The sequence below is a fragment of the Cupressus sempervirens genome, chromosome 4 (genome assembly GCF_028749045.1).
Source record: "Cupressus sempervirens isolate cs-2001-9-10 chromosome 4, ASM2874904v1, whole genome shotgun sequence".
Taxonomy (NCBI): domain Eukaryota; kingdom Viridiplantae; phylum Streptophyta; class Pinopsida; order Cupressales; family Cupressaceae; genus Cupressus; species Cupressus sempervirens.
Genome location: NC_143121.1, coordinates 410,693,224 through 410,765,312, shown reverse-complemented (window position 1 = coordinate 410,765,312; position 72,089 = coordinate 410,693,224). Strand labels below are relative to the sequence as shown.

At 36.3% G+C, this 72,089-nt stretch overlaps 1 protein-coding gene across 4 annotated transcripts; it reads left to right on the top strand.

Moving 5' to 3' along the window:
- The first annotated feature begins 38,809 nt into the window (after positions 1-38,809).
- Positions 38,810-64,188, top strand: LOC149561791 (Photosystem II reaction center PsbP family protein). 4 transcript variants are annotated; one of them, XM_089825320.1, is made up of 6 exons: positions 39,147-39,283; positions 39,441-39,525; positions 39,784-39,912; positions 60,955-61,037; positions 61,266-61,421; positions 61,595-62,029. In XM_089825320.1, the coding sequence occupies exons 3-6, from the start codon at positions 39,897-39,899 to the stop codon at positions 61,844-61,846; spliced, it is 507 nt and encodes a 168-aa protein (XP_089681446.1). In that variant the 5' UTR covers positions 39,147-39,283; positions 39,441-39,525; positions 39,784-39,896; the 3' UTR covers positions 61,847-62,029. The 4 variants fall into 4 exon arrangements, 3 of the variants coding, with proteins under 3 accessions (XP_089681444.1, XP_089681445.1, XP_089681446.1); XR_016363855.1 differs by lacking the exons at positions 39,441-39,525; positions 39,784-39,912; positions 61,595-62,029 and adding exons at positions 63,665-63,861; positions 63,969-64,188 and having other exon boundaries at positions 38,811-39,283; XM_089825318.1 differs by lacking the exons at positions 39,441-39,525; positions 39,784-39,912 and having other exon boundaries at positions 38,810-39,283.
- Positions 64,189-72,089: the final 7,901 nt, after the last annotated feature.

The window sequence follows — 72,089 nt, the reverse complement described above, 5'->3', positions numbered from 1 at the left end:
TCTTCCATCAAATCATGAGACATGCGTAGATTCCAAAAGCCTAACCCTGTATGTTCACCTGTTACTACTCAACACTCCTTGATTTTGTAATCTTAAGGTGTGAAGTTTATCTCAACAACAACTCAAATAGATGTGGTTATGAGATATGTCTGTCTTCTATCTATATGTTTCTTCAAAAAAAATTCAGTAACCACTATTCTTTTCTCCTCTTATTAATTTTGATTGCAAGTGTTGACCCAACCTCCCAGCAAATGATAAATTAGCAGCCACGATACGAGACCTGTCACGATGTAGAGAATGAATCTGGACTTTAATCATTTTTACTATTTTGCAATGCAGCTGTGTTTAAAACAATCACAGACCCATTGTGATAAAAGTCTCAGACTTTGGCTGAGTGCAAACTCTCTTTCGTTGTTGCCGTTTCTTCTTTGGCTTCCCAAACGGTTCCTATATGGTCCTGATGTTTATGGAACTTCTCATGCATAGTAATATGGTGGTGTGAAAGTAAAAGGTTGCTTCACGATAATGCCCAACATAGATTGGTCCAGCCATTACCAGAAATAGATTAAATTGCCAACATTAGACTTCGATTGTTGATAACCAAACTATTTGCCTACAAATATATATTACCCACCGTATTGCACGATGTTATAATATACATGCTTATTTCCTTCATTCCATAGCTATGGAAAATGCTTTCACTATTTATAAAGTTTCCACTATAATTTTTAATATGAAAGGTGCTTTAGTCTCGCTAACTTCAGGAAATTCCAATTACTCATAGTGCAAAAATTTGACCCAAAAATTATCACTACCCCCCATCGCAAAATGTTGAACCACATTGATTATGAGATATTCAAATAATATGAGTTCCAAGCATAAGGAACTCAAGTAATATTATTAATGTTGCTGCACCACCAATGCTATTTCCGCAATGAAGATCATGGTAATATGCCCTATTTATCAAGTGATGAAACACTCAAGTGGTCCATAACAAAGGTGCTTTTTAAATCTAGTGCCCCTCACACTCAGCTCAATATTTTAGACTACAATCACCCAACATTATATAAAATCTTTGAAACCTTGGAATAGAGTAAACCCCAATAAATAAAACTTACAACAATGATAGAAATCCAACAAGTTTTAATGGCTCCAATTACGAATTTGGACAATAAAAAATAAGCTTCCCTAATCTAAGTTTAGATCTGGGATGTACAATATTCTAAATATTAAATTATATCTTTTCTGGGAGCAAATAAAAGTTACCCTGTAGAATTTTTTTTCCCTACAAATACTTCACCAATTTAGCTCAAAGTGAACTCATAAAACCTCACAGGCTGGCAAGAAAACCCGCTCAGATACCACTGTAGTGAACCAAACTTGTACCATTGCTCTTATTCATTAAAATCTTTGGACTCCAATTCAAATATTGGTTATTTGACTATTCCATTCCTTGATAATTATTTCCCCCCCTTATGTGACATTATGTGACATTTGGAGACCCTGTATAAATAGGTTATAATGACCTTTGAAAAGTCACTCCAGTTAGATGAATTTGATTATATTAATATTGATTAAGAGTATATTTAGTTGGTTAGAAATTATTTAGTATTGATTAGGGGTTATTTAGAAATATATTGTAATATTAGTAAGATTGTCTTGTTTGTCAATTATATATATTGCTATATTGATTGATAATAGTGATATATAATCAATATTTTGTATTGATAACATGTATTATTTTAATCTAATATCAGAATAGATATATATACATGCATATACATATATAAAAAAATAATAATAATAAATATATTCATTAGTATTACGCTTAATTATTTCATTTGTATATACATTCATTATCTCTTTATTGATCATTTTGAGCTTATGACAGATTCTTGGGAGCTATGGGGTTGATCTTTCATCAACTTTAACATGGTATCAAAGCTCCAGATCTTCATGCCATTGTTTTGTTCTTGAGATATTCGGCATAAGTTTTTAGATCTATGGCTTTCAGAGGATTTTGTGTTGGATTTAGGGAGGACCTATTTTTCGAAGAACTTTAACCCCAAACGAACATCATTATTGAGCTCAAAGCACTTGAAAACCCTCATTTCCATACAAAATATGTCTAGTTTGGACATTGTTGAATTCTGAGGAATTTTTTTTTGTACCCAGGTTGTGTTGACTTGAGCATGCAAATTAAGGCAGTGATATTTTTTTAATTAAAAATTATATATCTCAAGTTTTTACTAGGCTTCATGCATTTTCTTCAAGCCCCTACACTTATTATGCACATTTTTTTAGGGGTGGCCCTATACTCTACACTCTTTATGTGCATTTTTGGGGGTAGTGTGTAATTAGTGTATGATGGCATGATCCTTTGGTCTAACTTGACCTATTATTTCTTGGGCCCCACACATCTTTAAATCATTAAGGCAACCTTTTTTGGGCTCACACACCATTGTATTTTTTGGTGATCAGATTTTCTTTAGTCTCCACGCCTTCAGTGTTGCTGATTGGAAATTTTTACATTTTGTGGGTATCATTTTTTGGCAGAACCATTGGTGTGTTTAGCCCATGCACATGGTTTGGAGCATTTTTTTAATGAGGCCTCTGTGTTTGAAATCATAGCCCTAATTTGGTTTGGCAATGACATTTTTGTTTGGTCAACTCCACATTCTACTCTATACCTTCTCCATGCGACTCCTCCTGGCCAAGCCCCCTGCTCAACATTTAAGTTTTTTTTTGGTGGCCACCCATGTTCTATCATTGATTTGAATGCAAGTATTTTAATTATTTTTCAAGGTATGATTATTTGGAGACCTTGCCCGCTCTTGGTAGGCACTCACTAACAGTGCCATCATGGCACTTAGAGTCTTGTGCTTTGGAGATTGCGGAGCATGTGTGCTTTGAATGTGTATTATTTTCATAATTAAAGGTGTTGATTGTGTGGTTTGGCTAATTTGATATGCAGTCCCATTTATGGTCATGTGTTCGAAGTTCCAACACCATGTGGTTGTCTTTCCTTGGGTCTCCCACTCAATCATGCCACCTACCATCTTTGGGTCTTCTTGAATGCATGAGATATTTTCATAGGGGCATTGTTTATTTTGATTAGAGGTTGGGAGGCATTTTTTTTTGTGCCACTTTTTTGGGGAGAGATATATGTTCCTTATTTGGAGGCATTTTTGTCTTTTTTGCAGTTTTTGTGGAATTCAATCAGCTCCATGTTACTTTTTTAGGCAGTGTTTTTTTGGGCCCATCATTGGTGCTTTTCTTGGGACTGGTGGCTTCATAGTCTCATGGGCTGTTTGGCCCTTCAGTGGTGGATATTGTTTTTGGTACCCTTTTGTTTGAGTGCCCCAACTATTTCCATGTGTTTTCTGAAGAATTTGATTGAGGCCAACTCTACTTCCAAGATGGTGCACCAACCATTTCGTAACATCTTGAAGAGACAATACAAGCCCCTATTTGTCATGGCTTCACTCATTTCTTTCTTCTAGTAGATAACAAGCATTAATGTCATCAGTTTCTATGCTTATGTTCTATTCAGGATAGTTGGATTCAAATTAGACATTGCTGTCATGTTTTTTATGATTCTTAGGGTTGTTAACTTGGTTTCGATTGTTATCTCCATCTTCTTTATTGACAAGTATGGGCAGAGATTTCTCTTCCTATAGGGTGGAGTTCATGTGGTAGTTTTTCATTGGTATATGCGCCGATTGTCCTATAGGTGGGTTTGAATTTTTTTTTTTCAAACAAAAGGTTAGTTGGATTTTTTTCCAAATATGCTCATGTATTGACCATCAAAAAAAATTTCTGGTACTGGTCCTTTGCCCAACACATATTTTTGACAACTGGATTTTTTTTCGTAGGGGTCATTTTTTTGCCTTGATGACCATTTGACCATCAAATTTATACTCATCACTTGCTGACACCAGCATTGTATCAGTGTTCCTATCACCCCTTTTGGCTCTATTTGGACCTACCTTTGCATTTTTGCTCATATCTCAGGCATTTAGACTTTTTTTTCCACAAACAAGATATCGTTGAAAAGCTGGTTCCGAGCCCATTACAGTGGTATAGGTATTTTAAAGATTTGATGCTTTTGATGATGTTTTCTACTATCAAAGTCAAGAGTTCCTTTTTTCACTCCGAGAGACATATCTTGAGCATCTGATCTCTCATTTGGGAATTCTTTATATCATTAGAAAGGCCTTTCACAACTCTTTCTAGTGATACTAGTTGTTTTTCTAAATTCTGCTCTAGGCCCATTCTATATAGTTTCTTTTTGCATTTTGGTGGATATCTTGGTTGTTTTAGGTCTAGGGTTGACTTCACTACTTCAGATGATTTGTGATGGGTTATATTATATGTTGTATAAACCTTATGTCTCTTCTGGTATATATAGACATCATTTGTATGTATTCTTGCAAACACATTGAGATAAAGTGCTATATTACATCTCTATTTTCATTTCAGTTATTTTACCTTGTTTTGCCTTCTAATTCAAGCAATGTCATCTAAGGACACTTGTACAAATTATTGTATTCTTGGGATTCACCATATCTTGTTCCTTATTGCACATGCATTACATGTATTACTCTAATTAAAGTGCCATGGGGGTTGATGTTTTTCCTTTGTTTTCCATCTTCCTTTATCTAGTGAGTTTCTCTTCTATGACATTAGCCACATGACGTGTCTGAGATTGATCAGCTTAGTACACACATATGTACTCTTTTGTGCATTTTGATCGTGATTTCTTGACATACAATTATTTTGGCCTACTTTTCTAGTTGCCTATCACCTCACCCTTGTCTGCATTAGGGGGTTCTTTTGTTGTTTCTCATGCTTCCTTGGTTTGATGGAGTGAGCTATGCATTTAGTTTTGGTTCCTATGTACTTAGCAAATACAATGGCAAGGTACCTATGCATTTTGGTAAGACATATCATTTACCATATAAAAACTCTTATTTTTGTTCCTACTTTCATTGCAGCCATCTATATCTTTGAGTTTAGTTGTTTTCCTTTGTGTGTCTCTTGATTCGATGTAGATTATAGTCTTCTCTACCAGGTCAGGTTCTATTTTAGTGGAGGTTCTTCAAATCATTACTTACTTTTGATTGAGCTTTGTAGCTTCTACATGCTATAGTGGTGTTCTTCATAACCATCTTTTGTTCCCATCTTCTGGGGTATTCCCTAGTTTGGAAGCTTCTTCAATCCTCCACTAGTTCTTTTTAGCATTATTTCCATCTCTTTTTGGAGAAGGATTTTTCCAATGTAGTTTTCTCTATTTCTCCTCTTTTCAAAGATTTTTTTTTGTATTTGGGAACTTCATCAGGCCTTGTTGCCAAGACCTAAATTTACTTTTAGTAGTAGTTTATGGGTTTTTAACTATTCCTTAAGTTTATCTTAAGGGGGGGTGTTAGAGTAATAAAGTATTTTCTTATTAATTAAATCGCATTGATTTAATTATTAAGCCACTTATTATCTCTAGTTTACTTAAGGTAAACTTTGGGCATATAATAATTATTTATTTATTATTAATTATTATCATGCAACTTAGGTTAGTTGCATGTTAGGGTTTTGATCTCCTTTATAAGGACGATCTCTCTTTATAATTATTACACATTGATTCACTTTTGATAATAGCGATCTCTTTTTTGCTCATCAAGAATGTCTCAACTATGGATTTGGGAATTCCAGCCTCCATAGCTTTTGCTTCTCTCTTTTTGTGATAGGTGTTTGCATGCATGTGCTTCTTGGGAGCTATGGGGTTGATCTTTCATCAACTTCAACAACCATTTTTAATGTTGATGTCATTTGATAGTGAGTTGTTTTCTTTGTAATTAATAAATGTTGGCACTAATGACAATGTGTCAGATTGTTAGAATGTGAAGTTGATGTTATTATTGTTGTTGATGTCAGAATACCCTATGCTTAGATGTAGATTTGGTACTTTGGAAATCTAGCATCATGTTCTCTAGATGATGTGATTTGTAGATCTATCTTTAACTATATTTCTATTGATCCCATTCATCTTGTAACATAATGTGGTTCATGTCTTTGGGTCCAGTCCTATTTGGAAAGTAGTCATTGTGCTTTAGCTCAAGTGTTTATATTGTAACATATAGACCCCACCTCTTGGTTCTAGATGTTATGGTGAATGTGTAGCATGCTAGGCATGTTAAATTGAGTCAAGAGAATCTACGCAATCCATATTTTATTCCTTACTACTATGGGAATAATTTACTCTGACTTATGTCAAATTGTATTAGGTTGACTCAACTATGTTTGGTGGTATGACATGGTATAAGAAAGAAATCATTCTATTTGATGCAAGTATGTATGTAATATGTGAAGTGAATAAAAATTTGAAAATAAAAGATATGTGCATTGATGTATATGGGAGGTTGTGCAATCAGTAGCAACCTTTAATATCATTCACGTTTTATCGATTGTTGATGACAACTATTTCAATTGTGGATTCCTTTTCATTTCTTTTATTATGGTAGTGAGACTTATTACTTCATGGTAGTCAACCCAACTGGAAATGAGTCGTATTGACAATGAGCCTTACTTGCACTAAGAAAACTATTAGAAATTTTTAGAATAATTGAGAGGGTGGGGGGAATTAGTTACTCAAGGTCAATATGTATCACTTGAACAATTAAATAATAAACACTTCACTGTTCTGCTTATCCTGTTGTTTCTCGGTCTATACTGTAAAACTATCATAAACATAACTTGCATTGCATAATGAAAACATTATCAAATGCAAACACACATAAAGCACTTGTCACAATTTTGATGCTAGGGTTTTACATGGAAACCCAGTTTGGGAAAAACTACCAGCAACATCTTTATCACTCTTTTGAAGTGAGCTCTGTTAGGAGCCAACCCTGCTAAAGGTTACAAAACACATTGTATTCACCCTATTAGGAGTGGCTTTGTAAGAGGACTTTGATCATTATATTTAGAATGTCACCTAGTTAAAGGATTTACATAAACCATTAAGTCTTCAAATGATTGTCAGGTCAACCTCTGTTAAAAGGATTTCAATACAAATTGTTTACAATGACTAGAAAGAAAATAATAGGTTTTCATCTTTGTGATTATAACTCACTGTTACATCCCAATTTTTGACCTAGCTTGAAATATAGACGTTTAGGTTCACATGAAGTTAGTTGGCAGTTTAATTTGATATAATATGAAAAAATGGTAAGTTAGTTGGTCGTTATGATTTCAAGTGCAAATGATATGTTAGTTGATCATTAATCGCAAATTCATGGAATTAGGATGAAAGGTTAACTATTATGATTATATATGATTATATAATTTATAATTTAATTACAGAGAAATTTCTTGCAGGGAGCATGCCGAAGGGGTGAAGCATTGTCAGAAAAGAATTAGGCAGGGCATCACCATCACTAGGCAGGCAGACTTGGAATAGAATACATTTCTGGAATCACATGAGTTATCTTAAGAAATAATTTAATTACAATTATTATTTTATTTAATAAATAATTTAATTAAATTATATATAAAATGTATCTTAAAGAATTTTAAAATTGTCTTTTGTCATAATATTTCTAATAATTATTTAATGATCATTTAAATATAACCATGATTTGGCACCATTATCATTTAATAATTTAAAAGTTGTATTTTATAATAATGTTCAAATTATAATAATTATATTATTATAATCTTCAAATTTTAATTTGTTAATTCTATTGTCTTATTTATTATTCTTGCTTTCAACCGATTATTGTCTGCCATGTTTAATAGTATTTGTGTTTTAAATTCTTTTAGACTTCTTGGGAATTCAAAATGAGTCTTGTAGCTATAGGAAGACATAGAGACATATTTATTTTTATTTAATAGCTTCCTTATTTGACTACTAGAAAAACCTTAGCTATGAAGTTCCCTATCAACCAACGTAGAAGAGACTGAGCCTTGTTCAGATAATTTCCTGATTTAAATTTGAACCATTCTCATCTACTACGGATTTGTAGAGTAGGGTCAGGGATCTATTTAAATGCAAGGTCATCTCAGTATTAGAGGACAGAGAGCCACATAAGATTTCTTGTGAAACTCGTGCAACCATTACTCTTATTTGATGTTATGAGTACATATTATAACCCATGAGTCGACTGTTCTAAACATGTTTTCCATCACCAAGAATGTCATTTTCTTTTAGAGGTTATATGACAACAATATTCAGGTGAAGTTTTTCATAGTCTATATCAAGATTAATAGATTTCTTTATATGATAACGTTTCACTATTTTTATATGAGATGATGATTCCTTTAACCTTATTCATAACTGAGTATAAATTTCTCTAAATCATTTAAGATCAATGACTTGAAGGAATATCATCCAGCTGGATATTATTTTGTAAGATATTAGGTCATAATGTATGTTCTATCGCTTATTGTCCCTGAACTATAACAGACTCAATTTGATGAAAGAAAATGCAATGAAGTTTAGAATCTAATTATCCCATTTATACTCAATCTGTAAAAGAATATGAAATCATGAAAAATCCAACATACTAGTATAAACATAGATTGATTTCATGGTGGATAGTAATAGATTAACTAGTTATTAGAAAATTATTCTTATATCATAGATGTAACTTAAATCATAAGAGCGTATCAATTATGCATATAGGAAAGTTGTGAGCAACTTAATTTAGCTTATATTGTTATACATTCATTCATGTTATGCAAAGATGAAAATTCTATTATGAATCCAAACACCATGGAACTCTCCCAACATTATGGTGAAGAGGTGGAATTTAATTAATCAGACATCTTTAAAGAACATAATTATGTAATTCACAGTTAGTGAAATGTTAGATGCATGTAAAATTGGCAGAACCAATTGTGTTGAGAATTTCTAACACTTGGATTTCACCCAACTGTGTAGCCAAGAAAAAGGGTGACGAGGTGGAGAAGAGGAATTTGTAACAATATGAATCAGTATCAGTTATGTCATTTTAATATTTACTATTTAATAAGAATTAATTAATAGCTCATGCAGATTCCTGTAACTATGATCTCCTATTGCCAATTCGTATGGCGTGTTATGTTAAATTGTGGTGACTAATCAGGAAAGTACTGTACATACTTCATAAAGCGGTTTAATACTTGTGGTGACTAATTGTGGTGACTAATACATGGTAGCCGACATATTATGGCCGACATATGGCCGACATGTTATAACCCTAAAGCGGTTTAATACTTGTATAAAAAGGGCTTAGGGTTGGGTATTTTTTGATGTGTGGTGATACGAAATTGGTTCTTGCGGCGATATTGAGCTGTAAGGGATTACGGATTGTAATCAGGTTGTAATCACTGGATTGTAATAAGATCGGACTTGTTGTTTGGTGGACGTAGCCCAGGGATTGGGTGAACCACGTTAAATCTTGGTGCCTTGTGTTCATTTCTGTGTGTTCAATTATTTTTTGTTATTGGTTATATTTGCATGTAGTTTTTTTATTTCTGTCCGTGGTTTATCCTAACAAGTGGTATCAGAGCCTAGTTATTTCTCAGTTATCCTCTGCAGGAAAGTCTCACGGTTAAGTGGGAGTCTCACGGTTCAGTGGGAGCAATGGCAGATGATGGTAAGCTGAGGGTTGATAGGTTTAATGGGCAGAACTTCCAGTTATGGAAGATGCAAATGGAAGACTATTTATATCAGAAGGATTTATGGAAGCCGTTGGAAGGAAAAGCCAAGAATCAGGGAACTATGTTAGAGGCTGAATGGGATCTTTTGGACAGAAAGGCACTCAGAAGCATTCGGTTATGCTTGGCACCATCGGTGGCATTTAATATTACAAAAGCAAAGACGACAGAAGATTTGATGAAAACCCTAGCGACACTGTATGAAAAGCCCTCCGCTTCAAATAAGGTATTTCTCATGAAGCGTTTATTTAATATGAAAATGGCAGAAGGTGGATCTTTTGCAGATCATTTAAATGAGTTTAATACTATTACTAGTCAATTATCTTCTGTGGGTATCAATTTTGATGAAAAAATTAGGGCTCTCTTGATTTTGTGTTCTTTGCCTGAAAGCTGGAATGGCTTGGTAATGGCGGTGAGTAATTCTGTTCCTAGATCAAGTACCCTAAAATATGATGATGTGATCAGTGTTATTTTAAGTGAGGAAACTCGTAGAAAATCCTCAGGTGGATCTACATCAGGAAGTGCTTTAAATGCACAAAGCAGGGGTAGAACGACTGAAAGAGGAAGTAACTCTGGAAATCGTGGGAAATCAAGAGGAAAGTCAAAGGGGAGGAGGTCTCAATCGAGAGGACCAAATGATTGCTGGTACTGTGGGAAACCAGGGCACAAAAAGAAAGATTGCTGGACTCGAAAGAAAAATGAAGGAGATAAATCAGATGGAGACAAAGAGGCAAATGTGGTAAGTAAAAAATTCGAAGAGGATGCTTTGCTTCTGTCTTTAGAGAATGCTGATGATTCATGGGTTTTAGATTCTGGTGCTTCTTTTCATGCTACACCTCATAGAGGTTATTTCATTGATTATGTCCAAGGGGATTTTGGGCTTGTTTATTTGGGGGATAATGAACCTTGTCAGATTGTTGGAAAGGGAAAAATTAAGATTAAGTTGCAGAATGGGAATCATTGGCTACTACATGAGGTAAGACATGTTCCAAAGCTGAGTAGGAATTTAATTTCAGCAGGGCAACTCGGTGATGAGGGTTGTGTAATTACTTTTAATGATAAAAATTGGAAGGTTTCAAAAGGTTCCCTTGTAGTAGCAAAAGGTGTGAAAGTAGGCACCTTATATCTTTGTACAGGTCATATTGTTCCTTCTACTTTGATTGTTTCAGAGAAAAATGAATATTCAGGAACAATTACTGCAGTTGAGCAGGGAGAACAAATAGCTGCTGTAGATTCTGATACAGCGCTGTGGCACAATAGACTTGGGCACATGAGTGAGAAAGGTATGAAAGTACTTCATTCAAGGAAAGTTTTACCAGGTCTAAAATGTGTGAATATGGATTTCTGTGAAAGTTGTGTGTATGGAAAACAAAAGAGAGTGAGTTTTGTAAAGATAGGGAAGGAAAACAAAAAGGAGAAATTAGAGCTTGTGCATACAGATGTATGGGGACCGGCTCAGGTATCTTCCCTCGGTGGCTCTCATTATTATGTTACATTTATTGATGATGCAACTAGAAAAGTATGGGTTTATTTCCTTAGACAGAAATCTGATGTATTTCAAACTTTTAAGAAATGGAAATGCTTGGTTGAAAATGAGACTGGTAAGAAATTAAAATGTCTCAGATCTGATAATGGTCGTGAGTATTGCAGTCATGAATTTGAAGATTATTGCTCCACTAATGGTATTCATAGACAAAAAACTGTTCCAAGGACTCCACAGGAAAATGGAGTGGCTGAACGCATGAACAGGACTATAATGGAGCGCGCAAGGAGCATGAGGTTGCATGCTAGGTTGCCCTTACACATGTGGGCGAAGGCTGTCAATACTGCAGTATATTTGATTAATAGAGGTCCCTCTACTCCTTTGGGTTGTGGTATTCCAGAGGAAGCATGGACTGGTAAGAAGGTGAGTTATTCTTTTCTCAAGACCTTCGGTTGTGAAGCTTTTGCTCGTATAGACTCTGAAAATAGAACCAAGCTAGAAGCTAAATCAAAGAAATGTGTTTTTGTTGGATATGGCATTAATGAATTTGGCTATAGGCTTTGGGATTTTGAAAATCATAAAATTATAAGAAGTCGAGATGTCATATTCAATGAAAAAGTGTTGTACAAAGATCTGTTGCAGCAACATGAGAAGAAAGAAGATGATTATGTAGTGCTGGATGATATTCCAAAAGCTGATGTTCCAGCCATTCCTCATGATGTGCAACAACTGCAACAACAAATACCACACACACCAGTGAATGTTAGACGGTCAACAAGGCCAATTAGACCTCCACAAAGGTTTTCTCCCTCTTTGTATTCTATTTTACTTACTGATGCTAGTGAACCTGACAGTTATGATGAAGCTGTGCAGGTGGATACTAAGATTCAGTGGGAGTCTGCAATGAAAGATGAAATGGACTCTTTGCTAAAAAATAAGACATGGGATTTGTGCAAGTTGCCTGCAGGTAAAAAGGCTTTACAGAATAAATGGGTTTACAGGTTGAAAGAAGAGGAAGGAGGTAAGAAAAGATTTAAGGCCAGGTTAGTTGTAAAAGGATTTGCACAAAAAAAGGGAATTGATTTTGATGAGATATTTTCTCCTGTTGTTAAAATGACTTCTATTCGTACTGTTTTAAGTCTTGTGGCTACTGAAGATTTGCATTTAGAGCAAATGGATGTTAAAACAGCCTTTCTTCATGGTGATTTGGATGAAGAAATATATATGGCTCAGCCACAGGGTTTTGAGGTCAAAGGTAAGGAGAACTTAGTGTGCAAATTGAAGAAAAGTTTATATGGCCTGAAGCAAGCACCTCGGAAATGGTATCTGAAATTTGACAGTTTTATGCATGAGCATGGATATAACAGGTGTCATTCAGATTACTGTGTTTATTTTAAGAGGTTGGATGATGATAGCTACATTATTTTATGTCTATATGTTGATGATATGCTTATAGCTGGGTCTAACATGCATCATATTAAGGGGCTAAAATGCCAATTAGCACATGCATTTGCTATGAAGGATTTGGGGGCAGCAAAACAAATCCTTGGTATGAAGATTTGCAGAGATAGGAAGAACAGAACATTGACGCTATCTCAAGCTGATTATGTTGAGAAGGTGTTGCAATGTTTCTCTATGGAGAATGCTAAAGCTGTCAGCACACCTTTACCTGGTCATTTGAAATTGACTAAGGAGATGTGTCCCAAGACACAGGAAGAGGAGGATAAGATATCCAAGGTACCCTATGCTTCAGCTGTAGGAAGTTTTATGTATGCTATGGTATGCACTAGGCCAGATATTGCACATGCAGTGGGAGTCATTAGCAGGTATATGAGTCATCCAGGTTTTGAGCATTGGAATGCTGTCAAGTGGATTCTCAGATATTTGAGAGGAACATCCAATAAGTGTTTACACTTTGGGGGCTCTACTACTGATTTACAGGGCTATGTTGACTCAGATTTGGCTGGGGATATTGATACCAGGCGGAGTACTACAGGTTATGTCTTTACTGTTGGTGGGGCAGCCGTGAGCTGGGTTTCTAGGCTACAGAAGATTAATGCTCTCTCCACTACAGAGGCAGAGTATGTTGCTGCTACAGAGGCAGCCAAAGAGATGATATGGCTTCAGTTCTTCTTGGAAGAATTGGGACATCCTCAGAAGGATAATTATTTGTTCACAGATAGTCAGAGTGCCATTCATCTTGCTAAGAATTCAGCTCTACATTCTAAGACCAAACACATACAGTTGCGGTACCATTTCATTCGGTCAGTTTTGGAGGATGGACAGTTAAAGCTGGAGAAGATACATACCAATGAAAATCTAGCAGATATGTTGACAAAGGTTGTCACAAGGGAGAAGTTGAACTCCTCTTCAGCTTCAGTTGGTCTTTTAGACTAAATGTGAATAAAAGAACAGCAGAGTCCAGGGTGGTTTGATCCAGTGGGAGCCCCATGCGGTAGTTGTATTGCTACAAGATCAGTCTCCAAGTGGGAGATTGTTGCTTAGTGTGGAGCCTGATCAGTCCCCAAGTGGGAGATTCTTAGATTGTGGTGACTGATTAGGAAAGTATTGTACATACTTCATAAATAGTGGGGTTCAGGGCATCGCCCCGAAAAAAAAAAATTTTGGAAGTAGCCGACATGGTAGCCGACATGGTAGCCGACATATTATGGCCGACATATGGCCGACATGTTATAACCCTAAAGCGGTTTAATACTTGTATAAAAAGGGCTTAGGGTTGGGTATTTTTTGATGTGTAGTGATACGAAATTGGTTCTTGCGACGGTATTGAGCTGTAAGGGATTACGGATTGTAATCAGGTTGTAATCACTGGATTGTAATAAGATCGGACTTGCTGTTTGGTGGACGTAGCCCAGGGATTGGGTGAACCACGTTAAATCTTGGTGCCTTGTGTTCATTTCTGTGTGTTCAATTATTTTTTGTTATTGGTTATATTTGCATGTGGTTTTTTATTTCTGTCTGTGGTTTATCCTAACATGTTATTTGTCATGATGCCCAATGGATGGAATGATGTTCCCTACCAATTCTAGGTAGGGAGGGCCTTTCTCATTAGAGATCATGTGGGGATATATTGAGGTCCGAGGTTGGGTGGTAAAGCCCCTAACAATGTTTCACCCTCTCAAGATGTCGGTTATGCATCAGACAAAGATAAGCCATGTATTCAATTGTTTATCAAAAAATAGGTAATATCATTTTTATTTATGAGAAGGTAAGATTAAATTAAAGTATTTCATTGTTATCATCATTTAACTTTCATATGAATATTGAATATAAGTATTTATTTAATCTTGAGAAACTGTCATAGATAAATAATCGAAAGGAAAAGAAATCTGAAGCCTTAATTGATTGGGTGACAGCTGGAACCTTAAATTATACAGTGGTATTGGAAGCCCTAGTTGAATCCATGGTCATTGAAGCCCTAAAATAAATCCATTGTCACGAAAACCCTAAATTGAATCAATGGTATCAGAAGCCCTAAATTGAATTCGTGGTCGCAGAAGCCCTAACTGGTAAAGCAGTATTAGGAGCCCTAAATGAACTGATGGTAATTGATGCCCTAATTGATACAGATATTTGTGATGCCCTAATTTAAATTATAGTGGTATTAAATTGAAATTATCATTTGATTTTTAAGATAGTGGTTTTTAGATGGTAGTTGTCATATGAAATCATTATAGTATATTTGTGGACTAACACAAGTGGTTGTAGAAGCATCCTAAGTTTGATTTTCAATCACATTTTTCCAAGGTATGTGATTTTTAATTTTTGTAGTAATTTAATTTGATGGTACTTCAAGTATTTAGTTAAGAAATTTTGTCTAACATATTTTAACGGTAAATCTTTCACATGAAAATGAACATGAATGATGTAACTACCTTCTTATGAAATCAAAGTTAAAATTATATTCTATGCTTATGTTAGATGTTAAATTAGACCTGAAAAAATTGGTTATTACATATGGTATCAGAGTGCTAGGTTCAACACTGAAACCTTGGGTCTAGCACTATTTTTGAGAAAACTAAAAACATAAATGTTGAAAAAGATTTATTTTTTCATATCCGGATATTGCAAAAAAAACTAGAAAAATACAATGAAAAATCATTCAGAATAGCTAGGAAGGCTGAAATGATATAAAGTGAACAAATGTATAAACAATTAAAAAGATAAAAAGGATTGGCAAGCTGAGTGGTGGAGATCGGGTTTGATGACCCAAATTTTGAAATCCCTGGCCAGGGTGGAATTAGGTAGATTTGCCAAAACAATTGATCTTGTTGATTGTCGTGATGCTTCAGTTATTTTGTCAAATAACTGTTGAGACTTCAACCCACCTAGTTACTCAGTGGTAGGACCAAAATGTTATATCTACCTTATCCTTGGTGGGAGGGCCATTCTTTGTTGAGAATGAGAAGATTTTAAAAGGGTCCTAATGCCTAGACTTGTGCAATCCAAACATAGTTTATAATCTTGATAAAATGTTATCTAAATCCATCATAAGCGGGTTTGTTGACCCAAATTAATGAAAGAAATAAATTGTTACCAATTTGAACCTGAACTGAATGAAAACAAAATTGTGAACCATGATTCTTTTTTATGTTGGTTAAATGACAACATCATTATGTGCTCCAGTAAGGAGTTCGAACTACTAATTATCTTTTTATAAATGTAAACTTTTGATGAAATGGGCATGGAAGCCTGAATCATAGAAATGGAAAAGATGAATTTCCTAGTATTTACAAATGAATGATGAGAATCTTATGAATTGTTTCAGATGTTGATCTTGCATAGTATATCATGTTTTACCCTTTCACACATGGTTATACATGTATAATACACATGCGATGTTGATTTTACTTATTGAGCTGTTGTATATTGTTTTGGAGATATCCTATCATGAAATGATTAATCTAATGAAATAATGGGCTTGAAGGCCAAGGATACAATGGGAAAACATGAATTCACTAACTTGTTACAGGTAATCTATAAGTTTGCAAGGAAGATCTATCCATTAATGAGGGCCATATGCCAAATGGTACATTGAGTGATTTAAATTATGATTAGGAACTTGTTGGTTGAAGAATTTCAATTTTTGAATACTTGTCTTAATTTTAGTAATTGAATCTTGAAAATTTTCTTAAATGAAGATATCAAAATGAAATTGAACTAATGATATGGTGAGTGCCTGCATGAGTATGACAGGAACATGAAATAGAATCTACTCAAAAGATGCTAAGAAAATCACAAGGTAAATAGAACTCGGGTGAGTACGTGATAAATTTTATATTAACATGCAAGTATCTTCTGGAAACTTCAAAGTAAAATGGAATCTTGAGTGTTGATTATGATTTTCATTCTGACCCAATTGAGAAAAGAAATGATATCAAAATGTTATATATATATATATATATATATATATATATATATATATATATATATATATATCTTGTATGTGGAATATTCTTTAGTCTCTAAACTCTAGAGGTCATCGAGGACGATGAACCACAAGGGGAATGGTATGTTACATTCCAATTTTAAAACACTCCTTTACAATGTTCGTTGCAATTTCCAATTCATCAAGGACGATAAACCTCAAGGGGAATGGTATGTTACATCCCAATTTTTGACCTAGCTTGAAATATAGATGTTTAGGTTCACATGAAGTCAGTTGGTAGTTTAATTTGATATAATCTGGCAAAATGGTAAGTTAGTTGGTCATTATGATTTCAAGTGTAGATGACATGTTAGTTGATTGTTAATCGCAAATTCATGGAATTAGGATGAAAGGTTAACTATTATGATTATATATGATTATATAATTTATAATTTAATTATAGAGAAATTTCTTGCAAGGAACATGCCGAAGGGGTGAAGCATTGTCAGAAAAGAATTAAGCAGGGCGTCACCATCATTGGGCAGGCAGACTTGGAATAAGATACATTTGTGGAATCGGATGAATTATCTTAAGAAATAATTTAATTATAATTATTGTGTTATTTAATAAATAGTTTAATTAAAATAATTAAATTAATTATAAAACATATCTTAAAGAATTTAAAAATTTTCTTTTGTCATAGTATTTCTAATAATTGTTTAATGGTCATTTAAATATAACCATGATTTGGTACCATTATCATTTCATAATTTAAAAGTTATATTTTATACTAATGTTCAGATATTTTATACTAATGTTTGGATTATAATAATTATATTATTATAATCTTCGAATTTTAATTTTCTAATTCTATTCTCTTCTTTATTATTCTTGGTTTCAACCAATTATTGTTTGGCATGTTTAATAGTATTTGTGTTTTAAATTCTTTCAGACTTCTTGGGAATTTGAAATGAATCTTGTAGCTGTAGGAAGAGGTAGAGATAGGTTTATTTTTATTTAATAGCTTCCTTATTTGACTGCTAGAAAAACCTTAACTATGAAGCTCCCTGTCAACCAATGCAGAAGAGACTGAGCCTTGTTTAGATCATTTCCTGATTTAAATTTGAACCATTCTCATCTATTGCAGATTTGCAGAGTAGGGTTGGGGGTCTATTTAAATGCAGGGTCATCTCAATATTAGAGGACATAGAGCCACGTAAGATTTCTTGTGAAACTCATGCAACCATTACTCTTATTTGATGTTATGAGTACATATTATAACCTGTGAGTTGACTGTTCTAAACATGTTTTCCTTACCATTAGCAAGTAGAAATAAAAATTGTATTGAACAATAGATCTGTCATTTTTCCATCACCAAGAATGCCATTTTCTTTTAGAGGTTATACGAAAATAGTATTCAGGTGAAGTCTATCGTAGTCTATATTAAGATTAACAAATTTCTTTATATGATAACATTTCACTATTTTTATATGAGATGATGATTCCTTTAACCTTATTCATAACTGAGTATAAATTTCTCTAAATCATTTAAGATCAATGACTTGAAGGAATATCATCCAGTTGGATATTATTTTGTAAGATATTAGGTCATAATGTATGTTCTATCGCTTATTGTCCCTTAACTATAACAGACTCAATTTGATGAAAGAAAATGCAATGAAGTTTAGAATATAATTATCCCATTTATACTCAATCTGGAAAAGAATATGAAATCATGAAAAATCCAACATACTAGTATAAACACAGATTAATTTCATGGTGGACAGTAATAGATTACTAGTTATTGGAAAATTGTTCTTATACCACAGATGTAACTTAAATCATAAGAGCATATTAATTATGCATATAGGAAAGCTGTGAGCAACTTAATTTAGCTTAGATTGTTATACATTCATTCATGCCATGCAAAGATGAAAATTCTATTATGAATCCAAACACCATGGAACTCTCCCGACATTATGGTGAAGAGGTGGAATTTAATTAATCAGACATCTTTAAAGAACATAATTATGCAATTCACAGTTAGTGAAATGTTAGATGCATGTAAAATTGGTAGAACCGATTGTGCTGAGAATTTCTAACACCTGGATTTCACCCAGCTATGTAGCCAAGAAAAAGGGTGACGAGGTGGAAAAGAGGAATTTGTAACAATATGAATCAGTATCAGTTATGTCATTTTAATATTTACTATTTAATAAGGATTAATTAATAGCTCATGCATATTCCTGTAACTATGATCTCCTATTGCCAAGTCGTATGGTGTGTTATTTGTCATGATGCCCAGTGGATGGAATGATGTTCCCTGCCAATTTTGGCTAGGGAGGGCCTTTCTCATTAGAGATCGTGTGGGGATATATTAAGGTCCAAGGTTGGGTGGTAAAGCCCCTAACAATGTTTCACCCTCTCAAGATGTCAGTTATGTGTTAGACAGAGATAAGCCATGTATTCAATTGTTTATCAGAAAACAGGTAATATCATTTTTATTTATGAGGAGGTAAGATTAAATTAAAGTATTTCATTGTTATCATCATTTTACTTTCATATGAATATTGAATATACGTATTTATTTAATCTTGAGAAACTGTCACAGATAAGTAATTGGAAGGAAAAAAAATCTGAAGCCCTAATTGATTGGGTGATAGCTGGAACCTTAAATTATATAGTGGTATTGGAAACCCTAGTTGAATCCATGGTCGCAGAAGCCCTAAAATAAATCCATTATCACAGAAACCCTAAATTGAATTAGTGGTATCAGAAGCCCTAAATTGAATTTGTGGTTGTAGATGCCCTAAGTGGTAAAGTGGTATCAGGAGCCCTAAATGAACTGATGGTAATTGATGCCCTAATTGATATAGATATTTGTGATGCTCTAATTTAAATTATAGTGGTATTAAATTGAAATTATCATTTGATTTTTAAGATAGTGGTTTTTAGATGGTAGTTGTCATATGAAATCGTTATAGTGTATTTGTGGACTGACCCGGGTGGTTGTAGAAGCATCCTTAGTTTGAATTTCAATCACATTTTTCCAAGGTATGTATTTTTAATTTTTTTAGTAATTTAATTTGATGATACTTCAAGTATTTAGTTAAGAAATTTTGTCTAACAGATTTTAACGGTAAATCTTTCACATGAAAATGAACATGAATGATGTAACTGCCTTCTTATGAAATCAAAGTTAAAACTATATTCTATGCTTATGTTAGATGTTAAATTAGACCCGAAAAAATTGGTTGTTACATTCACTTTTATAGGTTCAGATATATGTTCGGTCCTTATGTTGGTTTACTGATAAGCCTTCCATTGACATCTATGATCTTGATTGGCTTGGACACCCTTCAAGAAATTAGTCCACTCTTCTCATCAACACTTAAGCCTTATGCTCTAATGTACTTATCAATGACGCCATCATATCTACAAGCTTTCTCAATTAGCTTCGCATCCACTCACACTCTTGTGCATTTATGATCAACCTTGCTCTATATATCTCTCTTCACATACAAGCTTCACACAAACACACTCACACACACTGCAAACACACTTGTACTCATCATTTGTTTAGCTTTGCATCTCTTTAAATAGGCAATTTGTGCTTTACCATTTTCTTCATCCACCGTAGATCTTAGGGTTTATAACTAGGTTCAACTTGATTCTCTATATCTATCCATCTTCTTGATCTTCTTCTAGAAACTTCTCTAGAATTTGTCTATTAGGTCTTTACCTAATCCTTGCCTTGAATTCAATGACCCAACTCATCAATCTTATCTTTAATGTTGTTTACATCTCCTAAGAAACCAACTGAGTCAACTTGATCTCACAATTTCCTTGAATTCATTCTTATACTATCACTCAACAATCTCTAAATTTTGGCACTCAGTCATCACTGTAATACTCGATCATTATAAAGCTTTCTGGCTCAACATCAATTGTCTTGCTTGGTCAATGCTAATGCTTGGTCAACATTAGATTTTCTTGGCACTAACTATATTTTTTACTTATTCTCATCTTGTCTTATCTTTCTTGACATAAACAATCACTTTGCTTTATCAAAGTCTATCTAATCAAATGTCCATTGTAACTTCCTTTTCTTAACTCGAACTTTCTTCTAGGTGCTATTTTTATGAGCAACTTCTAAAATCCTCTTCATCAATCAAATAGATATGAAATTTAAATTAGGTAGCAATATGTATCATCAATAAATTTGACGTCCGAATGACAAAACAACAACTGTTCCAATTGTAAGTTTCCAACATAAACTAGCAACGAGCCTTTGCAAAAATCACCTTAATCAATGTATTTTTCATGAGAATTAGTTTCTTTGTGGTTTTTTAAATTTTGGGTTACCACATAAATTTTGGTGTTAATGGTGTATAGTCTCTTATGCTCTCATGTTAATATACGTTTTAAGTTTCTGATTTCCCTAAGTAATCACTTGATTAATTAAGGTTAAGGAATTATTTTAGAATAATAGATTCACCACCTTACCCCCTCTCAATTATTTGACTTTTTCAACACATAATTTTTCCATTTAATTTAAAGATTGTATCAATCATTTTCTAACCATTAGAGAGATTTGTAAGTCATAAGGACTTGCCATGTTTCTCTAGTCCAATGCCTTTTAAAAAATAGAGTGAAATCAAGCACTACAGATATTGTAATTGTAGTATAATTATGAGGAACACTACCTTTCTTGAGATGTTTGAATATACTATAATGAATTAAAAATAACAAATAAATTTGTTGGCACTCAAAATTGTAGCCCAAATTTTGAGCACCGTTGAAGAAATCAAGCCTATAAATGCTTTTTGATGAGGTTGTACCTAGTTGTACCTTTGAGGCCCCTGCGATGTTTAATGTTTCTAACACCTTTCATTTAGCTCGTCTGCATGTTCCATGATGATAAACTGTCGTTTCGAGTCATTTGGCGAAGTCCTGTTTTGAGCAAATGTCAAATCTGCATTTTTCACCAAAGTGTCAAACAACGACATGAGGCATTGTTTGCATCTGAATATCTTGCACCTAGAAATGTTTTGTGATTTTCCACTTTGGGAATGTCTAGTGTCCATAGCCAAGAACCTATGTTTCATATTTTGAGTTGTTTCGAATCCGCTTGACTAGGTTTTGAACCCCTCAAAGTTGGTAGTTTATTGTTCTGTGCATTTGTGTAGTTGTTCATAATTCTGGGAAGCCCTATTTGACATGCTATAACTTTGACCCAGTTGGCCTGAATGCTAAAATTCCTTTTGTGTTGCATTTTAGACTTCAGAAACTTATTATGTTTCAATTTTTAGTTCACGATGAATCCATTTGATATGTTTTTGAACCCGTTTCCAAATGGAATTTCTATCTTTTTACTAGTGTCAGTATTTGCAGATTGGTTAGTGCCCCTGTTTGTGACATCATAACTCAAAATCCATGATTGGATAGATCAAATGGATTGTACCACTATGTAGTGCTCTAAAAATACTTCAAGTGTGTCAGTTTTTAAGTCATGACAAATCCATTTGCACACTTTTCCAGGTCAATTCCATTTGCAAAAATTGTTTTTTTGCCATTGTTTCAACCTGTAAAATCCAAGTAGCCCACTTTGACTGATTTCCATTTGTGCCCAGTTATTCGTCATGAGCCCAAATCATAGATTCATAATGTCCTCATGACAGAGAACCAATATCCCAGTTTTCGTTCCCCTAGGTATCCATTTGCCTAGTTTTCAAGGCCAAATCCAAACCCAGTTTATTACTTTTTGACATGTTTTCTTGCAGGTAGTTCTGAGAAGGTAACTTTGATGGTCAATATCTTTTGACCTGAGATTCGTCATGAGACAAGATCTAATAGGGTGAAAGTATGCAGAACAAAGATTCAGCGTGCCAATTTTTAGAGCCCAGTCAAAGGTTTGGATCAATTTTTAAGGCCAGTCAACAGACTTCCTGACATGAAATTCACAATTTATGGATCTATGGTAAAATGAGCTTTAATTGATGGTTTAGTGATCAAACTTGATTCTAATCAGTTCGAGATGATCAGTTGATCAATTCAACATTTTAGTTGTTTAGAAACATTTTTTTTAGTCGGACCCGCTTTGGGGCTAGACTGATTTTAGCAGATTGCAAATTTGTACTTTCTAGAAGGAGTGAGATACTGCAAATTAGAAATCAAGGCAAATCTAAGATGAATTCTTCAATCTCAATCACCTTAATGGCAATGGTTAGAGACACAAATGCACACAATCCAATGGTAAAAATAAGATTCCATCTCAAATGAAGTTGTGATAGTTATAAATGATGGCCTATATTTTAATGAACACGACCATACTTTGTAGTCTAGGAGTGGCTCACCAGGGCAAGTTTCTAGCAATAAGGAGGCATCCAATCATGATCCACACTATAGTTCAGTGGAATCTTCTAAAAGTGATAACATATCTAAGTAAAGAGTGTGATATTAGAAGTAATGAGAACTATCAAGTTTCAACCCTTACTAAGGACTTGGGTCAAGATTTGACTATTAAAAAAAGAATATTTCATGACCCGGAGAAATGTGATTAGTGAGTCAATGGACTTAATTGATTATTTGTTTGGATCAAAGTATTTGTTGTTGTTGTTATTATCATACACGAAGGAGACAATAACAACTTTCTCCAAAATATAATGACTACATTATTATTATTATGGTGAGGCATCCCTCATAAAGGTAGCAACTAAGAAGGGAGAACACTTGCATAAAAGGAGCACAAAAGATTTGACTTCAAACCTTGGGTATGTGCCACAACAATCTAGTGAGATAGCTAAAAAAAAATTTGGAACATTTGGAGCGGATGGTGCCCTCACCTAAAGAAAAGTTTGTGGAAACATAGCTGGCAATTTCAAGGTCTGAGCCTCATACTAAGCTAAATGTTAGCATGCTTAATGGGCATGCGAGAAGAAGCACTGAGACTATAGACAAGATAGCCTTTTTGGATAGGCATGAACAACACACCTTTTCTCTTTAGGGAAGTAATCAATCGCATGGTCAAGTAGCTTTTGATTCTGATAAAATAGTTGAAGGCACAATAGTGAAAGAAAGCATGAAGACATAGCAGATAAAGGGGCAGAGAAGTCGTGGCAAGAAAAGGTAAAGCTACATGAGGAACCTGCTTTGCTCATGCATGCAAAAGGGAGAGTTTGAAAAGGAATTTCATTAGACATCAAAAAAATGCCCACAAAGAGTTTGAGAAGCTATATAAAATGAAACTCATGGCATTAAAAAATAACGCATAAGATAGGAGCTCACGCATAATCAAAGAGGAACCCGTGGCAAAGGAGGTAGAGTATGCATGAAGAGGTAGTGAATAAGAAACAAGGCACCATTTTAACAATGAAAGACGCCATTTTTTGAAGCCAGTCAATGCATGTTTAAAAGGAATCAGACAATCTGCTAGTTCAAAAGTGTAGAGGGCAATTGAAAAAGGAAGCCCATCAATAGTATTAACTAGGACGCAGGAGCGAGTATGTAAAAACAAGCAAGGATGCCAATGTATAAGAGATCCACACTGAAGAAATAACTCTCACAATGTGCAAAGAAACTCCACGCATGCAGCTTAAGGAGAGACAACACACACCAATTGAGAAAAGGCAGGGGATTGCAGTTAAAAATAATCTCCACGCCCAATCTCACACAGAACAACCTCACACATTTGCAAGTGAACCAGCTAGCATCTAAAACACCCTATGCACCCATTTTTTTTGAAGTTTTTCATTTGTTTAAATTACTACCCTACCGTAGACAGGAACAAAAGGAACCTACCCAAGTGAAAAATGCAAGGGTGAGTGAAAACCATGAAATGGTTTATTCCCACATTCCCTTTGGGATAGTAATTTTTAGACTTCAAATATTGTGGCAGTCAAACGGTAAGAGTCTAGAAGGGAAGTGACCCTTGAAAAGGCAAAGCCATGCATAGGGTGGGGCCCCCTCATCCAACCAAAGTCAAATTTTGAATAGTCATGCATATTAAAGATGATGACATCAACAATGTAGGTCGCTCAAAAATTGAGGAATCCGGCATGTTGCTACCTCACTAGCTAGAAAATCCCAAGTTTTCTGGCTAGCGACATAGCGAATCGCTAGAAAACTCAGGAATCCAATGAAAGTCAAATACAGCATGGGTCCCGCTACAGATTTGATAGCGAATTAGGTAGCACCAAGTGGCAGTTGGCAGGATGATGAGATGATGATGTGGAGTGTCAAATCAACTGGAAAGTGCCACATGACATGATTTCCAAGGCAGGTTGTGACGTGGCAAGCAAGTCTCAAGAACGCACTAGATCATGCCACGTGGCAGATCCAAGGGACGTCGCTATATTGCCAAAGGGAAGTTGCTCACCCGTTAGTATAGTGACATAGCGAGTATGATGTGGCATGATGATGTGGCGATGACAAGGATGAATCAAGGGATGCCATGTGGCACTCGTTATGCATGATCAAACCAATCAGAATGTGCCATGTGTCACCAATGGCTAGATGGAAGATTGAAGGAAATTTCAAAGTTATAAAATTAATTTTTTAGTTTGTCTGTACCTAAGTTTGAACTTATAACATAGTTTCGACTTTATAATATGTCAAATATTTGAAATTTTCAAAGGCCATGGAGCCATGAACAGAAGTTCGATTTTCAAAGGGCCATAACCTAGGCATTTAAAAAACAGCCGAGCCCGGAGATCCTTGGAAACAAGGATGAAATACAAGCCAAGAATTTTTATTTTTATTTTACAAGTATGAATGCACATGACAACATCATACATGGATCACAAAGATCTCAACGGAAGACTTCACTACCATCCCGACAACCAACGAATCTCCAAACGCCACTACCAAACTGACACACACAAACAAAGCCAACAACAACAATGCACTTGATGAGGGCACAAGAAACAACCACTCATCAACAAAACACCAAGCTGGGGTAAAATGTAGAATCCCGAAATTTGGCTAAGCCTGAAATCCTGAAGCCTTGAAAATTGGCTAAGTCTGAATGTCTGAAGCCCTGAAATTTCCTAGAATCCATAACTTATCTCCGAGAGGTTTGAAACCTATCTCAAACGATTTGTCGCATATATTAAGATATATCTTAAGTATAAGGAATTAAATATATGTCAACATAAAAGCAAAGCACATACTGAAATAAACATCGCAATGAACAAAAATACATTTCAAAACTAAACAACCAAATAAGTACGCGGTTCCTCCCAACCGTCAATAGCATCATAAGACCATCATGGGTCCTAGCCATCCCCTGCGCGTAACATCCCAAGCCACCGACCAAATTGTCAGTACTATTGTAATAGGGATGCCACTACTAAAATAAGCAACAATATAAGCATAAGGAAATCTAACATGCTAGTGATAACGCATAAGATAATCCTACAGTAGATAACATCACCTATCACATGCTAAACAACAATAAGCAATAGATATGCTAATACAACAATTCACAACATCTAATCATATGGTACACATCATAATAAGGGAATGCGTCAAATAAAATAACATCATCTAAACATGATATACAAACATCCCAATGAAAGCACAAATCACAAGAAAGCATACTCCAGAACCCAAAGGACCAAGTGAAGACATTCAACAACGGTCGCACTAGGACAAAGATGGTCACTGTACACTGATCCCTAGCAGTGGTGAAGGTAGCTACGCCTCCCAACCACATGGCACCCATAGGTCCACACCTACTATGCTGATGGAGATAATGATCCAACCACAAACACACAAAAAACACAACATCCATGGCTAACACTCATGCCAGACAGTATGATGGATGCAACCAAGAACCTAAGACAATGCAAGGAGTACAGGTCCTGGTCAGACACTCAAAAGGCTACTAAGTAGGGGCTGACATCATGGAGAGTCGCTTGGCATCGAAAAGCCCAAGCTCGGATCTATGTAGCTCAACTCCCTCAATGGAAGGCCAATACACCGTGTAGCTCAACTCCCTCAATGGAAGGCCAATACACAAAAGTACCATTTTATTATCTTAAGTTTTATTAACAGTCACACATTTTCTTTAATTATCACTTATTTAAAACTTCCTATGCCAACCCTATGGGACTGAGGTCACCAGGCTGCGAGATAGAAGCCCCCTCCATATGCTACCCTACCCTACCCATGCACATTCTACGACAAGTGCCCGTGGGCATGCATACTCCCATCCCAACCCCAATGATCATAACTTTTGGAAGTACCACGGAAGATCAAGCCTCGCAAGTCACTCGACAAATGTACGCGAACGTACTCGTGTGTGGCGCACCACCATCACGAAGATCATAACACAAGGACAGGAATGAGAACACAATGCAAAGAAAACACCCAACTGAAAGCAACACGGGAAGGATGGATTCTACACGAATCCCAAAGCCAATAAAACCATACATCATGAAATCACTCAACCAGCCTCAATCCGAGAGTATGGATTCTACACGAATCCCAATGATGTAACAAGACCAAACATCATGAACTCACTCAACCGACCTCAATTCGAGAGTATGGATTCTACACGAATCCTAGCGTTCACAAAACAAAAGCAAAGGTCCAACAAAAACCATAACAAGTATAAAATCACTCAACCGAACACAACATCAAAAGTACAGATGCGACACGCATCCCAATGCAACATAAAAGTGCAAAAGTGGTATGACTGATATCCAAACAGATCATCAAGGTTCACTACCCACATTGTGCCAAGAAAACTCGAGAAAACAGGGTGGTACGCAAAACAAGGTAAAAACTCCAAAAATTTGGAAAACTTCAAAATTAAAACCCATTTGGCCTTTGGGTTCAAAAACCTCAAAAATCCAAAAATAAATAGAATCGAACACCGTATGAAAAAACGGCCAGCATAACAGTGCAAAACTCCAAACCCTCATCCTGAAAAACAGGGAAATGTTCATACTCGCCCAACCGAGTAGAACCAACATACAGAAACGGAGGGAAACACTAGTTCTTAGCCTCCAAACAAATGGCTACCAAAAACAGAAGCAGAAACGGAGCAGAAACAATAAAACAGGAAAGCCCTACCTCACAGCCAAAAGGGCAAAATGGGAATTCGAACCATAAAATAAATATCTCGCAGAAGTAGCTGAAAATCACGGCAATCCAAGGTTTCCCCGAGCTAGATCCAACGAGCCCAACCTCGCGACGATCCCACGCCCATAGCTCTCACAACGAACAAAACAGTAAATCCTCATGAAGAGGATTTTGGGTTTTTACTCTCCAACTTTCCAATTCAAAAGTGAGAAGTGAGGAATTAAATTCCTTTTTGGATACTTATTCACTTTTCAGGTGAATAATCGATTAGGGCTTTTAACCGGCCAATCTAGTTAAACCCCCAAACAAAAATAGGCTATTCCAATAAATAGGAATTCATCTATGGCAAAGCTACCAAAAATTAAAATAAAACAATTAAAAAGCCCGAAAACCCAAAAACACATAAATCTCCTAAACAACTTTCGCAACAAAGCGAAACTCTAAATGCACAGACACGCTTACTGGTCTAATCACATAATGCAAATGAGTTCGGATTAAATAATCACCGAAAGGTTTAATTTAAACACTTAATAAAAGATACGTTGACCATATAAGGACGACATTGGTAAAATATGAAAGGTTGAATCACTAACTCCATGTGCCACTGCCAGGGATATAAATCCTGCACACTAAACAACACGATCAAGTGCAATTGCATATAATAACATAGCCGAAGCAATAAATGTATTAAATCACCTAATTTAACCATTTATTTAATTATATTAAAATAATCTATTTACATCACTCACATTCGCAAAAGGCATAGCAACGTAGGAATGAAGTAAATAACCATAACATTAATTCCATCACATAACATAATCAGAGGTATGTCCAAATACCAGATAACCAGATATCATCATAAAATACACTGTCATCTCAAAATGGCATCATCATGCAATATGATTAACTGAACAGCATAGTAGTCTAATATCTATGATACTGGAATCAAAGAGTAAAATTTGACCCTCAGGTCATCTCAAATGTAAAACATCACATAAGAACAGATATCTCTCAGATCAAAATAAAACAAGGTAAATGTCCGCAGCACATAACCAAATAATCCAACAAGAACAATCCATTCTAATTACTTAAGCATTTAATAATGATTGATTACTCTGCATAAAAAATGCATTTAAACACATAAGCAAACATAGTCATAAACACGACTAACCACTACTATAGGAACCTAGTCCAGTGCAGCATGGTAAAAGAACATAGTGCAATCTCTACACACATCTTAGGGTAATCAAAGAACAACCTCATGATACCACATCGATCTTGGTAACCACTAGTACAAACCTCAGTGAACCAAAAATCACATCATAATCTCAAAGATCAGTCAAAATCATAATCAAAGCAACTGATACAGAAACATAAATCTAAACACCTCAACGGTGTAGATGACTCAGGGTCACAATCATGATCCATCACAAAAAATGATCAGCAAGGTTGCATCCATTAAGATGACTTACAAAAGTCAAATGGGAGAGGCACTACATTATCCCCCTTAAAGACTAGGCTTACTCCTGGAAGCCTGCAATCCAAGAATAGAAACCAAAACACATAAGAACCAAAATCAAAAGCGAGCAATAGGGATGACTCAAGAAACTCTCCACAAGTCAAACCAAATCACTCCAACATTCTCAACTCATCACGTTAACCCCTAAATAGGTTAACCACGAGAGAATGGGTGACACACAGACACAAGGTCCTCCAACAAGGAACCTTATATGCGTTAGGAACAACCCATCTAGCCAAAAACGTCAACAATACAAGTTAAGGAACAACCCTCTCTACCTTGTCAGCAGGTGCCCAACTACAACATGCACCAACTACAAGACCACAAACAAGGTCAAAACAAGACACACTTCCAACAAGAGTTGGAATCATGGGGAATAACCATCCCAAACTTTCCAAGAATACTATCATGTCACACATGATCATTCTAGAATCCACGAAAACTCACCCTTAGAACAAAGAGGATGAAAGTTTACCAAAAAAAAGGACACACTCCAAAAGACTACTCACCACCAAGTGTAGGAGCACAACACCTCTCCAAGGTACAAAAGCTCAACTAACACTGGGAACTAGGGTAACACAACCCAACCAGACAAGATATCACCTTCTCACAAGGTTCAAAGACTTTCATCAGTGGACACAATCACGAAATGTCTGCATACCAACTCACGAGATGGTAACATGTGTCCAACAATACCATGTCCCTCTAGCACCATGCTAGGAAAACTACCCCCAAACTACCACTAAATTCAATCTCCAGCCTCAAGTCAACAGTTAAAGAGAAAACTTGACTAAGACAATCCACATGAATATAGAAGCTTAGGGAGAAGGATACTACAGAGTATTAGGACTGAGAGGGAGTCTCTCTCAACCTCTGCACTAAATCAGCCCAAGATGCATTAGGGAACTCACAATTCCACCAACCATCAATATACTCACCAGAAAACACTAACTGAGCTAGTGGCATAACCACACTAGCCTACTCTCACAAGAGAGAAAAGGATACGGAGATGTGCCTAAGACAACATCCAAAAAGGAGAATCTAGACTCATCAAAGAACTGAGTCACTCCCAAATGATAAGGCAACATCATCCACAACAAGGAATGCTCACAAACCACACTACACCTCACAAGGGTGGGTCAGTGCAATAGGAAACACAAAAACCCAAGCACAAACTCCAACAAGTACCTAGTAGATTATGAAGACAAGATAACTCTTCTGTTATGAATAACATGAGGAGTTAAACTTCTCCAATGGCCTTAAATACGATATGTCATGATCGAATTGACCTCTACTCAAAAAGGTACTCAGAACATCAATCAACAACTCCAAAAGCCATAGCTTTCACGTCCAGACTCGGATTGAATCCATTAGAAAAGCGTCGAAAAGATATCGACAAGGACTACAACAAGAAGAAGCTAAGAGAGACCAAGACCTATGATTTGAGCCACCACTCAAATCAAAACAACAAAGACAAAACCACAAGGGCAAAAACAACAGCCTTGGTCACCAAGACAAGCAACAGACAAAATGTCCAAATCCACACAAGAGCACACATGCCCAAAACAACATAAGGCATGGAATGAAAGATAAATCACACATTGAAACCATCATTACTTTTCTTTCATAAATTCATTAATTAAGCATAACATAAGCACTAATGCATAATGAACTAAAATATTTTCAAGCAAGGGTCCAAGAGTCACTATAGAACAAGTACATACCTTTCAATTTCTTTCAAAAATAACATTAAGTTTAATCACCATTTAAACCATTCAGTTACAATAACAACTTTAGATCTAACAAAGACACACTAGCATGTTCTCCATGATATTATCCCTAGAACGTACTACCAGAGGTTTGAGATGAACATGATAGAGTCACAACACACAACTGGGCAGCAATAAAATACATCCAAAATAGTCATCATGAAACATAATCAAAAGCCCAAATGGGGGAATTATCAATTCCAACAGTAAGTACCAACAAAAAGAGCTCATTTCAACAATAAGTCAAATGTGACAACTGTCACAAAGAGAGCGATAGATAAAATTTGATGACTACTCCAAGAGAGGGAATTACTAAAAACTAATGCTAGCCCAACAACATGAGGAAAGTACCTCCAACCAAATACAATAAGGCATCAAACAAATCACATTACAGGTGATGACTGAGTATAGTCACACAAGAGGGATAAATCACCACAAAATGCTAAGGAATACATCATCCTAGCATCATTAGAGAACACACTCACACACATCGAGCAATATACCATTAGTAACCTCATGAATATGCAGACAACAATGATTTCCATGCAATGCAACATTTAGATATCCATCAAATTAATACAGTTTTACATAAGCTTAAGAAACAATCAGATTGGGGACCTAAGTCATTAACCCGAATATATAATGCAAAACTACAACTTTGCAATGATTCACAATAAAAACACTCATTTACAATGAAAGGAACCATTTCATCATTATAACAACAAAATAAAGAATCACAATAAGATTCATCTATTTACTTGCAATAAGGAGAAAATAGGGAAACAATGCACCTAACTCCACAAGGAGAAATGAGAAGAGGCACACAAGGCCCACACATGGACACCAATCAGTGGTTCCATCCAAAAAGGGTCACACAAGCAACCAACCAAACAAGGCACATCGATCCCACCTACAAAGTTAGGAAGACTCACTTCCTTCTCCACACACTGCTCTAGTTGCATCTACTGGACAAGCAAGTCCATCATGAGTAGATACCAAAGCAACAAAGATCATGAGTTCTCACCAAGACACTCGCACTCACCCAACGCAACAACAACTACATGGGCAACATAAACATAGAGATCCCAATGTTTGAACATGGGCTCTGATACCAAATGTAATGCCAAGCCCAAAGATCCTTGGAAACAAGGATGAAATACAAGCCAAGATTTTTTAATTTTTTTTACAAGTATGAATGCACATGACAACATCATACAGGGATCACAAAGATCGCAACGGAAGACTTCACTACCATCCTGACAACCAACGAATCTCCAAACACCACTACCAAACTGACACACACAAACAAAGCCAACAACAACAACGCACTTGATGAGGGCACAAGAAACAACCACTCATCAACAAAACACCAAGCTGGGGTAAAATGCAGAATCCCAAAATTTGGCTAAGCCTGAAGTCCTGAAGCCCTGAAAATTGGCTAAGTCTGGATTTCTAAAGCCCTAAAATTTCCTAGAATCCATAACTTATCTTCGAGAGGTCTGAAACCTATCTCAAATGATTTGTCACATATATTAAAATATACATCAACTTATACTTAAACGATATATTTTAAACCCCTAGGAAATCTGTTTTGAACCAGGAAGGTGTAAAAACCAAAAGGGTGTCCAAAACCAACTTCCAAACTTACATCCAACAAGCCTAGATAGCCCCTGTTTCTCGCGCTAGAAAGAAAACTGGTCTTCAGTTTCGCGCGAGATCTTTCACCGCTTCGCGCGAGAAAGTGTGCACTTTGCGCGAGGACTACTGAGCTTCGCACGAGGATTCACATTCTCGCGCGAGGACTCCCTACGTGCCGCATGAAGATTTACATTCTCACACGGGAAGTGTATTCTTTCGCATGAGGAAAAAATAGTCTCGCGCAAGGAAAATACAATTTTGCGTGAGGAAACAAATCAGTGCGACACAAAATGCAAACAAAAAGCTAAACAAACAAGAAAACCTCCACACCGGGGAGTACCGGATCCACGTAAATTGAGGAATGAACACTCGAGAGCACTAACAACAAGGAAAGAGGAACACCTAACCATCTAAAACATAAAAGCAAATCACATACTGAAATAAACATCGCAATGAACAAAAATATATTTCAAAACTAAACAACCAAATAAGTACGCGGTTCCTCCCAACCGTCAATAGCATCATAAGACCATCATGGGTCCTAGCCATCCCCCGCGGGTAACATCCCAAGCCACCGACCAAATCGTCAGTACTGTCGTAATAGGGATGTCACTACTAAAATATGCAACAATATAAGCATAAGGAAATCTAACATGCTAGTGATAACGCATAAACATCACCTATCACATGCTAAACAACAATAAGCAACATATATGCTAATACAACAATTCATAGCATCTAATCATATGCTACACATCATAATAAGGGAATGCGTCAAATAAAATAACATCATCTAAACATGATATACAAGCATCCCAATGAAAGCACAAATCACAAGAAAGCATACTCCGGAACTCGAAGTACCAAGTGAAGACATCTAGCAACAGTTGCACTAGGACAAAGATCGTCTCTGTACACTGATCCCTAGCAGTGGTGAAGGTAGCTACGCCTCCCAACCATGTGGCACCCGTAGGTTCACACCCATTGTGCTGATGGAGATAATGATCCAACCACAAACACACAAAAAACACAACATCCATGGCTAACACTCACGCCAGACAGTATGATGGCTGCAACCAAGAATCTAAGACAATGCAAGGAGTACAGGTCCTGGTCAGACACTCAAAAGGCTACTAAGTAGGGGCTGACATCATGGAGAGTCGCTTAGCATCGAAAAGCCCAAGCTCGGATCTGTGTAGCTCAACTCCCTCAACGGAAGGCCAATACACTGTGTAGTTCAACTCCCTCAACGGAAGGCCAATACACAAAAGTACCATTTTATTATCTTAAGTTTTATTAACAGTCACACATTTTCTTTAATTATCACTTATTTAAAACTTCCTCTGCCAACCCTATGGGACTAAGGTCACCAGGCTGCGAGATAAAAGCCCCATCCATATGCTACCCTACCCTACCCATGCACATCCTACGACAAGTGCCCGTGGGCATGCATACTCCCATCCCAACCCCAATGATCATAACTTTTGGAAGTACCACGGAAGATCGAGCCTCACAAGTCACTCGACAAATGTACGCGAACGTACTCGTGTGTGGCGCACCACCATCACGAAGATCATAACACAAGGACAGGAATGAGAACACAATGCAAAGAAAAAACCCAACTGAAAGCAACACGGGAAGGATGGATTCTACACGAATCCCAAAGCCAATAAAACCATACATCATGAAATCATTCAACCGGCCTCAATTCGAGAGTATGGATTCTACACGAATCCCAATGATGTAACAAGACCAAACATCATGAACTCACTCAATCGGCCTCAATCCGAGAGTATGGATTCTACACGAATCCTAGCGTTCACGAAACAAAAGCAGAGGTCCAACAAAAACCATAACAAGTATAAAATCACTCAACCGAATGCAACGTCGGGAGTACGGATGCAACACGCATCCCAATGCAACATAAAAGTGCAAAAGTGGTCTGACTGATATCCAAATGGATCATCAAGGTTCACGACCCACATTGTGCCAAGAAAACCCAAGAAAACAGGGCGGCACACAAAACAAGGTAAAAACTCCAAAAATTTGGAAAACTTCAAAATTAAAACCCATTTGGCCTTTGGGTTCAAAAACCCCAAAAATCCAAAAAATAAATGGAATCGAACACCGTATGCAAAAACGGCCAGCATAACGGTGCAAAACTCCAAACCCTCATCCCGAAAAATAGGGAAATGTTCATACCACCCAACCAGGTAGAACTAACATACAGAAATAGAGGGGAACACTAGTTCTCAGCCTCCAAACAAATGGCTACCAAAAACAGAAGCAGAAACAGAGTAGAAACAATAAAACAGGAAAGCCCTACCTCACAGCCAAAAGGGCAAAACGAGAATTCAAACCATAAAATAAATATCCTGCAGAAGTAGCTGAAAATCGAGGCAATCCAAAGTTTCCTCGAGCTGGATCCAACGAGCCCAACCTTGCAATGATCCCATGCCCGTAGCTCCCACAACGAACAAAACAGTAAATCCTCATGAAGAGGATTTTGGGTTTGTACTCTCCAACTTTCCAATTCAAAAGTGAGAAGTGAGGAATTAAATTCCTTTTTGGATGCTTATTCACTTTTCGGGTGAATAATCGATTAGGGCTTTTAACCGGCCAATCTAGTTAAACCTCGAATCGACCCAAACGAAAATAGGCTATTCCTATAAATAGGAATTCATCTATGTCAAAGCTGCCAGAAATTAAAATAAAACAATTAAAAAGCCCGAAAACCCAAAAACACATAAATCTCCTAAACAACTTTTGCGACAAAGCGAAACTCTAAATGCACAGACACGCTTACTGGTCTAATCACATAATGCAAATGAGTTCAGATTAAATAATCACCGAAAGGTTTAATTTAAACACTTAATAAAAGAGACGTTGACCATATAAGGATGACATTGGTAAAATATGAAAGGCTGAATCACTAACTCCATGTGCCACTGCCAGGGATATAAATCATGCACACTAAACAACACAATCAAGTGCAATTGCATATAATAACATAGCCGAAGCAATAAATGTATTAAATCACCTAATTTAACCATTTATTTAATTATATTAAAATAATCTATTTACATCACTCACATTCGCAAAAGGCATAGCAACGTAGGAATGAAGTAAATAACCATAGCATTAATTCCATCACATAACATAATCAGAGGTATGTCCAAATACCAGATAACCAGATATCATCATAAAACACACTGTCATCTCAAAATGGCATCATCATGCAATATGATTAACTGAACAACATAGTAGTCTAATATCTATGATACTGGAATCAAAGAGTAACATTTGACCCTCAGGTCATCTCAAATGTAAAACATCACATAAGAACAAATATCTCTCAGATCAAAATAAAACAAGGTAAATGTCCGCAACACATAACCAAATAATCCAACAAGAACAATCCATTCTAATTACTTAAGCATTTAATAATGATTGATTACTCTGCATAAAAAAGGCATTTAAACACATAAGCAAACACAGTCATAAACATGACTAACCACTGCTACAGGAACCTAGTCCAGTGTAGCATGGTAAAAGAACATAGTGCAATCTCTGCACACATCTCAGGGTAATCACGGAACAACCTCATGATACCACATCGATCCTGGTAACCACTGGCACAAACCTCAGTGAACCAAAAATCACATCATAATCTCAAAGATTAGTCAAAAGCATAATCAAAGCAACTGATACAGAAACATAAATCTAAACACCTCAACGGTGTAGACGACTCAGGGTCATAATCATGATCCATCACAACAAAAGATCAGCAAGGTTGCATCCATCAGGATGACTTACAAAAGTCAAATAGGAGAGGCACTACATCCAATATACCATCGGAACTGGAACAAGTTGAATTTTTCAAATATGAGGTCAATTTGTTCACAGGTCTTCACGAATTCATGCTATAGGTCAATTTGTGTTTTTCGGGGTATTGGCAGTAGAATAGGCAAATTTAAACATTAATCATCAGAATTGGTTAAAGGACAGATATGAAGGCTTGGTGAAGTCTGAAAGTGAAGAAAATCAATTTTGAGGTGTTTTCTTGGCTTGTTGAGGTTATTGTAACTAGTTTTTCACTTTTATCGTAAATTTACTTTGACATCAGAAATTAGTTATGATGGTGAATCAAATATTTGAGATTCTTTATGCTTTTAAGAGCCATAATCATGGAGATTTGATAGGCAGTTACAGAGAGAAGGTAGAGAGAGGCTTTTTCATCTTCTTGGGAAGGAATTCTGAGGGTACACGTGTCAGTTGTAGATTCAATCTGAGAATTGCTTCCTTCCTATATCTTTCTCTCCTCTTCTCTTTTGCAAGGTTGTTGGCAGTTTTCTCTGGGTAATACCAGCAGGGTTCCAGTGCTTTACTGTTGAAACTAGGATTGTTGATGGTTTTGCTTCCTATCTATTGAGCTGTGCTCTAGCAATGAAGGTCACACATCCATTCATGTGCAATTTTTTAGTTCATGTCATGTACTGTTTTATGAGATATAGGAATTTGATGCTAGATTATGTGACATATCTATAGTTTCATTCAATTTTACCAGTTTATGTATTCAATCTTTTCTATGGATGAATATACAAAAGGGGATTTACATGAGTTATCTGAGTTCTCTTATTTTGTCTCCTAATTCTTCATATGTCATTAACTTTGTAATTGAGTGAACAAGGTTCAGTTGATTTAAGACATCTTAGATGAGGTGTGTATTAGATATGTTGTTGCTTTTGATTCAAGCAGTCAAGTAAATGCTTCATCGTTTTGATAGGGTTTCTAGGTGCATGAAGGGGATATTGCATAAGTATGGGATTAGAGGATTTTGGTTGATAAACTTGATTGCAATGCAATCTAGTTAGGTCGTCCTGTTGGTAATGACTCTATGTTTCAATGGATAAGGCACTTATCATTAAATCAGATGCAAGCTAATATGAATGACATTTGCACAAATCATTTTAATCAAATAAATTTAGTTCTTCATGTTGTGTAGTGGGTTGAAAAGAATTAACCCTCACTCAACTTGTGAGATTCATAGATTTGCATTTATCTACTATAGATCTGTGTTAGTTCATGGGTTATTAGGAGATATAAGGGGTTTTCATCTGCAATAAATAGATTCAGGGATATGTTTTGCACTGGTACGATATCAATTGAATCTGAGGTCTACCTGCCTAGGTCTTGTAGAGCCTAAAGTAGAAGAAGGGTCAAGCCTTATAGTTGGCCCGGTGTCTGAAATGATGTGTTGAAGATGGGAGTTAGCTGCCCCTAGATGCGTCATATTCTCATTGGGGTAATTGAAAACCCTCTAGCGTTTTCAAATACCAACAAAATTAAAGTTAAATCTTATTACATTTACAATGAAAAGCTTAATAAGGTAATGAAAAATATTTATAATAAATAAATCAAAGACTGGAAGTCTTCAATTGTAATGCAATTTTGAGAGTGGAATACAAGAAAAAGTAACAAACAAAATTAATGCTAAATCCTATTACATATACATAGAGATATTGGATATGCATGTGACTAATTCTACATGATTTTACAATTTTATGACATTTATATATGATTTGACAATTTTATGATATTTATTTATCAATTTCAAATTTTTGGGATAGTTATTTGCCTAATCAGGTATAAATGTTGGTTGCATAGCCATTTTCATATTAAAGAAGCTGAAAAGAATAATGATTATCAATTTTAAATCATATTGCATTCATAATGTAGAGCTTGATAACATAATGCAATATATTTATTGTAAATAAATTTAAGAGTGATCTTCTAATTACAACTCAATTTTAGGAAACACTACCTTTTCTCGAATTTGAATACAACATTATACAAGAAAAATGAATGAACACAATTAATGTTAAATTGTACCACATATACATAAAAAAATAAATTACAAAATAAAATATGCATTGCAAGAAATTCCTACTTGAATTACAATACAATAATAATAATTAAATGATATCCTAAATGAACATTTGAAACAAATAGATTATACATTGGTAAACCTTAAAAATATATATATTAAATTTATAAACTAATCTTTAAAAAAAAACATATACTACGGAGTCCACAAAGTTACAACATAAGAGTACTAAGTGAAAGGATTAATAGAAAAGATGATCATATCATAAGAGTACTTAAGTGAAAGGATTAATAGAAAAGATGATCATATCCTTTAAAATGCGAGAAAATGAGAGCACATAAACTCCAAATATTTGGCATGGAGCAAGACAAAGAAGAACCAATCTTCTCTCAATTACCCGGATTAAATACAATGTTCATGCAATAAGTAAAATACAGAGCATAGAGGAGAGGAGGTAAAAATTCATTTTCTCAGTGGAAACCAGGGAACATCATTGGTTTATATTTTGACGAGGGCAAATGGACTGTTCCCTAACTAAAAATGAAGATCACTCTTTTGCAAATAACGTGCTCATCCTCTCATCTGACTTCTTTACAATACAATTATTTCTCTTTCTCCACGAGACACGGGATAAAATGCAGTTTTCGACACAAATCAGAGCAACGGCATTTGAAGTTGGGTGGCAACCATGAAAGAATTTCCGCTGGACGAAGTTACCATGATAGTAGTGATGGTATTGGAAAGCTTCATACTCGCAGGGAAGGGCTGCTGTCTCTATCACTGTCGCTTTCTATCAGTTTGCCTCACCTAGCCAAGGGTTTTTCCTACTTCCCCCTCTTTGTTGTCAATGCCGATTGATAATTTCTATTATTTGAAATCTTGTTTCCTAGCACCCATTAGCTGGTTTTACTCCAGAGACAATTTCGTTTTTTCAGTTTCTTTCTGGGTTCTAACATAAGTTGTCTACTTTACAGTTGGGGATAACTTTCGAGAAAATAAGGTATTCTTGTTCTTCATATTCCGATTGAAGAACAATAGTAATGTGATTGATAAAGAAGGGTAAATTTCATTGCCTTCCTAATGCATTCTAGTAATGAAATTGGTTATTTTGGACGTCAAGACCAGGGGCTTCGTGAAATTGCTTTAGCCAACTTGATTCTTTTTCGCTCCGATAGAAAAAGATTTCTGTTAGAACTTCGTGAAATTGATTGTTTTGGGGGTCAAGAGTCAAGATCACAAATTACTCTAGTTGATTTGAATTCTTTTTTTTTGGCATACAAATAAGTCTAAAGTAGGATGATTTGGATGGTTTTGCAGTTAACAAAGTAGTGGCTTTTCGGCAAATTTTGAGACATACTGGTAGGGATCAAACTTATATCAGTGCAGAAATCTAAGCCTAACCCGTATCGCCAATCCTAAAGTCCCCTGGCATGGAGACACCAGAAGGTCGGTATAAATCATATGGAAGTGCATAAAACTTATGACAGTTCTCTGCTAAGTAAGCGTAATCCACATCATCATCCCTGAAGTCGCACACCATGTAGAGTAACCTGAAGGTAGAGATGAAACATATGTAAATGAACATACCTGAGTATTCCAGTTTATGAAACAAAAAAGAGGCAACTACGTAAGTATTATAATTTACCATATAAACCGTTGATGATGGGAATAATAAATGCTTTTATTTGCATCTTCCCTTTATCTTCCATTATCTGGCTTGAACATGTTCATTTGAACGTGTATTGGGTATTCCAATAGTAGTTGTTTCGTAGAGATAATAAGGGGGAAGAGACGGGACAAGAAATTAATAATTATAGAGTTATACTTGTCATTTACTATTAAAATAAAACTAAAGGATCCTTATAATCCTACATAAATCTAGTTTAAATAATTAAATAAAGTAACTTTCAGCATTTGATATAGGAACAACAACATCATATATGGAAAAATTAATATTAGGTGACTTTAGAAAACTGTTTTACAGTTGTTTGGCTGTGCTTGAAGTCTGGAACATAAAGATGTCTGGAAAAATTCTATTGGCCCAATTGATATGATGGAGGATTAAAAATGATCCGAATTGAATTCCCAGAGACAAAAGAATAACGGAACAAGATCATTAGATCAAAGACCTAAGAGTCTTCATTATTTTCATTTTATTGTATACCTGAGTATGTGCATGCTTGGATTCGAGTCACTGAACAACCTGCCTCTATCATATCCATATATGGTTGAGGTAAACAAGGACCTATTGTTTCCCCACTTGTACCGAGTTACATTTAACATGTCTGTTTTCATTGCTTGGTAACTATTGGCTTTATTGTAATTGTCAAGTGCTGTCAACTCTAAACCCAATGCAATGAAGGGTCATTTAGAACTCAATGCATATCCTTACCTATAAATAAACAGCTTATTGAATCATTATGCACTAAATTTATCTATTAACATATGAATGTAAATTTTTGATATGATGCACTACATTTATCTATTAACGAGCTCTTCCTGAGCAAGCTGATAAAGACAATGTACATTTAAGTGCCCATACCGCTGATGTCAAAGTGAGCTGACAGAAGACCACTGAGTAGCCATAGCTAGGTCCTGAGAATCATCAGAATCCACAACTCTGACAAGACCATGATCCTCAAGGCCAACTGCAACAACAGACTCAGTATCCCTATCAGTGATGGTGCACTGATGTGACTTGAAGGTGATATCCAATCGTGGAGTGTCACAACATCTGACTGACTGGCATTTCAAGCAGACACGTTGAATGCGGGAAAAAATGACTTGAAACAGTTGTTTTTTTGCAGAGAAATAGATGCCCGGGTTGCAGATGAATTTTAGGCAAAAAATGGTGTCTATAGAACCCATGACAAGACAGCAAAAACACATCTACCAAACCCACGAACAAAGCTAAAAGAAACTCGCTGAAAAACCCTAGATGGGTTCTGCAACTTTTGATTTTTCCTGCTGAGATAAATTATATTTGAATTATTTAAGCAAATAATTTCCAAAAAGAAGTTATAAATTTTCAAAATTTAAGGTAGCTTAGATACCATATTATGGGAATTAATTGGTAAAATACTTGCTTGTTATTAACAATGATCAATTGATCAATATATACAAAATGAATGAACAGTGTTTCCTTAGGAAATGATCGTCAAGAATAGAAACATTCTATTCTACCTAACAGTTAACTACCAGTTAACTAAGAACTAACAAATTATTGGAAACATTCAAATATTTACAATAGATTACAAATAGATAACAATTAAATAATAATATAAGCTATATATTACTGAAATTATAGTGACAATAAAAGACTTCACAATCGATTATCATAGAATTGACTTCCCTTTACAAAATGCTCGCTGAACTGAACAAGCAATAGAATGAATAATAATCAAATCATCACTTGCAATTAACACAATTAGTCTCAATAGTTGATGCATCAATTACACAAATACGCATTTACAAAAATGAATAGACATGAACAATCATGAGATGACAGCAACATAATGGAACCGATGTTGATGAAGAAGGTGAATCAACATAAAAAATAAGAATCATCCATAACATTAAAGTAATCAATAACCATGATGTCATAAAACCAAAACGGGAGAAGATGAAGCAATGCCAACAACTATGACATTGCACTAGCATACGGTTGGAATCCAAGTAGGCCAAGTAGAGACGATACCACATCATCATTCTTCTGAAGTCCAAGTACACAAAATACAAACAAATAATAATGAGGAACTTGATGTCATTGAAGCCTTTAACACATGATGTCATATCCACATTGCCCAATTACTAATACAAGAAAACATATAGGTCTTTGATAGATATGAAAATCCTATAAAATTGAGATGCAATAGAAGACATAACATGACCTTAGCTAGCAAACAATAGGTACAATAAAATGCAAAAATGATCATCATAGGTAACAAATCTATCTCCCAAACTAAGCTCTTAGCAAGAGAGGTATCTTAGTGAGAGAGAGATCTACACATTGTCATCTCATGACAAATGCATACAACTGCAATAAAAAAGAGTAACAACATGAGTCTCATCATAGATTTTTATCAATAAAGATCGTTATCTCACCATAACAATATTCACCATAGCTACTCCTAGAGGGTGAAACAAAATATAAAGTCATGGAGTCACACACATGATTTGGCTACCCCCAAAGGGTGGATTGACCATAGCTACTCCCAGAGCGTGGAACAAGGGATTTCACCTTGAATTTCTCTCGCAGAGAACTTATTAATCATATGCAAGGAATCATTGAAGTCGAGACTATCTCTCTCAACAAGAGCAACATTTTTTTAGCATGAATGCTGATGGTATTCCTTTGGGGGAGTATCCTAAGCATTGGAGAATTCGTTAGCATGATTGACATGTTGCATTCATAACTGTGTTTGTCATTAATATCAACATAGTATTGTTTCTGTAAAGACTGGTAGAGTAGTAGACAGAGAATGAGGTCATACAGATTGTGTATTGAGGATGAGGCTCAACACAATCAAGGATACGTTCTACATTGTGTCCTACTGAAGTGGACAAGTGTGTGTGCAAAGAGGCGAAGACATGCAAGAGTTATTCAAGAATTGCAGAGGATAGTGTGCAGACAAAGTACTTGAGAAGTAGTTTCTGATGATTGGATTATATCTCTTAACAGGGATACAATCGTGATGAGCGAAGTTAGAAAATGACAGTAGACAACTTGATGATGATGTCAGCGAGTGTGCGAAGTCAGAGGTCATACGTGTGAGAAGTTGTATTTATTGTGAGCCGATAGTTACTTGTAATTGCAAAAAGATGTAATGAATTGTAATGTCTTAATGAGTTTCTATTATAATTAATTGGGAACGCCTCAAGGCTGACTCAAAATAATTTTAAGGATGTGGTATTAAGGAGGGTTATTTTCCTTGTGATGTACAGAGTGGATTTTATGCATGTATGTATGTGGATTTGTGAATTGTGCATATGCGAAGTTAGTAAATGCGTGTAAGTGATCAAAGGGATCAATGTGATGTGAATTCAAAGATCTGGTATTGAGATTTGAAGAGGTTTGGTCCGGTTAAGAGGACAGAGAAGGAATTCAAGTTATTTCATTTGTATTATTCAGCAATGAATAATACAAAGATTAGTTGGACAGTGTGTTTGGTGGTCTTGCCTTGAAGTTGTTTGGACAATGGGTCCTTTTGCCTTCTACAACTCGTAATAGGGTTGACACAACTTGTAACAGGGTTGGAGTCTCCTAATAGGGATTCAAAGTCTTCTAACAGGGATTGATATGTACTGAATGTAATTCATTGACTCCTAACGGAGCCCATCCTCTTACAAGAAATTTTTATATTAGTACATCATTTTGTGGGTACCATCCCCACCAGGGTTTTCCCTCTCATCAAGGGTTTCCCTAGTTAAAATATCTGGTGTTATTGTGTGTATGTGTATCTTCTAATGGTTGCTGATTATATTGTTCACATGCTTAAGGTTTAACAAAGTTGATAAAATTTATATTGATCAGATAATTGATTCACCCCCCGCCCCCTCTTTCAATTATCTTGGTGAACTTTACTTTCTAACACCACCTCCACGATACCAAGCTTATATGGGAGTAACAAAATTTCACTCTCGGAAGTGGCTTGGTGAGAATGTCTGCAATCTTTTTCTCTGTAGAAATGTACTTGAGCTCAACTGCTTTCCTTTGAACCATATCTCTCAAGTAATGATATTTAAGTTCTACATGTTTAGTTCTATCATGAAAACCCGGATTAACCAAAAGCTTCACACAACTTTGGTTATCACACATAATCATTGTAGGTTCCAAAGGCTGCCCAAACAACCTTGCAAGCAATTTTTGCAGCTACACATCTTCTCTTGCAGCCACACAAGCTGCAACATATTCTGTTTCTGTTGTACTATGAGCAATAGATGATATTTTCCTGCTACACTAGAAAATCATGGCTGAACCTATGTTGAAACAATATCCTGAAGTACTCTTCTTGTCAAACACACACCCTACCCAATCTGAATCAGACAACCCCTGCAAGTTCAGCTCTACACCTGATGAATATTTTTGCCATATTGTAGTGTGCCATAGACATATCTTATTATGTTCTTGGCTGCCACAATGTGAAATTGCCTTGGTTCACACATGAATTGACTCATGGTATTAATTGCATAACATATATTAGGCTTTGTGTTAACCAAATACATTAAGGAGCCATTTAACTATATGTACATAGTAGGATTCACCTAATTTGAAGAAGTTGCATCCTCATGTAACTTTGTCAAATTTGCTTTCATTGGAGTTATCGCAGGCTTACACTCTAACATGCCAAATCTTTTCAAAATATCAATTGTATACTTTCCTTGACTAATATGATTTCATTTAAATTTTGCTATACTTCCAAGTCCAAGGAAATAGTGCAACAAACCAAGATCCTTCATTTCAAATTCAAAAGCTAACTCCTTACATTTGACAATAAGATCATCATTACCAATGAGAAATAAAACATCAACATACAGCATTAAAATCAACACTTTGTCATCACATACCTTGAAGTATAAATTCGGATCAACATCATTCTTTAGAATGCCTAAGCTCAAAATATTTCATACCAAGCACAAGGGGCTTGTTTAAGGCCATACAATGCCTTTTGCCGCCTACATACATGTGTCTCTCTATCATTAATCACAAAGTCCTCTGGCTGCTCAATGGATACTTCTTCAATTATTCCATTTAAGAAGGTTGTTTTCACATCCATTTGTTTAAGTTTCCAACCCTTCACTACTACAACAGCTATGATGGTTTTGATGGAAGTGTAACAAGCTATTGGTGCAAAAGTCTCTTCATAGTCTATGCCTTCCTTTTGTGAAAAACCTCTAGTTGGAAATCTGATTTTATATTTTTCTATACTAACATCATTTGCATGCTTAATCTTAAACAACCATTTAGATGAAACAATTGATTTGCCTTTTGGCCTAGGAACAATCTCCCACACATCATATTTAATTGTGGATTGATACCTCTCCAACATTTCATTCTTCCACACTTGCTGATTTGAGGCTTTTTCAAAATTAGAAGGTTCAGATGCAATGATGTGATTCATCAAGGATACATAACCTAGCAAATTTATGAGGCCTTTTACTTTTTCTGAAGGTGCCACGAGGGGCTGCATATTGTTCAACTTCTTCCATAGTGTTCATGACCCACAATGGTCTTTTCTTGTTGCCTGACGTAATACTGGGACTTGTAGAAGTATCTATAGGATCTACTGGATCAACAATTTTAACAAAATCCTCTAAATCTGTAATCTCCTTTTGAATCTCTGAAGATGGATCCTTATCAGGCATATCTATATCTTGAGGATACTCAAAGTCTTTTCTATCAGATTGCATGCTAGAATCTTTGAATTTCTTACAAGCAACATCTTCATCAAAAGAAACATTCCTGCTGATTTCAATTTGCTTTTGACTTGGAATGTAGATTCTGTGTGCTTTTGAAGATTAACTGTAACCAACAAAGATCCCTCTCTTTTTTACTGGGTCCACCTTTGTTCTTTTCTCTTTTGGAACGTGAATACAAACAGGGTATCCAAAGTTAATGAAATAACTAATATCTGGTTTGATACATGTGAAACCTTCTCTTGTAGTCATTTTGTGTAGAATCTGATGACGACTATAGTTCTAAAGGTGTACTGCTGTCTTGCTAGCCTCAACCCATAAAAATGTTTGAAGGCTTTGATCATTAATCATGGCCTTCATTGCCTCAACAATTGTCCTGTTCTTTCTTTCAGCTACACTGTTTTTTGAGGATTTCAAGGGACACGAAACTTTATCTTAATCCCAGCTTTAACACAAAAGTTATGAAAGATACCAGAAATATATTTCCCTCCATTATCTATCCTTAAAATCTTAGTCTTCTTGTTGGATAAATTTTCAACAAGTGCTCTGAATTCTTTAAAATGAGACAATTTTATCAATTTCTTTAGACTTCAGAAAATAAATCCAACTTTTACGGGAAAAGTCATCAATGAAGGTAACATAATACCAAAAACCACTTAGAGAAGACTAACAGAGGACCACATAAATCAGAATGAACTAAGTCTAGGATTTCCTTTGCTCTACTTTCACTACTATGGAAAGTACTCTTAATGTTCTTACCAAGAGTGTATCCCTTGCATGATTTTGGTTCAGCTTTTGAAGAATACCCACGATCTTCTCCATAGAGGATAAAGTTCTGAAATTTAGATGACAAAATATTTTATGCTAAAGCTCACTTGAGCTTGAAATATTGTGTGCTAAAGCTTGAGTAGGGCTGGCTGAAAGTTTGTAAAGACTGTCATGACAAAATTCAATCTCACGAGCAGATTGAATGTTGGAGTTCTTCCATGCAAGAAATTTTCCATCAACAAAAGCAACATGATAACCTTTGTCATCTAATGCTGATATAAAAATCAGCTTCCTCTTGATGCCAGGAACAAAGAGAACATTACTCAAGTGAAGAGGAATTCCAGGATCCTGCTGGAAGGAAGTAGAACTTGCACACATGTATCACCACCAATGATGACTTGAAGATGAGAATCTTTTTCTTTCAGGGTGAAGAGGTGATCTTAGTAACCCGCAATATGGTGAGATGCTCCACTATCAATCAACCATGTATCGTTTTTTGTAGGAACATTGCTAGATAGTGCAGAAATAAATAAGAAACTTTCAAAGTTTTGACTTGACTCTCGTTTAGGAGAAGAATTTTCTACATTTGCAGCAGCTTCTTGAGGCTTTGGTCTAGAGGTACAATCTCTAGCAAAGTGACCAAATTTGTCACATTTGAAGCACTGAATCTTAGAGAAGTCCTATAGCTTGGAATCAAGAGCCAATTCAAAATTCTTTTCTCTGAACCTTTTGAAATTACTTTTCTTTCCTTTTCCTTTTCCTTTTGAAGTGTGGGCTGCAAGTACATGATCATCTTCGTGATGATTTTTACATCCATTGCCTCTAGCTTCTAATCTGCATTCTTCTTGAATGCAATTGGCTATCAACTTGTCAAACTTAGGAAGTTCATCTCTCCCATTGACACCTTGGATGAAGGATTTCCAAGAGTGGGGATTACCATTCATGGCAAGCATAACTAAATACTACTCTGCAAAAAATTCTCCAATTGCACTAAGTTGATCCTTTGCCTCTAGCCATTTTCACATGCAGAAATTGATGTCTCAGAGCTAGAGCTCTAGTAGTGTTGTTGAATTCATACAAGTCCTTGAGAGTCTGAAACATCTCTTTGGCTGAACCCAGTTTTGAGATAATGGGAATAAGATGACTCTTAACCAAATCGATCATAATCTTCTTTGCAATGATCTTGTTCTTATTCCATTGAGCTCTTTCACCTTCTTCAGATGGCTTTGTAACATCATAATGTACATAGTTTTAACTTTTTTTAACATCAAAATCATTCTACACTATTCTTTAATTCCTCAACAAATCTTCACTAACTCATTTATTGAAAGAAGTGTTCATTTCAGTTATAGCATTGGCCATTTCATCCAGCCTAGAATTAATCTCTCTGTCCTTAATAGAATTCTTGACCCTCTCCTCATTCCTTCTTATACTATCGTCAATTTGAACTTGCAAGGCCCTCCGTTTCACATGTTTCTTGTAATTTTCAAGGAAAAACCATTTTTTCAACTTCATCTGACTTGTAACCCCTTCTCTTGCAAGCCCCAATACATCATATATTTCTTCAATATTGGTGTGATGAAAGGTAAAATCCTTAGGGAGACTGAGCCTAGTGATGCTCCACTCCTCCAAACCCTTGCCATTATTAAGCAAAGGGCTCTTACTACTTTGTTTATCCCCTATCTTCTCCTTCCCTTCATCTTTTTCTTTCTCCAAATCACCCCCCATCTTTTTTTTTTACCTTACACAGTTGTGGACTTCACATGATCTCCCTTTTCATCACTAGTTTGGAACCCATGATCCATGAAATCTGTTTTCTCGATTTCTTCTTCCTTTTCTTATCCTTCTCTGATAGTGGGTGAGGAAACATTTCCACAGAGGCATTCTCTTCCTCATCTACCTCTTCCTTCGTGTGAGAGCTCATATCAAAATATTTAACAACAAATGGTTTTGTTTCTTACGAGCCCCACTTTTTCTCGTGGCATGAATTTTGGGGGAGAGGGCTTTCACAAACAACACATAAGAAAGATTGAGCTTCCATGCAATACATCGAGTTTGGCATTTTCGCTAATTTTTTCTATGCCAAAATTCAAAGAAGCCAAATGAAAATAGGAGAACAAAACTAAAAATTTATGATGGAAATGATTTAGCAAGATAAAATGCACACCATATATATGTGTAAATCTTCCATCTATTGTGATATGGAGCCTAATCAAACTTAGAGGTTTATTCGACGTGGTTTTCTCCCCATATTATTTCTACGAGGGGTTGGGGGCAGCGCACCCAAGATGGGGTCAAGGGGCAATGCCCTTGCGGGGTCCTGGGGCAGCACCTCGGGTGCGCTCCCTATTGTAGTACAGGGTGGGGTCGAGGGGCAACGCCCCAGCAATTGCCCCCGAAGCCAAAAATGCCCTTATATTGTAAAAGGCGTCAGCTGCTATTTTTCTTATTGAATGACTTATTCTAGCCCTAGTTTTGTAAGCAGCAAAAGCTTGTATAAAAATGCTTAGCGTTAGGGATTTCATAATGTAATGGTGATATTGTAGCTTCTTGCAGCGGTATTGAGCTGTAAGGGATTGCGGATTATAATCACTGGATAATAATAATATTGGACTTGTTGTTGGTGGACGTAGCCCAGGGATTGGGTGAACCATGTTAAATCTTGGTGTCTTGTGTTCTCTTTTATGCGATCTACTATTTTCTGGTATTGGTTATATTTGCATGTAACTGTTGTTTCTGTTTAAGGTTAATCCTAACACCATAAAGTCTAATGTATCTCATGCTAAGAAATTTTTTTGGGGTTTGATTGTGTAAATGTGTTTTAATATCAATGTTTTGGAGCACACTCAATGAAAGTCTCTCATACCCTCCTGATGCAAACTTAATATGCTTGCTCTTCTCATTCTCCTTCAGGAACTAGTTGTCACATCATCTTTAGCCTTCCTTCCTTGAAGAACTTTCTCCCCTGCAATGAAATAACCAACAATCTGTGCAATTACATCTTCACTAATGGTCATCTCTTTGCCATACACAGAAAGGGTTCCATCTTTCCAACCCGTAAGAATCAATTTAGTAGCTTCCAAGTCTTAACCATGAAGCTTTTCCGTTGTAGGTACCAAGCCCCCTTCCTCCACAGTCCTCCACACTTGATTGATCCTTTGAACCCTATCACAAGGCAAGGGTACTGCTTGGCTCCTATTGTCTATTGTAAAATTTACCTGGAGATTGGGTAAAGGAAAACAAGCAAAAAATTGTTACCACACTGACTCCACCTGAAAGAAAAAAGGAAATAGGAAAAAAATCACCCAAAAAACATGTGAAGAGTCACATAATAATGATAGCATTACATGATTTCATGCAAAAAAAAACTTCTAGCATTCATGTTTAATGATAAATTGGGCTTTGACACGGGACCTTTTGTACATAACCCATTGTTTCAATGATTGACAAGAAATCCCTATGTTGGCAAAGACATCTGTGACCCCATTACCCTTGTGGCATATGTTAGAAATATGAAAATATTCAAAGGAATTAAATGAGGGGAAAGGGAGTCCCTAATAAGAGATTCTATAGGCCAACTTAGGTTCTGAACTTGTTTTAGGCATTGGATTATGTTCAGGGAGCCCCTTTCTAACCACACTTTTTTGTAACCTTGAGAAGGAGCCAACTTTAGACCATTGCAGGCTAACTACCTTCCTTGTTGATCGGGAAATCCATCCTTATTTTCCATGAAGAGATCATAATTGTGTATAATTGTAGGAAGCTATGCACTTTGGTTGCAGGTGACTTTTTTTTTTTTTGTAGATGACTAGGCCTTTGGCTACAGATGACGAGGCCTTGGACTGCAAGGGCTTGATGATGTAGAGCGACAAGGGAAACAAGGTGTCTCACCATAGCCCACGACCTCACAACCTCTTAGGCACTTCAAGAACTACAAACAACCACTTCTTTAGGGCACAACATCAATTCAAACGACCCTTTGACAACAACAATGGAGACATTTCAATAGTTACAATTTCTCACATCAAAACTTACTTTTGATGTCTCTAGTCCAATTAGGCCTAATCCTAGGCACACAAGGTTAACCCACCATCAAGTTGCAAAGGATGGACTAGAGTTGGTTTTCTTCCTTCACTTGCTTCTAGGGACCCATCTAAATACCAAACAACCGTTGGTTTATTTGTACTCAAACCCTTATTGGCAAATGCTTTGTAGAGGCCTAGTTTGCTAGTAGCCCTACTTTGGAGGTTCTCACCCTACAACTTTCCATACTCCGAAACAAGCTGGCAAACAGAATATGTTTCTGAATACCTATTTCGCCCATACATAACATGTCACAAAATGAGCTTAGGGTCTCAACTTTAGGGGTCCTAATTCAACACTGGTCAGACAGGAGTAATTTGAGAATTAGCTCTCTTTAACAAAGTAAGTCCTTCAAATTGGTTTGTTCTCCTCAAGCCAATGATTGGAACACCTCTGCATACACTCTAAAACACCAAATCCACCAACAAATTGGGTCTCGTCAATTCACTCCTTGGTCTGCAATCACGTTTGCATTCCAGTCATAACCAGTCACATAGAGATGCATGGACATTTATTGGCTCCATTCACCAACACCTTCATCTCCCGATCTAAAACCACCACCATCCTAGACTACATTGGCAACGTCAACTTTCCACCTATGGCCGGAATTTTCAAACAGTGGAAAGTCAAGATTTCTGCATTTTTACCGTGAAACTCAAGGCGAGTGAGGGTTTTGAACCAGCCTGCACTAAATTGCAAATAACTTCTACGAAACAACATGAAAACTCTTCAAACCAACACCAATAGAAAGTCACTTCATTACTCTATTCAACCCTATGCATTTGATCTATCATTGAATCCATACTGGTCCATAAAAGAAAAAAAAACTCAGTTTTTGCAGGAAAATGGAAGTGTCTTTATTTTTTCAATCGTCCAAAGCTTCATCAACCCCAACTGCCTTGATCACCAAAGGCCTAAATAGACATTTTGCAACTTCCTCCAACCATCCCAATCGAAATTCAAACCATAAGTGGCCATTGGAAGGCAAGTTGCAAAAGTTGCACAATTTTTTGTGTAACTCCCCCACTAGGGAACCTAAGAGAAATTAACGTGATAGTCTTAATGAAATAATAACCCAAAAGCCCTTCATAGAGAAAAGTCCACTTGGTTTCTAAATTCTGAAATTCAACATGCAAAAACTAAAATAATTTTTTAATAAATAAAATCCTAAGTTAAGTCACTTTACTCTACCTCTTATTTTGAAATTAATTATTAATTCCTTTTTAATTGGTGTGCATTCAAAATGCATAACTTATAACTCAATTCTAATTAATATTTTTAGCACAATAATATGCAAGGTATATGATTAAATTATAATTAATAAACTTAGCACAATATAATATGCAGCTTGACATTTAATATCAACTCATTATTTTTGCAATTTATTTGGATTTTTATTTAATAATTAATTAAATCCTTAATTAGACTTTTTAATTAAACAAACTTAATTAATTAATTCTTAATAATTAAATATTCTTATAAATATTCCAATATTCATAAGATATAATTATTCTAATCTCTTACCAAATAAGCCTCATGACACCAAACTCACATGATTGCCACACATGAAATCAACTAACTCAAAATAACAATCATGCTCAAAGGAAAGGTTCACAAATTCACATCACCTTGACGAATTCAGATGGGTATTCAATAAGATATTTGTCCACTATTTCATGACAGATGTAGTCAATGTGCTCTTACCCCAGCTACCCTTGGGCAGCTCGCTACGCTTAGGTAGCAATGGCTGCTGCCGACAACCTGGTGGATGATCCTTGTAGTAGTTGCCTTATCTTGTTCTTCATTGGAGACTTGTTCTATCTTGATCATATTATTCTTGTATTTTGAATAGATGTATTGGTTATTATGCCTTTATGTGATGTTGCATATGTAATTTGTACTTTTGTCATTATCTCATACGCTGCATCGCGTGCAGTGCATGTGGAGTCATTATGGAGTCATTATGTATCTACATATTGTATCACTTGTATTTGAATTTTTCATATGTGATGATATTCTTGATCATCATCTACATTATGTGGAGTTGTGTACTATTATTGTACTTAGTAGATCTAGTAATGTATGTAATTCATTGTTGTGGAATTTTTGAGATATGTAATCTGTGTTTTGAGTTACATTTGTGTGCATGTGTTATCTTCTGTTACTTTGCTGCCACATTGCTTTACATTACTGTTTGTAAACTCCTGTAGCATGTTTTAGGTTATCCTCTTGTGGGTTCTCTAGTGGGGCATTACATGTTGTCAACGTTTTTCTCTACTTGACAAATCTGGGCATTTGCTATCCTATCCACTTAAAGACATCTAATTGATCATATATGATCCAAAACAACATGGATCCCATTACAACACATTCTTGGACTCCTACTGACCTTTTGACCAAGTTTGACCAAGTATTCTTATAGATGCTTTATAGGGCCAATGACCTTACAAATGGGTCCAACTCATTACAAAAAAATTTCAATTGGTCCTGAGGACCCAATTACATCCAAAGTAACGCACACATCTTGAGCCCTCTAAAACCATCTAAATCTATGAAGTTCCCCTGCACCATACTCTCCGGGCAGAAGAATCTCAAGCTCCATTTCAGATGAGTTCTTCAAGACTGCTTCCATGCTTCTTGATGTCTATCTCATCCAATCAAACTGCTTTTGATTTAGATAATTCTTTCCACTTAACTAGGTATTGCTTTTATGTGTTATTCCTGGTCTTCTTCACAACTTTTGTATCCAAGATGCTTTCAAGTTTTAAAGGTTGGCTTGATGGGAGATCCTTCAACGATTCCACATAATCTTTCTCTTGTGTACTTACTATTATACATGGGCCAATCTTCTTCATTGTTAGTTTAGTGTGTTTCCCCTTTGGCAACCTTTCTTTCTTCAAGTGTGCCCATACCAAATCCCCAATTCAAAACTATACATCTCTCCTCTTTTCATCTGCTTGCTCCTTGTATTTGACCACAGTTTGTTGAAGGACGGCCTTAACTTCATCATTTATGTCCTTGATCACCTCTGCAAACTTCTCACCTTGAGCACTATTCCTACCATCATTTAGTAACTTTGAGTTCCAAAACCCTTCTAGGAATCATCCCATTCACAACTTGAAATGGGCTTTTTTGTGTACTCCTATTAACTGAGTCATTTATAGGCAAATTCCGCTTGGGGAAGAACTGTATCCCATACTTGGCCATGTTATTTGGTTAGACATCTGAATAGGTTTCCAAGGGACCTATTCACCACTTTAGTCTGCTCATCTGTTGGGGATGATAGGCAAAACTGAAAGACTTTAGTCTGCTCATCTGTTGGGGATGATAGGCAAAACTGAAAGACTTTAGTCTGCTCATCTGTTGGGGATGATAGGCAAAACTGAAAGGAAGTTTTGTTCCCAGTTTCTTTCATAGGGTTCCCCAAAAGTGACCCACATATTTTGCATCTTTGTTTAATACTATACTCAAAGGAAGCCCATGAATTATTACCAGGTCTCTGAAGAAAATGTCTGCAGTATGTGAAGCATCATTTGTGCTTTTGCAAGGTAGAAGATGAGCCATCTTGCTAAATCTGCCTACAACCAACCACAAACACACTGTCATACCCCTTTTGTGTTCTAGGTAGACTCGTCACAAAATCCATACTAATACTATCCTATGATCTACTCGGAATGGGTTAGGGTTGGTAAAGTCTTGCATTTATGGACACTCCTTTGGCTCTTTGGCACACCACACATGACTCAAAATATCTCCTAACATCAGATTGCATCCTAGGCCAATGATAATACCTTCTCACCTGCTCCAAAGTTTTGTTTAGGCAAAAATGACCACTTAGACTCCCACAGTGTTTCTTCTTAACGATATTGTCCCTCATAAAGCATCTAAGGACACACAACTGACCCCCTTTGATAAAAAATCCTTCTTGGATCAAATACTCAGAATAGTCAACATGGTAAGTATTAGAGAGTTCTGCACATACCTTATATATCTCATGGAAATGTTCATCTCCTTCATACATAAACATGAGGGAATCTACTCCCACACTTCAATTGTACCTCTTGTATTGTTAATGCTCTTCTACTCAACGCATCTGCCACCTTGTTGGCTTTCCCTTTCTTGTGCCTAATGGTGAATGTATACGCTTGTATAGACTCCACTCATTAAGTGTGTTTATGACAAAACTTATCCTAGCTATTCAAAAATATTAGGATCTGATTATTTGTATAAACAATAAATTCTTTGGGTAAAAGGTAGTGCCTCCATTTCTTGAGGGCTTGTACAAGTGCATATAGTTCAAGATCATAAGAGGAGTATTTCCTCTTTGCTTCATTAAATTTCTCACTAAAGAAGACAACTAGCTTGCCTTCCTGGCTTTGGATTGCCCCTATGCCATATTCTTTGCATCATATTGAATTGAGAACAGTTTATTAAAACCAGGGAGAATAAGGACAGGTTGTTATGGTACCTTTACCTTCAATCTATCAAATGCCTTGTTCGCTGCCTCTGTACAAGCAAACTTGCACTTTTGCCCTCCTTTGATAGTCTCTAATACGGGTGCACATATCTGATTGAAGTTTATGATAAACTTCTTGTAGAATGTAGACAAATCATGAAAACTCCTAACTTTTCCATTGTCTTTGGAGTTGGCCAATTCACTCTGGCTTTTACTTTTGATGGATCAATCTTTAGACTCCCTCTAGAGATGACAAACCCAAAATAAATCAGTTCCTGCTTCATGAAATCACATTTTTCCAGATTGATTAGTAGCTTTTCGTCATGTAGTTTCCTTAGAACCAAATCCAAGTGTCTTAGGTGTTCCTCTGTTGTCTTACTGAAGATGAGGATGTCATCTAAGTACACTACAACAAATTTTCCTAGGAATGGCTTAAGCATTTCATTCATCAGCCTCATGAAAGTGCTAGGGGCATTGCTTGGGCCAAAAGGCATTGGCATCCATTCATACAACCCTTCATTGGTTTGAAGGCTGTCTTCCACTTATCACCTTCCCTTATTCTTATATGGTGGTATTCTCTTCAAGTCTATCTTGGAGTAATAACAAGCCCCTCTTAGGCAATCCATCAGATCCTCTATTCCTGGCATTGGGAATCTGTACCTAATAGTGATCTTGTTAATTACTCTTGAATCAACGCATAACTTCCATTTGCCATCTTTCTTAGGTGCAAGGACGGTAGGTATTGCACATGGATTGAGACTCTTTCTTATCAACCCTTTGTCAAGCAATTCTTGCACTTGTGTAGCAATCTCTGCATTCTGATATGCAGTCATCTTTTATGCTGCCTTGTTTGGTAAGGTTTCCCAGAGATGAAGTCAATATGATGACTCTCATCCCAAATTGGTGGCAGAGAGTTAGGTATGTCATCCACCACAATGCCCTCATAGTTTTGCAACAACTCTGTCACCTCTTTGGGAATGTCCTCCTTTACACCAACTTGTCCTGTCATGTTCTTTGGTTTCAACACTAAGACAAACCCAACACTCCCTCCAAGGTCTGCAACATTTCCTTCTCTCCTACCAACAAGATGCCCAATCCTTGTTTTTTATCTCCTGCATTATTAGGTAAAGGACTCATGGTGTAATTCACACCATCCTTAGTTATTGAATAAACATTTTTACCCATCATGTTGAGCCTTTACATCATATTGCCAAGGGCGACTAAGTAAGAAGTGACATGCATTCATTGTAACTACTCGCAAAGCAACTTAACCTTATGCTTTCCTATTTGGAATTCCACCCATGCTTGCTCATCAACCAAAGTTTGTTGACCCTTAGTTACCCATGACACTTTATGAGGAAAAGGATGAGGAACCCTTCGTAGTTTTAGTTTGTTCAGTATCTCTATTGATACTACATTATTTGTTGAACCTGAGTCTACAATTATCTTACATATCTTCCCTTTGGCTTTGCATTAAGTCCTCAACAATGACTTCCTTTGTGGAGGTTCTTGAGGGATTAGTGTCTTCATCAAGGTCCTTCTCACCATCAAACTTTTCCCTTCCATTGGATCTACAAGCCTAGATATGCCACACTATGGCAGTCCTCTTGGATCAGTTGTGTCCTTTCACCATGTTGTGAATTGGTATGGTTCTTCTTAGGGCCTTTGCTTGTAGGATATCCCACTTGGCCACAATAATAGCATCTACCAGTGAATGTTCCATTCCTTCTTCCCAATCCTCTAAATCTCCCTTTGTCATTGGTCTCCTTCCTCTGAAATTCCCTCTAAAGTTTGTGTACACTTGTTGCTCACCTTGGGAGTCCTTTGAGGTTGGTTGCTTCTATCAAAACCCCCTCTACTTCTGAAATTCTTTCCAGCTCTTCCCCTATTACTCTGCTCACCTTTTCTCCTTAACATCTCCTCTTCTCTAAGTGCTAGTTGAAAACACTTGTTCATTTTATTAGGGGCTAGGATATTGATTTCATCTTGTATACTATATTTGAAACTATTAAGGTATCTTGCAACCTTCTCTGCCTTATCTTCATGATGCTTGGCTCTAAGACTTAGTCTCTGGAACTCTTTAGTATAGGTACTTTCATCTAGATCGCTTTGTTTTGAGTTCTGCATCTTCCTATAAGATTGTACTTCATAATCAACTGGCATAAATTAGCCCTTTATCCTTGCCCTCATCCTATCCCAGGATGTGATCACACTTCTTCCTTTTGTCACCCTCTCTCCTTGTAAATAATTCCACCATGTAAGGGCTGCCTCTTTCAACTTTGATTTTACAAACTTAACCCCCTTTATCTTTAGGGATCTTTTTTTACTCATAGTGGTTATCTTTTAACTTCTTCAGCATCAATTTTTCCACTGAACATAGGGATGCCACTTTTGCAATCTGAGGAATCTTGACCATATTTAAGGGCCTCTACCAGTGCTCTTTGTTTTGTAGGTAACTCCACTTCCTGCCTTAGAGACATTGCCTCTTCCTCCTTGGCATCTTCATCTTCATCAAACAAGCAATCACCCTTTTGGAGGCATGTTGTCCGCCTCTTTGTCACTCCCTGACGTACACCACTTGATCACTTGTCCCAAACAATCAACCTTCTCTGATACCAATATGATGTAGAGCCACAAGGGAAACAAGGTGTCTCGCCACAACCCAAAACCTCACAACCTTTTAGGCACTTCTAGAACTTAAACAATCACTTCCCTAGGGCACGCTATCAGTTCAAACAACCCCTTGACATCAATATGGAGACATTTCAATAGTTACAACTTCTCACATCAAAACCTACTTTTGATGTCTCTTTTCCAACTAGGCCTAATCATAGGCACATGAGTTTAACCCACCATTAAGCTGCAGAGGATGGACTAGACTGGGTTTTCTTCCTTTACTTGCTTCTAGGGACCCATCTAAACTCCAAACAACCATCAATTTGTTTGAACCCAAACCCTTATTGGCAAATGCTTTGTAGAGGCCTAGTTTGCTACTAGCCCTACTTTTGGATGTTTTTACCCTAAACATTCCAAACTCCCAAACACGTTGGCAAACAGAATACAGTTCTGAATACCCTTTTCGCCCATACATAAATGTCACAAAATGAGTTTTGGGTCTCACCTTTAGGGGTCCTAATTCAGCATTGATCAGACAGGCCTCATTTGGGAATCAGCTCTCTTACACTCAAAAACACCAAATCCACCATCAAATTGGGCTTAGTGCATCCACTCCTTGTGCTGCAACCAAGTTTGCATACTAGTCAGAAGTCATTATTTGGCTCCAATTCACCAACACCTTCATCTCTCAGTCTGACACCACCACCATCCTAGAGCACATTGACAACCTCAACTTTCCACCAATGGCCAGAATTTTCGAACTGTGGAAAGTCAAGATTTGTGCATTTTTACTGTGAAGCCCTAGATGAGCGAGGGTATTGAACCAGTCTGCACTAATTTGTAAATAACTTCTACAAAATAACATGAAAAGTCACCAAACCAACACCAATAGAAAGTTACTTCATTACTCTATTCAGCCATATGCATTTGATTAATCATTGAATCAGTACTGGTTGGTACAAGCAAGGAAGGCACAGAATTTGCAGGAAATTAAATGTCTTTATTGCTTCAATCATCCAAAACTCAACCTCTTTGCCTTATCTCCAGAAGCCTAAATAGACATTTTGCATCTTCCTCCAACCATCCCAACCAATATTCAAACCATAAGTGGCTGTTGGATTGCAAGTTACAAAAGTTGCACAATTTGTTGTCAATGTTGTCAAGCAACATTGACAACTTTTTGCTCTACATGACAAATTTGGACATTTCTATCCTATTGACTAAAATACATGTCCAGCGATCATTTTTGATCCAAAACAGCATAGCACATCATTACAACATATTTCTAGACTCATATTGACCTGTTGACCAAGTTTGATGAAGTAGGCTTATAAACACCTTACAAGGCCAGTGGCCTTACGAATGGGTCCATATCATTACAAAAAGATTTCAATTGGTCCTTAAGACCTTAATATGTCCAAAGTAACTCATGACACATCATGAGCCATCCAAAACCATCTAAGTATATGAGGTGCCCTTGCACCACTTGATTCTTCAGCTACAGGTTGTTTACTGTACAAGGTAAATAGATACTTATCGCATTAATAGATTAGAATGTAACAGGTAACAGAGACTTTATTCATATAAGTAGATATGCCATTCCAATTATAATGACGATCCATAAATCCATTTGGACGATGTACATATACTTCCCGAAGGGGTGACTCAACTGTCATGCAACCTTTCAGATACTAACTCTACCCGTTGGCTATAGTTTTACCGACAACATCATCCCCCCCAAAAAGTAAAGTCATCTCCGGACGACAAAACAGAGAGAACTTATACATCAAAATTCCAAATATGACTCAAACAACTAAGAAGTAGAGGGTTGCGTTCCTGGTCCAGCTGGTGTGGTAGTCGCCTTCTGTGCCCTAAGCTCGTTTAGTTGTGCCCGCAACTCGTGCACCTGCTGCGTCCGAGCGTCCAAATTCAGTTTGGCCTGCATCTGTAGTTCTAGTGCCCTCTTCATCATTCCGACTATCTTTCGGAGCTCTTCCTCCTTGGTGTCCGATTCTTTCTTCGCATCTCCCAATTGAGATACAATTGTAGTATAGTGGTGAGTATTCCCGCCTGTCATGCGGTTGACCTGGGTTCGTTCCCCAGCAACAGCGACAAATGTTTACCATACAGGGTAAACAGATACTTATTGCATTAATAGATTAGAATGTAATAGTTAACAAAGACTTTATTCATATAAGCAGATATGCCATTCCAATTACAATGACAATCCATAAATCCATTCAGATAATGTTAATCTCAATTGCTGCAGGCAGAAGTTATTTCTATAGAAAATCCCTTCTTCAAGGATATCATAATCAGAATAACATGCCATATTATACAAAAAAATTTGCTTTAGCACACAGCAATCCATTAAAAGATCTTACAATTAGCACAGTTCTTTTATTACAATACTAACAAAATGTTTTGGGTTTATGGTAGGAATGTCTGTGGAAATGTGCTTTCAAATAGGAAACATAAGAAATTGTAGATACAAAATGAGACTCATCAGTAATGGTTGACATATTCTCAAGTTGCTCGCATAAATGCTTGTTTGCAGGATATGTTTCATACCAGTGAATGGATACTTTTAAAATAATGTTTACTAATGAGTTGCTGCTGAGCTCATATGCTTATGATCAAGGAACTTGCTTGTATTTTATTATTTTATATTTGTTGGATCTCAACTGTCATGGGTAGCATCATCCCAATAGAATAAGATTGAAATCTTATGTTCTATACAATGCCCTTTTAGTTGCAGTAAAAGGGCTGCCAAACAATGGGTATATTTTAAAGATGATAAAGTTATAATTTCTGCAATTGCAAAGATAGCTAAAACATTGGTATACAAATAAGCTTGCATATTTTTTTTGTATTTGACAGCTGAGCCTTCTCATGAATTTGTAGGGCGGGAAGTTCTACCTAGAGAAGTCCAACAGTGTAGTGTTTAGGGAGACAAATCACAGTTCTTTATTTAACCTTGAACCTTGTCTGTCTCCTCTCAAACTCTAAAAAATAATATGATAGGTTTAGGACACAGTCAAATCTAACTAATAAAATATTACATGTAATTCAATAAAAAATTGTGATTTAAAACTAGTATTTGGGTTAATCATCCAGACTTAAAAGATGCTTTTATGCTTGATATGCAGGTGAGGAAACTAAGCCAGATCTGGAGAGATATAATGATGAAATCGAAGGTTTTACTCTATTAGTGCCTTCTGAGTGGAAGAAGGTAACCCAATATCCACAATAAATAGGAAGCAAATTTTGGCATTTACAGTCTTATTTTTTGAGCTGTCCATGATAATATGACAGAATTGGTTTATCCTTAGTTATTTTTGGTGGATATTTGCTATTTTACGAGTTTATGGTGTTTATTTATTACTTGAGTGCCTGTTATGGGAAGTCCTAACAGTACTTGCATGTGTATGATATCATATTTTCTTTTCTCACTGAGTAGGTAGACAAAGCAGGTGCTACAGTCCTGTTTGAAGATCCTGATGTTAAGAGTAATAACATTGGAGTTGTAGTTAATCCTATACGCATATCTTCCCTTAAGGAATTTGGCACTCCTCAGGTTGTTGCTGACAAATTACTTAAAGCAGAAAAGAAAAAGGTTTTGTCCATCTCATTCAATATTAATACAAATTAGCTTGATGTTATTTTGGTCAATCTTGAAATTATAGCTATTATCTTCTCAAAAAGAAAATTGTCTTGTATTTTTTCTTATATGTTGCATGGAGTTTTCCCTTTCAATTCTGATGTTTTATATGCCATATGCAAAAACAGCCGAGTACAAATGATGCACGTTTGATAAAGGTTGATCAGAGACCTATCAATGGAGATATCCCCCTTTATGAGCTTGAATATACTCTAGACAGCTCAAGAGGGATAAAGAGAGTTTTATCTGCAGTTACTATTGCATCCAAAAAACTTTATTTACTGAACATTGCCTACTCAGACAGTCCTGAGAAGCCTCTTTTGCCTAACACTCGAATGCTATTGGAACAAGTGCTTAATTCTTTTGATGTATTAATTTAGTCTTTGGTTGCTAGATTATATTGTTTCGCAAAAAACTGTGATAAGAGTTCCTTTTGCATCCATGCGTCAGATCACACTGATATCAAGATTAAATAAGTGTATACTGCAGATCTTAGAGCTCTGTATAACAATCTTTAAATTTTTGGTAGTGAAAATAAATTGTTGGAGTGTCATTCCATAATATACTTGCTATTTCTAAACATAGGTTGTAACACACAACGTTCTTTCCTGTAATGCTTTTTGTGGATCAGCAAACTGATGAGTCTGAAATCTTCAATGATATCAACATACCGCTCATTTTTCTTTGTTTTGGCATATTAGCAAGTCTATCTTTAACTTTAAGTGTGCTCTATCCTTCAAATACCCAAACACTTCCATCTATCAGATAGTTGCTTTGTGATTCTGGCCTTACAATGTGGTGGTAAAATATTTTGTATTGGTTGTGCATCATCCGGTTTAACAGATTTTAGGGGCTACCTGTTTGTAAGATATCAAAGCTACAAAATTATAAAATTATGAATATACATTGGAGTTGTAGTTAATCCTCTAGGCATATCTTCTCTTGAGGAATTTGTAACTCCACAGGTTGTTGCTGACAAAGTACTTCAAGCAGAAAAGAATAAGGTTTCATCCACCCCATATTGATAGAATGTATTTTAATGTTATTTTGGTTAATCTTGAACTTATAGGTAGTATTAGTGCTCTTCTGGAGAAGTTAAGTGTCTTGCATTTTTCATATTTGTTGCATAGAGATTTTCCCTTTAAATTCCTTTGCATTTACCATATGCAAAAACAGCCAAGTACAAATGATGCACGGCTTTTAAGGTTTGATCAGAGCCCTATCCATGAAGATATCCCTCTTTATGAGCTTGAATTTGCTCCAGACAGCTCAAGAGGGATCAAGAGAGTTTTGTCTGCAGTTATTATTGTATCCAAAAGACTATATCTATTGAACATTGCTTCCTCAGACAGTTCTGAGAAGCTTCTTTTGCACAACACTGGAATGCTATCAGAACAAATGCTAAATTCTTTTGATGTATAAAGTTAATCTTTGGTTGGTAGATTAAATTATTTCAGAAAAACTGTGATAAGAGTTCTTTCTGCCTCCATGCATCGGATCATACTGATATCAAGATTAAATGACTATACATTGCAGATCTTAGAGCTCCCTATAGCTATCTTTAACTCTTTGGTAGTAGGGAAATAAATTGTTGAAAAATCATTCGATAATATACGTGCTGCTGCTAAAGAGAGGTTTTAACACACTACATTTTCCTTCCTGTAATACTTCTTGTGTCAGCAAACTGATGTCTGAGATCCTCAATGACATCAACATACTGTTCATTTTTCTTTGTTTTGGCATATTTGGAAGTCTGTCTTTAACTGTGTGCTATCCTTCAAATGGTCAAACGCTATTCTGTCTAGAAGATAGTTACTTTGTGATTGTGGCTAAAAATGTGGTGGCACAATATCATTGTATTGGTTATGCATCATCTGGTTTTGCAGTTTTTAGGGACTACCTGCCTGTAAGATATGAAAACTAAAAATTTATGTATACAGGTTTGTGAAGACATTTAAATAGGGAATACTATCCATTACTTATTTAATTGCTGACAGCCAATGTTATCTACATGGGAGAGACCATTTCAAATCAATATGTATTTTTGCATATTGATTTGAATCAACTACCATATTGTGGGCAGAATAATCTTATTTACCATGATTTTGGTTTCATTCTATTACACATCTGGGGATATGTACTGAGTTTGAGTTATCCAATACGACACCATTCCTGACAAGAACTGATGTGGGTTACAGGTTCCTGCAAATTAAATGACCTCATTGAATGAAGTTATGGTGGTTAGCTTCTCAAACGCAGTTGCATTTTCAAAGGAATGTAAGAGATATATTAACAAGACACGTGTTGGCACAAAACAAAGGATAGAATTTATAAGCTCCATTAGCCAAGGAATACCAATTTTCCCAAAGCCATGGACACAAAATGATGTGGTAAGGTATGTATAAAAAATGTCTAACATATAATGTTTTGTTCGTAAAAAGTCTAATTTCACGTAAAAAAGTAAAAAAAAACATTTGTAGGTTTAAAAGTCTTATGTTGCAGGGTTTGGCCCTTGGCACCCCCAGTGATGGTCTGGTTCAAACTTGGTACTGGTCCTGCTCTGGTATGCCTGCAGGTCCAGCCAGTCAATCAAACCATGGAAGACATTAACTTTTCTGTTCTTAAATAGAAATAGAAGCTATGATGGTGTGATCATGATGCTACGATCACAAGTTTATGATGTTTTTCTGGTTATATGATATATGAGACATTCTAATCTTAATTTATGCTTCTAATATTTTTTACTTTTTTTTTGTACAAATGAACCCAAAATCCCATTTCAAAATTTCGTCGAACCGACATGCTAGGTTTTCAAACCCAAACCTGAACTGACAATTCGAAAGACATAATATCACCATAGCCATTTACTATTCAAAAACACATCATACTACTATCTTCTTAGAGTAGCTACATCTTCCCCTCAAAGATTGTAATGAATTAGGGAGCAATGAGTGGGCACATGGGAGGTAGGTGCAGTAACACAAGAACTTTTAGGATTTGCAGCAGTAGCCGTAAGCCTTGTGGTAGTTGCAGCAACAATAATGAGATAGGATTACATGAGAAGGTAATGTTGATCATGACTATAATGTCGTATCCAATGACCCTAGTGTTGTCCCTTTGCAAGTATGAGCATGTACTTCATATAACAAATTATGTCTTGATGAATTTAGGATTGTTATCTCTCATGATGTAAAGGTGTTGCCACTTGGTGGAAGGATGCAAGTAATGATCATTTGATAGTTGACGATTCTGGCCTCCGACTCTTCGATGACTTTTTTATGCTGATGATGTCTCCCCTAGGGTGCTCCTACTGCTTCATCTCTTACTATTGATATAATCCCCTCTAACACCATGGAGCCCTCTCCAATTGTTGTTGCTCCTGTTCTGCACCATCTTATGGCTGTTGAAGTTCATAGTTGTCAACACTCTATTCTTGTTGCTGGCATTGATTCTCTCTTTATGGGTATTGCTATTGTGCTTTTTGTTAATGTAACACCTAGAAATAGACATAAACAACAATAAGGAAGAGCAAAATAGATACAAGACACACACAAGATTATCTTGGGAAAACCCTTCCATGTAGGGAAAAATCCAACCACAACAAAATATCATTTTTATTGATCAAGAAAATGTTTGAGTGGACAATGCTTTTTTCTTGATACAACATATATAAAGAATAGAGAGATTCTTCATTACACCATTGAAGGTCTATTCAACTTCCAAATATAAAACTCTATTTTGATATGCATGCCTCTACGCATGATGCATGTTTCTATATTTATTATTATCACAAATGTCTTCTTCAATTGAAGATGATTATAATGGTTATAATGATCCATAATCAAAGAGATCTTTATCACATCTACAATCTTCAATACTCCTTGTTAGCAAGAGAGAGCTTTAGTAGTCATATAGCTGCAACTCGAAAATGTCAATGAAAAATTCTCATCATATTATGAAAAAGCATGTTGTCTTAGCCCAACATAATTTCCCCATGCCTTAGCATAGAGGATGGATCCAAGGGTTTTCACCTCAAATGTACTAGAGAAGAATGCATTATCAATTGAGATTCTCGCTTAACAAAGACTCACTCATTAATAAATTTACCAGTTATGGATTCTTTCAACATGACAATAAGGAACAAGTTACTTATTAATATTCATGGAATCACTCAACATGAAAGGCTTGCAAGGATCATAGCCAACTTACATCACAGATTCTCATAACTTGATATTGTCATGGAATCTCTCAACATGGCAAGCCTACAAGGATCACAACTAGCTTACATCACAAACTCTCTCAATGTGATGCCATGAAATCTCTCAACATGACATCCAACTCCTATCATAGAATCTCTCAACGTGATGGCACATGTGGACTCTCTACATGATGTTCACCATGATTTCCCTCATAAGTAAGAGTTTTCATAGTTGTCTTTATAACTTTATTAGTTTCACATGAGTAAGAACTCATAATCAACAAGAAGAAATAATCACAATTGAAAAAACTTTGTTCACCGCAATAAGATATCTGATGTAACCTCCCTCTGAAGCTGAAACATCTTCCTTTGAATATGTATCATCAATGCAACATCCTCATTTCATTGCTTCTTGTTGCATTTCACAACCAAGAGAAAAGATGAATTAATCTATCATAAAAGATACATATAGAGATAAACATTGAAAAAGAAAATGCTATTTTCAGTTATATAGAATACTTATATTTCACATAGACTTCCGTGTATAAATAAATTGCATGAAGAAACCATGCATCTCATAGATATGTTTCTTTATAAATCTAACCGCAAGCATGACACCAAATCATCAGAAGTATTATGCAAGGCACATTGTCCATGCTGAATGGACAAGCACAATCACAATAGCTAGGCTAGCGATCACAACATGTGCATCTTTTGCGAGAATTTTCCCAAAAGTATATCTTGATTGATATATTGAATGTACAAAGACAAGTAAAAGCCAACCAACAATCCACCAAAATCAATTAAGATTTACTTTTTGCCTTCGCCTTATGGGAGCGAAGGGCCATATCAAAAGTAGATTGAGGAGATTTAGATTGTTTGCCGCTCTTATGACCAAGACAAGTAGAAGCCCAAGCTTTAAAAGGAACAAAGGTAGGACACATAGTAGTCAAAGGAACAAAACTAGCAACAATCGCAAGGGGAAAACCATTTGTAGTTTCATCTGATTACCATTAGGCCCATTCACCCCATCAACTGCCAAACCCTCAGAAGAACCAACAATAGTAGTGCCAACTGAACTACCATTATGTTGAATTGTATAAAAAATAGAAGAACCCATGGTACATGAATGATTTGATGAAACTACATGGGAAAAACTTTTCTTCCTAAAATAGTAATGCTTAGAAGAAGCACCTTTCAACGAAGAGGCAATTCTTTTCTTTTTCTCTAATTGACATTGCGCATAGACAAGCCCACTTTTGAGACATCTTCGACATTAGAAGGGGATACCTTCATAGTCAATTTGCTATATCTAGGAACCTGTGGGAGTTTCAATCAAAATTCCCATAAGGAGCCCTTGCGAAACATCCATATCAACTGAAATCCTAGCATAATTAGAATAAAAAATATCATAAGAAATTTTATCCAACATCAAGAAATTTCCCAAAGTTTCACCATCTTCTTTTAACGAGGAGTCAACTCATAGTAGAAGAGGAAGATAGGGGAGCCTAACCCAAATGGAAAACTTATTGAACTTCTTAGAGGAGGGGTTAAAATCTATGTGCTAGGGTTTAACCATCAATAAAAACATATAATCTTAGGTGAAGAAGTGATCTCATAAAATCTTAGATCTATCTTTGACATGATTAAATTTAACAATGAAATAACCTTTTGACATAAGAGAGGCTCCCAGTTTGGGAAATCCAAGCATGCAACTATTGAAGGCTAGGCTACAATCCCCAAATTCGACAAATTAGTCCATGAGACAAAATCATAGAAGTATTTTTGAGAATCTCCCTCGTAACATCAGATAACCCCAAGGCAAGGGATTTACATACAAGAATACAAGTCTTTTTTTTTCAAATCAAAAGCAATGCCCACACCCTCAATTGGAGACAAAACCTTGAGAATAGATTCTAGAGAAGCATTGAAACGAGCAAAGGCTTCCAAAGATTGAGAACCTATAGGTAACGAAGGGGAACCTGCTGGGGCAACAATCACTTGCAGGGCATAAGTACTCCTATTTGTAGCAAACAATGCATCACAACGAACTAGCATGGGGGCTAAATAAGATTGAGAACATGAGGAAGAGGCATAACGTATAGGATCCAATGCCACCAAAGGAAAAAAATTGGGAGGCTTCGTATGCCTGATAGGGGAAACCCTAGTGGAGACCACACATTCAGGAGCAAGAGAAAGAGTGATCCTAATCTTTTTGTTTCTTCAAAGATGTTATTGTTCAGAGAGGCTACATATTTTATCAGAAGTAAAATGGCTTCCTTCAAATATTGATTTCGCTTAGCCAAAGTCTTTGTATGTCTTCTTTCATTGAATGTTCAAGTTATAATTGTATCATTTTCCCGTAGTTTCATATAGTGTTCACATTGTGTCTTATTATCATGCAGGTTGTGATATGAGGTGGCATCATTTGTTGAGGTAGCATCTTGTTTCTTCATTTATGAATGTCGTTATGTGTATATCGGGTGACTATGCGTGTCATTGTTGGTGTCTTTTCAGTTTACATAAGATAATAATATTAATATTTATGTCCAACAAAAGACCATAACGAGGGTCTATGGGACTAGAAGCTTACAAAAAGAAAATAGCAGACGAACAGAGCACCAAATGATGTCCACAAAAGAACAAGTATAACAAAAGAAGAAGAAAGCATAAGACATCATGGAAAAGATTAGGTATCCATCCTTGTAGGGAAAAAGTCCAACATCGACTAATCAATGCAGCTACTAGAGGCACTATGATGAAGCTAAGTGCTACGAGAGGAGTGTCGCTAGCAAAGAGGTTCCCTGCGGGGTCTCACAGATCTGGAATGACCCATATTAAGGAAACTACATAGATGCTTCACACCTTGAACTAGAGTTAAGGGCGAGAAGAAGGTCATATAAGCTGTGTCTCGGCCTGACTCCTAGAAGATGAAAGCTATAAAGTATGATCATGAAGCTGCAAGGACTCAGGGAGATAGAGTGCAATGCAACGTTGATTAGTGTACTTGAAAAAATCTGAGAGGGCTCTGCAATCTCTAAACAGACAGTAAAATCTCCCTCTAATCTTATAGTATATGGGGCATTTGAAAAGAAAATGAGTCTTAGACTCTGCCTTAGCTAAGGTACAAAGCGTGCACACTCGATCCTCTCTAGCAATATGGTGATCGACCTGGATTTGGAGTCAGTGTGAGCCCACTCTAAAGGAGCCAAGGGAGATATGCAGGGTGTGTATCCAATATACATGTAAGTACTCAGGGTGAACAATAATCCCATCCCGAATATCTAAGAAGTGCTTGGTGGAGAAAGCCATCCTTAGATGTAGTTCCCCTAGAGGATCCACCCAAGTCCGTATGACATATTGCCTGTAAATGTCAACTCTGACATGCTTATTCAACTCCTGCCGAGAGGGAAGTAGATGAGTAGGAGTGTCTAATGAGAACTAGAATGGAGGGAGATGGTTGATGTCGATCCCAATTGAACTCAGTAGGATAGTAGTTTGAGCATACCAACAACGGGCTCTAGTGGCTAGATTGGAGTCCGTAATAGCAACTGAGGAGCAGTAGGCTAAGTAAGGGTATCTGTGTTGGCCTTTAGCCGAGTTTGCAAAATCACAACGATGTTGGAGAAACCAGATCATGTCAAAAATGGCTGCAAGCTTGAATGGGTGAGCTCCAAACTTAGCCAAAATAATATTGTGGGAGGTAGATTTGTGACATCTAATAATCCAATAGAGGAGCAAAGTCTAGGTATGCTCAATCATGGCCCAATCCGAGTCTAAAAAGGAAGGACCCCAAACCACCGCACCATAAGCATTGTGGGTCTTACTATGGAATCCAGGAGGGACAGCTGAGATGATGTGTCCTGAAAGTAGTGTTTGAAGCACTGCCTCTCGAGCATGGCAAGGGAACCCAACCCTTTACTGATTTGGGGCTGAATGATTGATCTCAAGATGAAATGAAATCCAAAAAACTTAACCCCAAGGTATGTGTAAGATGATGTAATCTCAATTCCTGACCTTGGAAGTGAAAATGGAGATGTGAGGTCTTCAAATTGTTGAAGACCATAGCACGAGTCTTCTCCAGGTTCACGACCAACTATCTCATGTCATAAAAAGATGCAAGTCTATCCAAAATCCTTTGAAGACCCTCAGGAGAAGAAGCAAGAAGAACCACATCATCAGCAAAGAGAAGAATGGAGATCAATACCTAGTGTAGATGACAACCATCACCTAGAAGTGAGGAGTCACTAAGAAAAACCTCGAGCTCATCAATATAGATCTCGAACAAGGTGGGCGAGAGAGGGCAACCTTGCTTCACCCCAATGGTGCTCTGGATAGGGTCAGAGAGGCCCTTTGTGGTCCTAAGTCTACCAATCACTGTCTCATATAACCTCATGATAGCTGTCAATAAGATCTCATAAATAGCAATATCTCTCAGTCTTTGAAAAAGGGCCACTCTAGGGATGGAATCAAAGGCCTTACAAAAATCCACAAAACAGTAGTAGACTTTCTTCAAATGATACTGAGCCTCCTCAATAATAGCTTGTAGTGTAAAGATGCGATCCATGGTTTGCTAGTCTGCCCTGAGTCCAGCTTGACCCTTAGCCCTGCAATTCCTCCCGTCGAGCTCATTGGATAAAATAGTATTCAATGTTCTAGCATAAAGTTTGGCAAATGTATGCCCAATCATGATGGTCCTATAGTTTCTGGGATCAGAGGTCAACTCAGGCTTATGTATCGGGTGAATAATGTGTCTCGACCAAGAGTTTGGAAAACCAAAACAAACCACTCTATTAAAGATTGTAGATAGATAAGGACCTAGGATCGTGGTGTCAAGCTTGAAGAACTTAGCTTGAAAATCCTCCTTATCAGCTGCCCTGCTACATCTCATAAGTTCGATGGCCTCGTAAATGCTGGAGGTGAAGAATATGTGACAATGGGGGAGTGGGCTAGGAAGGGGAGCGAGTTGACCTAGGATATCATATGACGTAGAGACATGAGAGGCAAGGAGGTGAAGGTCGGGGGTGGATTGGGGTTGGCTATGTCGGGGGAACATGATGCACCAAAAAAACTTGGGATACTGATTAAGCATGTCACGGAGGGATCCGCCTTGTGAAGCACTAATAATCGCTTCTTATGAATACAAGAAACCTTGTATTCATTTTCTTAGAACAAGAGAAAGGCAATTGTTGTGATGACATATGAAGAGCTGCAATTGTTCTTTAGTGAGATGTTCACACACATATATTGCTCACTTTTTTTCTTTTGTATGACCAGTTTGGGATATGATTAACATGTAATAGTATTATTGAAGTGAAGCAACTTTTGTATTATATATACTCTTTGTATATGGTCAATGCTTGATTAATTCTTAGTGTGGTATTTATTGTATCTGGAATACAAGAAGTTTATATATATTATAGATGCAAAGCAAACACTATTCAATCTATTTAAAGGAAATTCATCTACAGATTCTTAAGAGTTAACAATCACTGGTTAGATTGTTCCCATGATTAGGCTCGAGGGATTTGCATTTGTTTTTGAATATTTAATAAAGAGAATCTTTTTTTGGGTGTGACTGGGTCTTCCCCTAAGTAGGAGGGTTTTCCCAGGGCAAATAGTTGTGTTAATTTGCATGTGTTCTTAGAGATTTGATATTTGTGTCATTACTATTCTAATTTGAAATCATTAACATGGTATCAAGGTGGGTCTAAAGAACAGATTCATATACAAGACTCTTGAGCCTTGAAATATTCAAATTTAGATGGCTTATTTTAGATTGCTTGGGGGCACGCTGAACCTTTTGCACCATGTGGTAAAGGGGAGTTGTTGTCATTAGTGTTCCGAACATCATTCATTATGATATTATTTAAGAAGATGTTTGTTGGTATTCATTGTGCAAGATACTATGCATGCAGTGCTATGATATTATCAAATGAATGTCGGGCTGTGAATTGCTCAATATTATTTAAAAGATAGTTGTGTATTGGTCTTTATTTGTGTGTGCACTCAGATCCTTCTTGAGGAAGATTAGACAACAAAGAGATACGTATTTAATGATTCTACCATTGAATATTAATCATAAATTTTTTGTTATAACACTAGGACTAGTGTATGCTTTTAGCATTAATCTATATATTTCTCTTCATGATAGGTTGATTCTATGAATTATTATTAATTTATCTTGCTTGCATGATGGATTGAGAAGCAACGATATGATGAGAGATTACATGAGAAGTCACGCAAGCTGTAGAAATGAACATGGGGATGCTACTTGCAACCATGAGACTAAATTGATGATACATAACTTCATTAATATTTAATATTATATCATAATATAAATAAATATATAATAATTACTTTAATATCATTTTGGAATGATAATAAAATAGAACAATAATATAAAGTAATATTTCAATGAATAT

Coding starts and splice junctions, on each gene's coding strand:
- LOC149561791 (XM_089825318.1), top strand. CDS start 39,007: ATGAAGATCACTCTTTTGCAAATAACGTGCTCATCCTCTCATCTGACT. Junction 39,284..60,954: donor TTTGCCTCACCTAGCCAAGG/GTTTTTCCTACT, acceptor CTTGATATGCAG/GTGAGGAAACTAAGCCAGAT. Junction 61,422..61,594: donor TTAAAGCAGAAAAGAAAAAG/GTTTTGTCCATC, acceptor ATGCAAAAACAG/CCGAGTACAAATGATGCACG.